The sequence below is a fragment of the Falco punctatus genome (genome assembly GCF_963210335.1).
Source record: "Falco punctatus genome assembly, chromosome: 2".
Classification (NCBI taxonomy): domain Eukaryota; kingdom Metazoa; phylum Chordata; class Aves; order Falconiformes; family Falconidae; genus Falco; species Falco punctatus.
Genome location: NC_137581.1, coordinates 8,629,050 through 8,698,909, shown reverse-complemented (window position 1 = coordinate 8,698,909; position 69,860 = coordinate 8,629,050). Strand labels below are relative to the sequence as shown.

General features: G+C 42.6%; 3 protein-coding genes across 13 annotated transcripts; 2 read left to right on the top strand and 1 right to left on the bottom strand.

Annotated features, from left to right (window-relative positions):
* Positions 1-10,148: 10,148 nt before the first annotated feature.
* PCF11 (PCF11 cleavage and polyadenylation factor subunit) lies at positions 10,149-31,114 on the top strand. Of its 2 annotated transcripts, none has more exons than XM_080375886.1 (16): positions 10,149-10,739; positions 15,650-15,775; positions 18,099-18,287; positions 18,703-18,894; positions 19,726-20,834; positions 21,096-21,285; positions 21,394-22,036; positions 22,133-23,628; positions 24,960-25,047; positions 25,781-25,900; positions 26,439-26,544; positions 27,205-27,388; positions 27,869-28,024; positions 28,797-28,889; positions 29,368-29,403; positions 29,977-31,114. In XM_080375886.1, the coding sequence occupies exons 1-16, from the start codon at positions 10,551-10,553 to the stop codon at positions 30,196-30,198; spliced, it is 5,139 nt and encodes a 1,712-aa protein (XP_080232012.1). In that variant the 5' UTR covers positions 10,149-10,550; the 3' UTR covers positions 30,199-31,114. The 2 variants fall into 2 exon arrangements, with proteins under 2 accessions (XP_080232012.1, XP_080232011.1); XM_080375885.1 differs by having other exon boundaries at positions 26,436-26,544.
* Positions 31,115-32,405: 1,291 nt separating this feature from the next.
* ANKRD42 (ankyrin repeat domain 42) lies at positions 32,406-52,046 on the top strand. Of its 8 annotated transcripts, none has more exons than XM_080375920.1 (14): positions 32,406-32,672; positions 33,385-33,483; positions 34,261-34,450; positions 35,523-35,686; positions 37,249-37,356; positions 37,675-37,794; positions 38,376-38,511; positions 41,949-42,149; positions 42,913-43,038; positions 44,558-44,663; positions 45,270-45,445; positions 45,845-45,971; positions 48,667-48,811; positions 51,775-52,046. In XM_080375920.1, exons 3-14 carry the CDS (start codon positions 34,432-34,434, stop codon positions 51,859-51,861), a joined length of 1,515 nt encoding a protein of 504 aa, XP_080232046.1. In that variant the 5' UTR covers positions 32,406-32,672; positions 33,385-33,483; positions 34,261-34,431; the 3' UTR covers positions 51,862-52,046. The 8 variants fall into 8 exon arrangements, with proteins under 8 accessions (XP_080232046.1, XP_080232045.1, XP_080232048.1 ...); XM_080375919.1 differs by having other exon boundaries at positions 33,871-34,450; XM_080375922.1 differs by lacking the exon at positions 34,261-34,450 and having other exon boundaries at positions 32,408-32,672.
* Positions 52,047-52,649: 603 nt separating this feature from the next.
* CCDC90B (coiled-coil domain containing 90B) lies at positions 52,650-64,221 on the bottom strand. Of its 3 annotated transcripts, none has more exons than XM_080375938.1 (9): positions 63,975-64,221; positions 62,107-62,226; positions 58,676-58,779; positions 56,292-56,393; positions 55,591-55,632; positions 55,440-55,511; positions 55,304-55,357; positions 54,398-54,512; positions 52,650-53,224 (listed from the first exon to the last, which is right to left on the bottom strand). In XM_080375938.1, exons 1-9 carry the CDS (start codon positions 64,204-64,206, stop codon positions 53,169-53,171), a joined length of 897 nt encoding a protein of 298 aa, XP_080232064.1. In that variant the 5' UTR covers positions 64,207-64,221; the 3' UTR covers positions 52,650-53,168. The 3 variants fall into 3 exon arrangements, with proteins under 3 accessions (XP_080232064.1, XP_080232065.1, XP_080232066.1); XM_080375939.1 differs by lacking the exon at positions 63,975-64,221 and adding an exon at positions 60,252-60,364; XM_080375940.1 differs by lacking the exons at positions 58,676-58,779; positions 63,975-64,221 and having other exon boundaries at positions 62,107-62,228.
* Positions 64,222-69,860: the final 5,639 nt, after the last annotated feature.

Sequence of the window (69,860 nt, the reverse complement as noted above, 5' to 3'; positions counted from 1 at the left end):
TAGCAGCCTAAATCATATAAAATATAAAGCACACACACACGCACCTATATATGTATATATGGATTATCGAGGGTCGGGTTTATTACGGGGCTGGATTCTAGCTCCTTTCACAGCACTGAAGTGGGTAATTAGACACAGAATTACACCACTTTCACCATTTGTCTAAATATGTTTACAATTATGCCAAGCTACCCAAACAGGGTATTGTCTCATCTAAACCCAACTCAAAGCAAGAACCGATCATGGCCAGGCTAGTATGGTAACACACCACAGTTCTTAGCCCACTTGGCCCATCTCTACACTCCGATTCTCACAGTGTATCCCAATATACCAGCTGCTCCCAATGTAATGAGAACAGTTTGTTAATTCATGATGGATTTTTTATGATTGACAATATTTACTGCAAATACTTTTTGGACAAACACAGCGCTGCAAATAGACAGGGATATTAGGCAGCTGTACGTTCCTACAGCATGCAGATAAACTCTAGCTGGAATTTTTTCTCTGCTTTAGCAACTCAGGCAAATGGATTGTAAAAGCACTTGGGAATTAGCCTGCAACTTTTATGATGGTCTTGAGGAAGACCATTGTGAGTACTTCTTAAAACGTCCCTGCTTAGGTCAGCCAGTGAATTGTTTTACTGTAGTGTTTATGGAGTCCTTAAAAAGATTACACTTCATTTCAGTATTCCTGGGCTCAGCTGGAAAGGCGAGGGCTTTAGGCACCACCAGTATGTGAAGATGTCATTGTGCTTTTATCATTTTGTCTTGCAGCCTTGAGAGTGGGCTGTCAAGCCCAGATCTGCTGCAGAGCCCTTCTTTCAAGGCCATATTCTATGTCGCGCCCCCCCCCCCCCCCATGTCACCCACACCAACGTGCCACCATTGCACTGATGCAATGAGAGCCAGAGGATCTCTCAGGCAGGGTCCACAGGAAGGCCACAGCTTCACACTTCCCATCCCACCCACCTCACAGGCACTTTCCACCTTCTCAAAACCTTTGCAGCACAACCAAGGTAGCTTTCCTTTTCATACATTGAGATAATTACTCTGCTACAATCAAAATCTTTTTTCAAGAACTGTAGATGGTGGCATGGGTATACAACTGTGAAGCTTTGGGGATCCTCTGGAGATGGATGAAGGCAGGGCATTCCATCTTGGAAGTCCTCAAGAGCAGCATAAAAGGTGTATAATCACATCCTTCTGCTTATTCTGGCCCTCTGTAAGATGAAGCTATGTGTCATATGCTTAATAATAAATGGACTAAACAGGTCACTTGGTTTCTCTTTAATTCTTTTAATCTTCTTACAAGATACAAAATAGGCTTAAGTCAAAAACTGTTCCTTAATGTAAAGCATTGGGGGGGGTGTGCATGTGTGTGTGTGTGTGTGTTTGTGTTTGCTTGCTCTGCTGTTTTGTGATGATGACAGCCATCCCCTGGAAAGACTGGCTTGCAGATCACTGCTACTGTTCTTTTGAGCAGGTTTACACCTCCTTACTCAATATCCATACAGATCTCTGGGACACAATTACAGTCATAGCAGCAGGAAGAGTCAGACTGTAGTTAAACCTTCCAGCCCACACACAGTAACAGGAAAATCCTGTTTGAAGAATCAGGGAAGAGCCTATTCTGGATAACAAGTGATAACGTGCTGATAATGCTGTGGCCCCCCCACCTCTGTAAGTGGCCCCAGAGTCTGGCCCACTGTGGTTTGATTTTTTTTATATATTATTTAATACAGGAAGGCTGTCCGGGATGGGATAAGGAGAGATGGGTTCCTTGGAAGCGTTTCTGCAGTTGAGCTAGCACCAGTTTTATTTAACGAGCATACAAGCTCAGGTTAGTGCAAAAATAATTGTTTTCTGACCCATGCATGGGTTTTCTTGTTGAGACTGAAAACGAAGGAGGGGAGTGATGTGTTGGTAGGGAGATGCATAGCAATGCAAGCCATGCAGTATGGGCGTGGGAAAAGAGAGAGTGCCTGTTCTGGCCCCTGCTGAAGGTCCCGTGAGTGTTAACACTGCTGGAACACAGCTATGCTAAGTAAGTAACAGCTAAAATGCCAACCCGAGACCAGATTTGTTCTTCTCAAGAGAGATGCTGTAAACCTTTTGCACACAAAGATTTTTCACCACAATATGAAGCTATAAGTTGGGCTAGTAGTGTCAGCTGGACCCCCAAAATTGATACTTCCAGGCAAGTGAGAAGAGATTTTTAGCCAGGAATCACACTTCTTCCCAGAAAAATGTGCTGAGGGGCAGTATCACCTTCAGTTCATGGATCTTCCTTCTAATCTAACCAAAGAGCTAGCAAGACAGACCACCACCCACCTTATCTACTGACCAGGGAAAACTACTTTGCATCTCACTGTCAAACCATGCATTTTCTGATGGACAATGTTCTTTTGTTAAAAGAAAATTTAGAGCTTTGCTTTTCATTTAAAAATAACCCAACACAAATATATATTTTTTTAAAATCCCTTGTAAATCTTTGCCAACATTTCAATTTCTTTTTTTTTTTTTTTTCCCACAGCAGGTAATAAAGACATTAAAAATTGGCAACATCAGTTTATCTGAAAAAAAGTCTTATCAAACCAATAGAAATCCTTGTATGGGTAAGAAGATACTTGAGGAGAAGAAAAACACTGAAAATGTCCACTTTGTTACGGCTTTTGTCTCAGATAACAGTCTCATAAGCAAAGCAGCTGAAACTTGTATAGGGTTGGTGCAAAACTGGTTGTGTAACTGTAGCAGAAAACATTTATCAATGATTCACAGGCAGAACAGAGCGAGGCACCTGCGGGTGTCCTGCTCAGGTCTGCTTCCATAAATACATAAAGGAACAGCTCTTTCTTTCCAGAGCTTGTTGTTCACGTTGCCTTTTATTTTTTCCAATTGATTTTTACAGTGTTAGTGCAAAGATCAGATGCTTCTCTGCCAGCCAGATCCCCACTCACTGACCATGTAGTTGTGCAGGCTGTAAATTCATCATGTAAATCACTTCCAGCGTTTCTAGTGGGTTAATGTAAGGTGTATAACTACAGTGCCATCAATAAGCAGCAGGATCTGATGTGTTTGGTCTTTGGAACTAACGAATTAAAGACCAGCCATCTTCAGTTCTTCCAGTTTGGAGCAGACATAAAGTTATTTGTAAGACTTGAAAAATAACAAGGTGAGAAGTAGCAGCAGATGGATTCATCAGGTAGAAATTGTATCAGGTAGGAGCTGCAATCAAATTTCTTTTTACAATAGGTTAACAAGACTCATAAATAAGCAAAAAAGAGTAGAAGTCAGATAGCTGGTGTCAGATATCTGAAGTCAGATATTGAGTGAAAATATCGTCTCGTGGTGCATACTCATAAACAAACTAGCTGAAACTCCGACAGGGTCCGTACAAAACTTATTTCATAAATGTTCAACACAGAAAGGTGGCTACAGGGGTCTATCCTAATTTGTCCAACGTTTTCACTAACAATGCAGATAATGAAATAGAAATATGTTGGAAGAAGGGTTCGCCGGAGTCAAGAAGACGCTCAATATGAGTTATGCATCTTGCTCAACTTTATTAGTTTGTAACGCTACTTATATAGAACCCATACACATGCATATTCGTAAAGCAGAAATATAATCGGTTAGTAGTCTCTAAACACGCGCGGTTCTCACACCCCTAATTATCATGACTAAAATAAGCATTCTATCCATGTAGCTAGTTGTGTTGCTGTGCTTCAGCCTTGTAGTTTGTTACTCCCTATTTTCCCATACCGCTCCCTATCTTTCTTGGCCCTGCACCTGCTTTCCCAGCAGCTGCAGCTTGTTACAGCCACGGCCTGTTGGCACAACATAATTACTCGGTCTCAGGATTCAAGAATAGCTCAAGGCTACCCTTCTTGTTAACTTCAGCACAGCAACTTCAGTACAATTCTGATTACAGGCCTATTCTAATACCAGGCCTGGACTGTGCAGATCTTCAGAGATTCTAAGGCCATGCTTCTGCAGCCATTCTTCTACAGAAATACACATATGAAATTTGTTGACGGTGCAAAACGATGAAGGCTGCAGTTACAATAGAGGATGGGATTTGAATTCAAAACAAACTTGACAAGCAGAGTGACGTTTTGAGGACTGAGACTTACTGGGGACCACTGCAAAGTTGTATATTAAGGCATGAATGACCAGGCGCACAGACACAAGCTGATGAGGAGCTGGTGAGCAGTGGCTTTCCCAAAAGGATCTGGCAATTAAAATGGCTCACAACACACCTTCCGTCACCTGTCCTGCCCTGAAACTGCTTTCTGTGGCAGAAAGAGCAGCTGTGTGGATATGGCTGGAATAGGTCTTTAGCCTGACGCGGATCCATGTGCTGTCGCTGTTTGGAGTGGAGATCACAACCAGAAGTCTAGAGCTTTTCAGTATCTCTACAGTTTCCTCCACAGGGTTGGCAGGCTAGAAATATTTCTAAAAAAGGACCTGGGAAAAGCAGATATGTTTTCCCACACCAACTTCAACACATTTAGTAAGCTGGTGCAATGCAAAGAAGCATCAAAAAATACAGAATATCCCAGAGGCAGACACAGCTGTGATGGGGACAGGGAGGCAGGAGGGGCTGTAATTTGGGTGGCAGCTCCCAGCACATGGATCTGGCACCCACAACCTCCAGCAGATGCAGCTGACCACTAAAGAAGGCAAATGACATGAAAGTGCTGAAGGGCTTTTTTATTTTTGCATGGATTACACATCATACGGTGTGCTTCTTATCAGATCACACTGTAACATCACAAAAAGGTCAGTCTATTACTTCAGCAGAGGCCAGGCTACCTGCAGTCACGTTAAACACACATACAACCTAAATATTATTTAACTACATGGAATTTACTCACAAAGTTCTTGGGTGATTGACTTGCTAAAGGTGGACAAGACCTTGGCTTGCCCAAACCCTGCTGCAGACTCCCATCTAACCCATATACATTGACATCCATCCCATATTCATTAAAAACAGTTGTAAAAGGGGATGTTTTTGTTGCAGGAGGAAGAGTTGAACCCACAGATCCGAACAGCAGAAACGTGGTTGAGGGAGGGAGGGAGCAAATACTGCACTGATAGTTTGTATAAATGGGAAAAGTCAAGAGTGAGAAGGGTTTACAACTCGGACAGAGGGAATCCTCTTGAATTTGTGTGTAGAAGAAGTATTTTAGTAGTTATACAGCTTAATGTCAAGTTTTAACGAGCAGTTCCAGCACCACGCATAAACAGAGCCTAAACATTGTAGGTACTTCACTGCTATGGCTGCCCAGTGATGTCCATGCCGACAGCTGCTGCTGCCTGCGGGTAGGGATGGCCAGGCAAATCTGAAACACCGGCGGGGGATCTTTTCCAGGTTAATTCCACGGTGTTACGTGACTGTATGCTTTATCAGTCTGCAAGCCAGCTGCCTCCTTGGCGGCTGTACTCTGGTGAGGGACAACTGGTGGAGTGTGATGCGATGTGATAGGAGCGGGTTTAGTTAAACAAAGAGCCGCTCCCATTATCTTGCTGAGAAACGGTTGACAGAGAGGCTTGCTGGTGTTGCCCCCCTCCAAAAAAAATTAGGCTCTGAAGCAAAACATTTTGAAAATATAAAACACTTCAGTAAACGTGCCTTTAACTCTCTAGGTGTGAGTTCCAGCTAATCACAGCTGCTTTCTCTTGAGCCGCCAGCCTGCTTGTAGGGAAAGCATGAAGAGCAGGCCAGCAGAAATGTGAATTATTTATGTTCCCGCTGAAAGCCCGAGTCTTGTCACTACAGCCTTGCTTGATTGAATGGATCTGCAGACAGTTTCTGTAGCAACCCAGAACCTTGCCCAGCAAAATGTTGCCCAGTCACAGGTAACAGAGCAGTAATAAATATTTGCCTGGGTAGCTGAAGACGACAGAGTGCCAGAGTGAAATATGTCTTGAGTTTGAGAAATGTATCTGGGGTTTGAGTCCTGCCGTCTCCCAAGACCCACCAAGATGTCATTTCAGCAGGTGAGTTGTTGCATGTCAACTCAGGTACCAGTAACAATCTAGCTGTGACAACAAGGGGTTTCGAAAAATTACAAGTCTTTGTCAGGATGTGGCAAGTTTTTAGCACCAGGAACACAAGCTGTTGCAGTCAGGCTTTCACTGGTAATCCAGCTAGTTAACAGTCAGTGTAAATAAAGATGTGGCTCCCAAAAGCCTACTGCCACACCTTTGGGCATTATAGCCACATACCAAATACCGGGTTTGATAATATTGTCCAAAATATTTCAGAGAACTGTTTTTTATGCCACAGTATTTAGTGTAGATTGACAAAGGAGTATCTAGGTTCAACGGTTTCTTCCCTATCTATCCTTAGCCTTTGATCCTGGCTCATTGCTGTTTGTAGCCTGTCTGCCTTCTTGTAAAGATGAACCCATCACAATGAAAATGTTATGGAAATTACAAGCTGTCAGGACTACCTTGCAAAGCTTTGAAGGGCAATATAGGTTAGTACATGTGTCTAGACATACTAAATGTATTTTTCAGTACGTCAGTATTGCATTTTTCCTAATTATCAACCTATCAAATGAGCTTTTACTTTTATATTCAGCTTGCCTTAAGAATTTCTGAGGCTGTGAAACTCAACCTATATTAGAAAAATTACAATATGTAGAATTTGGAAGTAGAGGAATGTCAGTAGGTGGTTCCATCACCATGCATCTCCATTTCAGCCCTATTCACCACCAGGCACTGGAAGAGTAAACTGCAATATTTTTGTGCTTTGCCAAGTCTGTAATTCCAGTGTTTCCTACATTTCAACCTTACAAACAAAACTAGGCTCTCAGCGTTTAGAGTAACCTAGGTGCTTAGCTCTAAACAGAAGATAATCCAGTTATAAAAGGCTTATGGTTATTTGGTCAGAGGTCACCAAGGTACAACTCTAAATGTGAATAAAAGTGAGGGAAGCTGCATGAGACCTGTGTAACCTAGACAAGGAGTAACCTGACTGGCAGATGACAGAGACCTGGGTGATGTTTGAAAGTTTTGTTGATTTAGCGATACCAGGACTACAACATTCACTAATCAATACAGCTTTGCTGGTGGAAACCTGCAGGTGTAGCTTCAACGGCAAAACTTCCTTTGCAGTTCTGATATAAGCAATACATGGTTATTCAAGCAATTTAAATTGGATCCTGTCTCTAGGAGGGTTTACTAGCTCTCCTACTGTAGCTACATTGGCAAACTTTCTAGTGGAGGCTGTTCTACAGATCAGCTACTGAAGAGTGCAAGGCTGATGACAGCAGAGCTGCTTTGGAGGCTTGGTGAGAGTATAAAGATTTTTGCCCTTTGGGAGGTCCACAGAGAAACACTGTCTGCTTCCTTAAGTGAATCTCGGCTGGAGAACAAAGGACTTCAGCTTATATACAGAGGGGTAATTTACATCTCATTAAGACAATATTTAAAAATCTGTACTGTGTTTGTTTCTTTAGTGTCTATGCTTTTCTTCTCCAAACGTGTCAAAAAGGATGCATTTTCAATTCCTTTTTTTTTTTTTTTTACTTTTCCAGAATGAAAAGCAGCAAGAACATTTTTGTGTGCCGACAGATCCTTTTTTTCTGTCCTTGGCTAGCTATAAAACAGTTTAAGGGCATTTTATTAAACTTCCAAGAAAATTAAGCTCAAGCATAAACACAAGTATGAGTATTTTCAAGTACAACTGCAGATGTTTTGGAATTAATTTTACATTGTAAAACTCTCACCTTAATACATTTTCTCATGTAGTACTATAATTTTACAACTATCCAGCAAAACTTCTTTAATTATAAGTTCTTGGTGATTCTCAAGTCAAGTGTGCTACATGTAGGTCTAGTCTAGAGGCTTTTTAGTGGATTTTATACCAGCAAAACCCCAAGCTACATCTATAAAAAAAACCCAAACCTGTAACTGACAGCTGTGTCAACTGGGATAAGAAGCAGTGGGGCATAGCTGTACCAGAGGCATTTCTAACTAATGATTTCAGTGAAGCTGTGCCTTTGATAGGAGGTCGTTTCAAGAACACATGGATGAAGTGTGCCTTTGCAGGCATAGATAAACCCACACTCTGCACATACTGCTGGTACAACACAGTTCCTGTAATAAAGAACTTTTCATAGAGACTCCAAGGACAGACTCAATGGGCATTTCTATGCCAGTCTTGAGCTGTTTCAAGAATTGTTTAGAGCTCAGAATGTCCCCAAAACCCATCAGCATGAAGGTCTCATGGGCAACTCCTCACTGACAGCCTGTAGACCTTGCTGAGGTACTACTGGCTTCATATGAAGACTACTAGTAAAGACAAACTAAAAACATACTAAAATACTGGATCTGCTCAGGTACGTAAGGAGTACTCAGTCTCAGGGAGCCAGGTGTGTTCTGGAGGGTAGCAAACTGCTTTGTCTCACATCAGGCTCAGTCATTCACTGATTAGTAAACAGCAAATCTGGTTTTGAGGGTGGTCTTGGACCACATGGCATCCTCATCAAGGCAGTTTTCCCATATTATTTGGTTTGCTTCTGTAATTAGTGTGAGCGAGGAGTCTAACTTACAAATACAGTCGTCTGAGGAGGAGCTAGGTTTCCCCACCCCCACACTTTTCCCCTAGGAGCAGAACAATATGTGGTGTTTTTGCCAAATAAATTGGGTTTACATTATGGCTTGATTCCTAGTACATAATTAATATTCTTCATGGGCAGCGTGTCTTCAAATAGCTGGCTAATATTTATGCTGAGAAAAAGTCTTGCAGTCCCAGCGCTGGTCGGCTGAAGACAGAAACTTTAGTTTCGTTTTCTTATCTTCTGGTGACACACTGTAAAGGCGAAAGGCATATGAAGTATGGCATTGCAAGGCTTACAGGAACAAATACAAACATACAATTCAACAGGCAAATAAAAGATGTTGTTGTGTTTCGTATTCCTTCTTCCTTGTTTTGAAGGTAACATTTTTCAGAAAGGGGATACAAATATGAACATAGAAACTAATATATATTTTTATCCAGATAAAACGACCAACAGCAGTTTTTACCAGGAACTTGCCAGGTCTCCATTTTCGCTATCTTTCTGCTATATCTGTAGAATATATATAAAAATATATAAACATATATAGAATTTTTTAATACATATATACACACACACACTTTGCATTTTAAAAACGATCTCACAGAATGTGTTTTTCAAAGTGTATTTTAATGAAGCATTCCCCCATGGCCTACTTTCAAATGCCGACAGTTCTCCACAGTTAATGAGTAATATGCAGTGGGGGGAAGGAATGGCTATACCTTAAAATGCTTTGTAAGCAAGCTAACTTCCAAGAGGTACCTCTGGGCAAATCTCATGACCAAAGGCTAGCAGGTTTTATTACTTTTGACCATACTGGCTCTCGCCTACTAGTGTAGTGAAAAGGAGAAACGCTGCTCCTGGCTCTGTTTACACTTCAAAACACTGGTGTGAGGGGTGACCAGCTAAAAGGTGCAAGGCAGAGGAGCATCAGAGAAGCAGGGAGGACAGGGTCACTTACTGAGGCAAATGAAGACCAATGAGGCAGGAAAAATCCAGTGCCTTGGATCGCCTGGCACCAAGCAGTGTGCCGGCACCCCGGGGTCACACCGGCCCTCCCAGCTCCTGTGGCACAACGGCCGTTAGAGGACAAGGCCGCGTTTTGCTGACGGGCCTACACGAGCGCTGTTGCCTGTACTCGGGCGACTTGCTTCCGCCGGAGAGAGTGGTTTCTCCGGTACAGGCCTGCCAATAGACACTGCTCCCGCTCTCCCGGTGCCGAGGGGCCGTTCCCGAGGAGGGAGCCTGCCGGGCCGTGAGACCGCAGCTGCCCAGCAGCGCCCACCGCCGGCTCCCAGGCCCAGGCCTCAGGCCCGCCAGGGGGCGGTGGGCAACGGCGTTGCCATGCCAACGGCTGAGCCAATGGCGGGAGGGGGGCGGAATTGAGGGCGTGGCGGAAAGGCGGGACTGCGCAGGGGCACCAATCAAAGCTCGGGGCAACAGAGAAGGCGGTAGGAAGAGGCAGAGCAGGTTAGGAGCAGGGGGGTAGGGGACCAATTGCAAGTCGGGACGCCGGGGCGAGAACGGGGCTTCGGGACGGAAGCCAATCAGAGGAGATGGGGGGCGGGCTCAGGCAATCGGAGGCCGCTGTATTGACGGACAAGCCAATCGCGGGCTGAGCAGACGGGGCGCCAGCCAATCGGGGCGCGGTAAGGGAACAAAAGGGGCTTTCCAAGCAACCGGCCCCTTTCCTGAGAACAATTTCACATGACGCAACGGTTGGAGGAAGAGGTTTGCGAACCGTAGCTGCCGCCGCCATTTTGTGAGCGCTGAGACTGAGTCGGCGGCGGCCGAAGGAGCAGCATCACAGACGGCAGCACCACAACTAGCGGGAGCCGCAGCCCGGAGGATGCGGTAGAGGAGCCCAGCGGCAGCGGCGGGGGGGGCGGCATCGCTCGGCGGCGGCGGCGGCAAGGGGATCGCGGGGAGGGGGCTCTCGGTCGGTGGGTCGGGTCCTGGTGCGGGCCCCGGTCGGAGAAGCATGTCGGCCCCGGAGAGCAGCGCTGGTAGCAGCGAGGCCCGGGAGGACGCGTGCCGCGATTACCAGTCGTCGCTGGAGGACCTGACGTTCAACAGCAAGCCGCACATCAATATGCTGACCATCCTGGCCGAGGAGAACGTGCCCTTCGCCAAGGACATCGTCTCCCTGATCGAGGCGCAAATCGCCAAGGTTTTTATATTCCACCGACTACTACTCCTACCTATACTGCTGGGGGGACCGGCCGGGGCAGCGGGCTAGGGCGGCCTCGGGGGTTCAGGAGGAAGGGCGTGGGGGAGACGGCCTGCTGAGCAGCGCGGGAGGAGGCGGGCAGCGGCGGGGTGGCAGGAGGAGGGTGGAGGGACGGGACGGGCAGAGGCAGCGAAGCAGGGCCGGGGTGAGAGGGCTTTAGAGACGGGGAGTGGGGCGAGAGAGAGGGAGAGACTCGGGGGGAAGCAGTGGGCCGGATGGAGTGAGGAGGCCAGCGGCGGGAGGGGTATAGCTGGGCCCCGGAGGCGGGGGGGAGGGGGCGGCGAGTCAGGGAGGTTCAGGGGACGTGGAGGTAGTGGAGGAGGGGGTTTACCGATGTGGGGCGAGCAGAGCTAGGGAGCAGGATTTGAACGGAGTTTGAGGGTGCCGAGGGTTCGGGGTAGGGTGGGGAGCGCCCCGGCGGGGGCAGTGGGGAGAGGGCCAGCAGGCTGGGGTCGCTGGGGGGGGAAGCAGGCGGAGGAAAGCGTGTGTGAGGGGGGATCAGGGAGCACGGGGCGGCACGTCGGGGGCTCCTCCTTTCATCGCTAAGGCTGCTGCTGCTTCTTCTACCCTCCACCCCATAGGGAGCAGGGGACTCGAGGGAGGGGAACAGCCCCCGCACCACCCTGTTGGTAGTAGGGGGGGGAGGGTTTGGGGCTCGCCCCACCACAGCTCTGGGAGGGCAGCGTGGGTCCCGGTTTAAGCCCCGTGTAAATATCAGACACAACATGGCGGCCTGGCAGTGACTGGGCAGCAGCACCTCGCCCTTGTAGCTGGGTTTTCCCCTACATGGAGCCAGTATTCGGTGTCTCGAATCTGGTGTCTAAATCCTTGTATTTAGCGATTTCGACAGTAGGTGAATATTGCGATCGTTAGAGAGAGCCCGACTGGGAGATTTTGTGAATCTGGGTGTTTTCGGGGGTGGGGGTGGGTAGCTTAAAGGAATGAAAATAAGGTTAAGTTTATAGCACGCAAATTGTCCACTTCTGAAGGGCTAAATCTAATGACTTCTAAGTATCAGTTAAGATAAGACTACCTTCCCAGTGCGGTCCCTGTGAGATACTCATTTTGGGGGGTGGGCACCCTTATCTTCCAGAAAAGTTTGTGGGTGAAAAGTGATCATCTGTTCCGGATAGAGAAGTGTGTGTGGTGGTGGGGGGGGGGTTGTTTTGCTCTGCCTGATTAGAGAAAATTCTGTGGGCTTGGGCTAATATGTTTGGATTTCAGGTGATTTGTGCCCTGAGTAACGCTAGCGTTGTGTGTGTGTTTAATTTATTTTGGCTAGGTAAGTTTATTGGTTGAGGATGGGGAAGAAGAAATTCTTCCTGACTGTAGAAACTGCAGCAGCCTGTAGGATCCTAACATGGCGTCTGAGGCACATGATATAAAAAGAAGGGAAAGAGGAGGCTCCCTCTGAGCCCAACCCAGGCAGTTGCTGACATCAGTCAGCCACAGCACATGGATGAGGGGGTTACAGCACCTTTTTAACAAGAGCATTTTGTAAGAAAAGGGTCCTTCTTTCAGTTCCCCCCCATTCGTGCCAGTCACCCCTCCCCCGTTGTTTCCCTGCTCCCTCTGATCTCAGGAGTTGAAAGGCTTTTTTCCTTTGGCTTTAAGTCGTGGTTTATAATGGTGAGAATTGTACTGCCTAATGATGGGGAGGGAAGGAAAGGATCACTTATTTAATCTATCTTTCTATCAATGCAGGATGGCTTTTTAGTGTTCCACAGACCTCTTGGAGTCTAGTTTTAAAAGCTGCCAGTGGCTGAGTTTTGCCATTCCTTGGGGAGGCGACCTCGTAATCTTAATAGATCTCACCATTATATCTCCTAAAGGGCAGTGGATGTGTATATAATGATTTGTGATAAATATCAATGCTGTCAATTTTTTTTTTTCATTTCTGGGTGATTTAGAGCCTGCCCTGAAGTGTGTTTTTTTTTTTTTTTTTTTAAAGCTGTCTTAAATCCTGTATCAATGGTTAGTTTTGCCTAGTTACTGTTTGTGACTGTGGTTTATTCAAGGCAAGTTTTTAGTAGTTTCTTGGAAAGTGATCTCCTTTACTAAGCCACTTTTAAAAAGTGTTGCCTGGAGACAGTTTGTTTAGTGTAAAACTTGAGTGGTCTGCTTTACGTTTAATAAATGGTTCTGAAATGTGTGACTGGTATTATAAAACTTGTAAATAAAACGTGTGAAATATGTATTTGTCTTTTTATTTACCATTGTATAGTGCAGAATTTGTTTCCAAGACCCATTTTGTATACAAGGTTGGTTTTGGTGGGTTTTTTTAAAAAAAAACAAATTTTTGCACAAGTTTGACTTGGGGTTCGATTGCCAGATATGGTTTTAAACATGAAATATTTTAGGAAACCAATAAAAGAGCCACACATTTCCAACAATAGCTTTCCTACGTTATTTGAAGGAACAGTGGGATTTCTGTAATGAAGTCTTTAATTTTATGCTGATGAGCTCAGAGTTAGTGTTCTGGTGATTATGCGGCGCCTCCCTGCCTTTTGGTTTCTGTCGTGGGCATCTTTCTTGCTAGGGGATACTGTAGATCGCCGGAAAACAAAATACATTCAAGTTTGAGATTCCCTTTTGTGGTTATTGGTATATGTGCTAGAAACCTTGACATAATAAACATTTCCAGAAGAGAAGACTTAAATGTTCCAACTGCATTTTAAGTCGTGGTTCTTTAAAATATGACACCTGAGTATTCTGTATTTGAAGCAGAGTACACTGCTAAGCTTCTAATTCTGTGCCGTAGTTTGAAGTAGGCTCCCTTCCTAGATGGCAGTGCTTCTGTGTATGATTACTTCTAACTGTCACTTTCATTATGCATCAGACAGTTAACCTGTTACAGTGCTTTTGCTACTAAATGATTCCCCAGCATCGCAGACTTTAAGCTTAGCTGAGTGTAGTGAGGTAATTCCATCCACTGGTGAAATGGAAGAAGGTAACATGCGATGGCAGTAGTTCTTGGGCATAGGTACTTCTGAGACTTTTGTTTCCCTAACAGCTGACTTAAAAAGTCAGAAATGGTGCACTGTCATTTTTTTTTATCAAGAAAGGTATTCAGCCCTTAGAGTGGTGTTTTTTGATGTGCCATTGTGCAGACTGCTTTAAAGAAGAAACCAGTTTTCCACAGTCACTTTATTATCAGGTAGCTGTTGACCCCATAGTCTTTGATTTCTGAGACTAGAGAGGTGCCTTTACTCTAACGCTGTTGCATATTAGGTTGTTTACAGCTGAGTTTAACGTCCTGGTGTAAGATAGGCTTGTAATGTGCTGCGAGTAGTTTTAGCTAACTTTTAGCTAACTGTGTTTTCCTGTCTTTTTATGTACAAAATACACCACCTGCCTGTTTTTTCAATATGTTTAAAGGCAGTGACACGCCACCACCCTCTCCCCCGCCCCAACTAACAAGGAATTCTGCCCTCTTCAGAATTGTTTCAGGTCATGGTAAATTAATACACATTCAAATTGTGAGGAAACATTGTGATTTACCCATATAAAAGTATTGTTGACTCAGTGCCCTTTTGTGAACCACCTTAAAAGGGAAAGAATTAAATCTAAAATTGTAAAGCAAGTGCACTTCCACACACTTGTCTGGACGATGGGGCTGCGAAGTAAGGTGTTAATTAACCTACTAGCCTATCCTGTTTAAAAATGAGCAGTGAGTGAAGTTATTCTGGTTTTATCCTGAGCTTACCGGATGGCGAATGGGACTTAAAGTATTACAAGTGGATGCGCTTCTAAGGGGATCATGGTCAACACACAGCTTGTGGTGGTGTCATTTCGTGTTGACCTCCTCAACAAGTTTGTGTACTTGCTGATGTTTTCTGGAACTTTGCTGTGCCTTCTGCTTTGTGAAAGCCAATGGTGGGCATTAAAATCACCTTGATTTGGGCCAGTAGTGTTTTGTGTACATTAGAGTGTCACCACACTTGCATTACACAAACTTGCTACAAGTTTTGAAAATGGACTTAAAAAAACAACCACAAAAATCAACAAAACCCAAGTCGTCTACTTGTAGCAAAGATGTGTCCAGAGTTTGAAGACTCCCTTCTGTGAAAATGGTGGTTGCAGTTCCTGAGCTTGTCTGTGCTTTTACCTGGTCGACTAGATGATTTGAGTTTTCTGGATTTTGAACTTTGTTCTGACGACGTTTTTGTGTGCACTCTGGAGATCTGAACTGTTGCTATCTGCAAGTGCCAAGAGAGGATGGGACTTCTTGCTACATCTGTTTGGATTGGATTACGGTGACATAGTTGCGACGTATTCTGTGTGTAGTTTATGAAAAGACTCTGATACTCGACGTATAATCTACAGCTACAGAAGTTCACTAGTTTGGGCTGTTTGCCAGAAGTCTGATTTGTTTTCTGTGAAATCCAGAAAAACAAGCATTCAGGAGGCTTGAGTTATAAACTATTTTTTTTAGAAGTTCCTTGAAGTGCTAACGATGGTTTCCTGCTAACTTAAAAGTTACTTTCTCAAGTGGTTTTGAAAGGTTACACTCAGTACACTAGCAGCAATCCTGTCTTGTGGGCTTCTTTTTTCTTTTTTTTTTTTCTTTTTATTTTTTGCCTTTTTCCAAAGCTTGATACACAAACAAAATAACCTAAGGTGATCTTTTTTTATGTGATAGACCCACTGCATTATACTTTGAACGGAGTATCGATTTTCCAGATTAAGTTTTTGTATAAACAAAAAAATCCCAAGCCAAATCCCTTGGTGTTTATAGTGGCAACCAAAAAGAGAGGTCTGTATTTCTGGGATTGGTAATCCCTTTATTTAAAAAGCTTAAAATGTGTTTTTGTGGTACTAAACTTTTCAGTTTCTTCTTATTACTCCAGGCTCCTGCATCAGAGAAGCTACCCGTTATGTACCTTATGGATTCCATTGTCAAGAATGTGGGAAGAGAATATCTTACTGCATTTACTAAAAACCTAGTTGCAACATTTATTTGTGTATTTGAAAAGGTATATACACTTTCAGAAAAGTTCTGTATTCTAAGCAAAATTTGTTCCTGGTAAAACAAATATGTTTCAGGTTTGGGTTTTCTTGGGTGGTAAACTATACAAATTGATTATTTCTTATAAATCTCAGTACTGTACCTATACTGTGGAAGACTATTTCTGTTGCTATCAAGCATGTCAGTTTCATGTTAGCTTGAAAGATGCAAAGTCTTAGTTAATGTGGTTCATAAAGTTCTGTAATGTTCCTATCCAGGCAAGATTTTACTAACAGTATTTTGGCTAATGATTGCTTACCTGGATGGAGTTTTTGTAATGTATAGACCAATTAATTATGAATTATTGGTTTATTTTTAAGATAGTAAATAGTCTTCATGCCAAAAATAGACAGAGAATCAGTTTCTTGTGGATTTCCCAGAGCTGTTCTCTCCTGTAGTTAAGATTGTCTGATTTACCTTATTTGTGATGTGCAAAATGAGTGCTTAAACTGTCAAGAGCGAATAGCACTGACACCTGATTCTCTCCTGGTGGTCTGTGGTTTGGGGGGGTGGGGTTGAGGACAGCTAGGCGGGGGAAGGGCCTTAGAATGTATCGCTGTATTACATTACAAATATGTGTTTTAATTTCATTCAACATTGAAAACTGCTGCCATATCTTCTAATTTTTGTGCTTTAAACCCAGTGAAGTCATTGCGTGTATTCCTCAGTAAGAAAGTCAAATTGAAGTCCAGGTTTTGAATGGCTGGACTTGAATGGGTTTAAGTTGGATCAGGAGTGAAGGGTTAACTTCTGTGGTTTTCTGTATGCTATAAGGAAGTGGCATCTTGTATGAAGGAGACGAATGTAGCTTTTGCATATTTATCATTACATATCAGCAAGGATCTGAGATCCCAGTGTGCTTTATATATGGTTTTCAGATGTAAAACGCATGGTGAAATCAGGAATAGATTGTAATAATGACCATAGAAAACTTAAAAACCGCTGTGTGTAGAGTAGATAGATAGGGAAGCAGGCACTTAGTTTTTTTCTTCAGTGTTAAATTTAGATGTTCTTTTACTGAATTACATTTAATGTTGCAGGCTGAAGCTCTAGATAACAACTAATTTTCAGTTTTATAGGTTAGCTGTCTACTAAGCTAATTAGAACTATTTAATTATTATGTATTAATTGTGTAAAGTGGCAGTCACTTAGATTAATTGGTCATGTTAAAAGATGACAGTAGAATTCCAGCACTGACGTTGTTACAAATTTTTTTTTTATCAGTAAATGTTCACTAAGGCATCTTTAGAAACGTCATGAAGTCAGGAGCACTTGCTCAGTCATTTCTGCACGTTTTGCCGTGAACTTCATACCCTCATTAAAAGTACAGAATTGTATAGAGGCGCACCCCCCATACCCCCACCCCCTCCAGTAGCTAAGTATGAACTATTTTGTTGAAGTTCCTGCTTTTCCCTGAAAGAACCTCCAAATTTTTGAGACTATTCTGTCTTGCTGTAATGTCTTAAAAATAAAACTGCAGCAAACCCCATCTATTTAGTCAATTATTTAATTGGGATATTGACATTAGGATATTGACAGTAGGACAGCTGCATTTATTTTGTCCTCAGATGTTTTTCATTTATAAATTGAACTACTCAAGTTATGGTGAATTAAATTTTACTATAAATTCCTAACACCTGTCATGAGATAATCCAAACTAATTGTTTCTGAAGGATAAAATGGGCACTGGTCCTACGAGTACACTTGATCTGTGGCTCACAGATAGGTCTAATTTTGCAGCTGAACTGAAATATGGTTAACTTCATTGTAGCTAATACCCCTTTTATTACATTTGTTGGAAAAAATTCCTTCATTGACTAAACAGCTGAGCAAAACACCTTTTCTGTTCACAAAGTTTGTTTTCTGACTTGTCATTGTTATATTCCATTCAGCACAAACACTGGAATAATGTATTGTCTCAGAGGCTGTTGCCTTTCAGTATTTCTGTTACTGTATTTTTTTCCACAGAAATTGGGCAAGTAAAATGAGAATTTTGGTAATGGAAAATTTGCAAGAAAATTGTCAGAGAATGGTAATACACAACAAAACCTTCAAATGGCCTTGAAACAACAGTTCTACCTTTGAGGTTCTGTTACTGGTTCTGTTGGTATAGATATATGATCTGCACTGTGTAGCAAGTTCAATGTGTTAAAATGGCAAACTGCTGATAGGAAAGGATGGCAAACTGCTGATAGAAATAGGAAAGAAATGAAATAATAAGTTCTACAGAAAAGATTAAGAAATTGTTTTATATTAACTTAACAAGCCATAGAATTGTTTTATTGTTTTAGGTGGATGAAAATACTAGGAAAAGTTTATTTAAGTTACGCTCCACATGGGATGATATTTTTCCTTTGAAGAAACTATATGCACTTGATGTCAGAGTCAACTCATTAGATCCTGCTTGGCCAATTAAACCTCTGCCCCCAAATGTGAATACTTCTAGCATCCATGTGAATCCTAAGTTTTTAAATAAATCGGTAAGTTTTTATGCCTACTGTAAGAACAGATGGTAATATGTGTAGTTTTCATTGTTTGTTTGCTGCTTTTTGACAATGTAGTATATTAAGAGTGAAGTATCTGGGCTTTGTAGTCAGGTGAGGAATTTCTGAATTCAGAATACTTGATTGGTTTGGTTTTTTATATTTCAAAACTGTATTCTGTATTTTGGAACATTCATGGATTTATATTAAATGATGTACACCTGTCACAGCAGGCAAATTCTAGTGAGACAAGAGTTTTAAATTGTTTTAGTTACATTTTGCATTTTAAAAATGCAATTTCTAACTACTACACAACTAAGTCCCAGTACTGATCATGATGACAGTTAAAGGAGATGGAGTTAGTTGATTCCATCACTATTTTAAACTTAAATTTTTTTAATTCTGTTTTTAGCCAGAGGAATCTTCTGCACCTACCTCTGCTGTCACTTCTGGTGCCTCTACTCCTCCAGCTGTTCCTGAAATACAAAAGAATTTGACACAGGAGCAATTGATAAGGCAGCAATTGCTTGCAAAGCAAAAGCAGTTGTTAGAACTTCAGCAAAAAAAATTAGAGCTGGAGCTGGAACAAACTAAAGCACAGTTGGTGAGTAGGATAGTTGATCAAACCTTATAGTTGGGTCTGACTTTCTTTTGGGTAGTACTTACCTATACTGGTAAATGCAGTACATGATTTTTTTCCTCTCGTTAGACAAGTGTAGCTATTTTAGGACCAGAGCAGTGCAAGATGATGTGGGGTTCCTGAACAGTATTTGTTATTTAAAAACCTTAAGAATTGCACTCTTATGTCAACGTAAAAAGAAAAAAAAAATGAAGTTCTTGGGTTTTTGTTCTTACCTCCAAAATGATGCCTACTTACGGTCCTCATTTTCCTCTTATGGGTCACAGCAAGCCAGGCTTTTTCAAATACAATTGCTGTCACAGAGCGAGGAAGCCTGATTGTTGGAAACAAAGTCAGTTTCCTCAGGTCAGATTGGTTAGATGCTACTGTCTGAAGATGGTGGTTAAGCTGTATTGTTTTATAATATCTTGCTGCATTGGTAATTGATCATACCAAAATAAAGCTTCTTTGAAGTTTAGAAATATGAAAATTGTATCAGATAACTTGGCAGCTTAGTTGCCTTGAGCGTGTGAAATATAGGAAAACTAACACTGTAATGAGAACATGTGCCTTAGTTACATATTCTGCAGTATTGACTTTGTAGTACTGATTCTGCATTATATTTGAATTTGATCTTACGGTAGTGCAATATTTTAATGCTTGTAATTGGCAATTAATGGGTCATTTTTTATTAAATGGCTGAATCACCTAACATTCAAGAAATTTCTATATATAGTTTTCGTTTCAAGACAGAGTATGAGCATTCCAGGGTAGGAGTCAATTTGTCATGCAGATTAATGCTGTTTTCTATTTCAGGCTGTATCTCTTAGTGTTCAGCAAGGATCATCTACTATAGCTTCAGTTCCAGCACCTTCCAAGCAACACATGTCTCCCACACCTCATATGACAGTTAAATCACCTCATCAGACTGCTGTGCAATCCGAAAAAAACAAACCATCCCCAAGTCCTCCACTTCATGACATGAAAATAGTAAATAGGGATCCTCGACTTAACAGGATGGCTCAACATTCTTCTCATGCTAAAGATCAATCTCACAGGAAAGAATTTCCACTGAACACAACTGGTCAGTCTGATACCAAGGCAAACAGAACAACACAGGCTGAAAAACAGAACTCAACAAAGCCAGAAAAATTGAAAGCAAGTGAAAAAACACAGAAGAAAGAGCTTGACCAGTCAGAAGCAAAACCTAAATCACCATCCCCTTTGAAAAATAAGCTGCCCAATACTAAAGATGCTAAAACCCAGGAATGTGAAAGCACAAAAGTATCTGAAATCAGTAAACGGGATCCAAGACTGAAAAGACATCTTCAAGATAAGTCAGAGGGCAAAGACGAAGAGGTGAAAGAAAAAAGGAGAAATACAGAGAAAAAAGAAAAAGAGGAACATAAGACGTGTGAACACAGGCCAGCAGGCAGCAGAAATAAAGTAATTAATGGTGCTGTTCAGAAACAAGACACGACTACAGAAGACTCAGAAAAACAGGGTGGAAAACAAGGGAGATCAAGTAATAGAAAACGGTCACGATCACGCTCTCCTAAGGCACGGTCACCATCTACGCATTCTCCGAAAAGACGAGAGAGGAGATCACCCAAGAGACGACTTAGGAGTTTATCTCCTACTTCATCAACTCCTAAAATTGGAAAGATACGTCCAATAGGCCCTAAGCAGTCTCATGTTGAAGAAGGCACACCAGCGGCAAGAGATGAAAGAAATTCTAATAAGAGAAATGTTAAACAAGAGGTGCGAGATCCAAGGAGAGTGAAAAAAGCCCAGGAAGACAGGCCCCAAGAAACAGCAAGCCAGCATTCTACAAAAGCTGCTCCTGATCCAAAGGAGAATGCAGAAAACTGGCAAGGATCCAAATCAGGCAAGAGGTGGAAATCTGGTTGGGAAGAAAATAAAAAGTAAGTTACCATCTTTTTTTAAACACCTGTTTGAAGTCAGTGGAAATTCTGCTGCTGACTTGAGAATAGTCAGCTTTGCAGTTCTGTGGCACTGTGCAGTTCATTAAAATCAGTAATTTATGTCTTCTCACGCAATATGGAAATGATGCATACTTGGATTGTAAGGTGGTAGTGATGTTTTGCCGTGATCAGTTTTAACAGGGTTGTAATAGTTATGTCCTAAACAAAGAAGTAATTGTAGTTTAAATGTATTGCTTTCAGCTCACAGCAGAATGAAGAACACCAAGCACTTGGTAAATCCCCTCACCAAAGACACCGGGAAAACTGGCCTGCTGATAAAGGAATTTTATCACCCCGAGCACCAAAGCAGCAGCATCGGTTAAGTGTGGATGCCAATTTACAGATTCCCAAAGAGTTGACATCTGCAAGCAAGAGAGAATTACTTAAGAAGGTAATATAAACAAATGTTAATATTATTCATAGAATACACTTCATAGAATTGTCCTGGGTATGGTTTGCTTTTCTTTTCCGAAGTCTAAACTTTAACTTCATATTACAGGCCAATGAACGCTTAGCATCTGGTGAAATAACACAAGATGAGTTCCTCATGGTAGCTCATCAGATCCGACAGCTGTTCCAGTATCAGGAAGGAAAGCATAGATGTAACATCTGGGATAGCACTGCAGAGGAAAAATGTGGTTTGAAAAAGAAGCCTCTTCTGTCAGATGCAGAGCTAACATATTATGAACATAAGGCTAAACTGAAAAGAACACAAGTTCAGCATTCGTTATCAAGGCTTGATCTCTTGGATCCGGATGATATTTTGGATTATCATATACCTGATGCATTGCTTCCTGGAATAGAATGTGAGCAAGCAAAAGCCAAGCGTGGAGTACAGTTTGACAGAAAAGAGCCATTTGGAGAAAGATCAAGGAGACACTCTCCTGTAAGTGGCACTAATAGACCTTTTGCTGATAACGTCCCATCACTTGAGAGTCGACGAAGACTTGAGGAACAGAATGCTACTAAAGGAGCAAGAGGTTCTAAGAACTTTGATCCTTATGACAGCTGGGGAGAATCAGATGAATTTAGAGATGCTCTCAGACAACAGGGGAAGAGCACAACAGAGTTCCAGAAAATAGATGGTGATGCAATCTGCAGATTTGATAATCGTGAAGACAGACAGCTTCTTGGGCAAGCTGGTATGTCCTTCTGCTTTATTTTACATCTGGTAAATAATTGGAAACATTTTAGTGAGTTTTTTTCTGGTTTGTTCTGTTTTGTTTTTTTTTCTCCAGGTGTTCGAGAAGAGGCAAGATCACCATTCAGTGAACGTTTCAAAAGAGCTAGGTATGATGATCCAGAGAAAGCACCATTTCCGGAAGGTTCAGGATCAAGATTTGGAGGCATTGAAGCAAAGCAGAGGATAAGTGCACTAATGGAAGACAGACCTCTATTTGATGGCACACCTAGACAGGCTGCTGCAAGGGTTGGGGTAGATGGACAAGGAAGTCCTTTTGTTGATGGTCCCGCTGCTGGTTCAAGTTCCAGAATTGATGGGCCACCTGGACAGGCTGCTATGAGATTTGAGGGGTCTTTGCTGGGGACAGGTGTATCTCAGTTTGATGGACCGCTGGCAGGAGCAGGGGGAGCTGGAGCCCTAAGATTTGATGGCCCACCAGGGCAGCTGGCAGGAGCCCTAAGGTTTGAAGGACCACCAGGACAGGTTGGTGGAGGGGGCCCACTGAGGTTTGAGGGACCTCTTGGGCAGATAGGTGGGCCATTGCGGTTTGAGGGGCCTGCAGGGCAGCCTGTAGGTGGTCCTAGATTTGAAGGACCTGGAGTTGGTCTGAGGTTTGAGGGTCCCCGTGGTCAGCCTTCAGGTGGCCTCAGGTTTGAGGGACCTCATGGTCAACCTATGGGGCCTCGAGGTCAGCCAGGGGGTGGTCTCAGGTTTGAGGGACCCCATGGTCAGCCCTTGGGGCCTCATGGTCAACCAGGGGGTGGCCTCAGGTTTGATGGGCCACACTTGCAGCCATTGGGGCCACATGGTCAGCCTGGAGGTGGCCTAAGATTTGAGGGGCCACATGGTCAGCCTATGGGGCCACATGGACCATCAGGTGGCGGGCTCAGGTTTGAGGGGTCACATGGACCGTCAGGTGGTGGGCTCAGATTGGAAGGACCACATGGTCAGCCAGGTGTAGGTCCGAGGCTGATTGATGGACCAGTACACCAGGGGGCTGGTGGACTTCGATTTGATGGTCCTCTGGGTCGGGCTGGTCCGAGGTTTGATGGTTGTCATGCAGCTGGATTTGATGGTCAGCCTGGACAGCTGTCTCTCTTGCAAAGATTTGATGGGATTCATGGACAGCCTGGCCCAAGATTTGAAAGGGCACCTGGCCAACAGGTGCAACCACGTTTTGATACAGCCATACCTCAAAGATTTGATGGACCGCACCAGCCAGCCTCTAGATTTGACTTGCCCCTTGGCCTTCAAGGTGCACGTTTTGAAAATGTAGCTAACCATCCTGCCTCAAGACTAGAAGTGTCACCGTATGGACAAGGTGGTCCATTTGTTGAACATCCCGGCCAGAGCTACAATGGACCATCTCACGGGATGCAGTTCCAGAGACCTGATCTCTTTGATGCTTCGCCTGGACCAAACTTCAATGGGCCAGCTGGCCCAGGAGCACAGAATTTCCCATTGAGAACAGCTGGACATTACTTTGATGAAAAAGGTCTTCAGGGTCCTCAATATGGAAACTTCAATAATATGCCAATGGGAAGTAATCAGGTAAGAACTGATGGCATTAAATGGTTTGCTTGCTGAAGTAATTTTGTGTGGAGCATTAGCAGTTTTTCATCCTCTGAAAATTGAAGATGTTTCTGAAGAGCTGGCAGACTGGGAGCTGGTTTCAAGCTAAAAAAGTCATCCTCCTTCAGTAGTTTCTAGATAATTTAAGAAGGACATGCATTGCTATTTTTTAAAGAATCTTATTTTTACAAAGTAAACAAAATAGTGGATCTTCACAATCACTTTGTAGCTTAGAATATGACCCTGAAATCAGTATTTTTAACTTGAAAACAAAACTAAGTAATTGGAAGCTTGTGGTTTTGTAAAACTTGCACAAAAGTGAATTCTATAGAATTCTTTATAAAGCATGGGACATATAATGTAAATTGATATACATGTTTTATTTTTTAAAGAGGGGTAGAATTAGAATGGACCAAAATAATTCTGTTGTCTTTTTGCAGCAGTGCAGCTGGTGAGAAGCCATGTTTAAAGAGATACCCATTACTTGGGCGAATTGAGAAAGATACGGACTTTGTTGAACTACAGTCTTTTAAAATTCTCTTGGCACCAGTGTGCTTTATGAGTTCAGTTGCCTTTGGAGTTGCCTATTGGAAATACTCCCTTTAAAAAGGGGCAAATGATACTCTAAATCAGTGGAAACTATGTCGTTTCTTTCAGTAGATTAGAGATTGTAGAGAGCATTTTTCATTTGGGGGATAATAATTGAACATGAAGAGTTAACTGATTGTATCAAAGCAGGTCATATGTCCTGCTAACCTCTAATGGGACAAAACTTTAAACAAGTTGTAAATCCAGAAAGTAGCCAACTAGTGACACCGCCCCCCCCCCTTTTATTACAGCTGTGTTAAGCTTCAGATATAAAAAATTTTTTTACTGTAGCTAGTTTGCCCAAAAATCCTCCTTTCAAGATGCGTTTCGTATAAGTGGATACTATTTTAGTTCTTAAGATCATAATTAATTGTGGCATTTGTTAATAGACATACACTGTTTTTTCCAAGTTTTTTCTGATGAGCTCTGATTTGGTGAACGAGAGCGATTTAAAACAAAGTATTACATTTGGAGATGTGGTTTGAAGGCTTGATAGGTAGAAAAAAAGGTGATACATTTTAATTTAAATGTTAGGCAAAATGAGTATGTGTTCTGAATTGTTTCTAGTGGAAAATGAAAATGAGGGAAGGGCCATGTAGTAATTTGTGAACCTTTCAATACCAAAATGATGTGGATCACTCCTGGAAGGAGTTAAATATGAAATAATAAAAAAAGTATAATTGTATTTTATACAAAAAATACTTAAGTGTTTACTTTCACAGGTTTCTCTCATGTCTGCTCAACCAGGGCCTTATGGACAAGGTCAACAGTATTTGCCAAATCCTGGAAGTTTTGTTCAGAACCCTACAGGTATGTAACAAAATAATTAACCTCCTTTTATTTCTTTTGGGTGGTTCTGTTTGTTAGTGGTCACACAAATTACCCTTTTGTAATGTCCTTGTGTACTTGGTCTGTGTGACCCTAAGGGAAGCTTTCTCAGTGAGGTGACCTTAGATGTGGTTTTTGTAGTACCTTCATCTTTTTAGGGGTTTCGCTCAAACGGTGAAGGCTTTCATTAACTGCATGGGTTTGGTATGTAGTTGCACATAAAAAAAAAAAAAAAAAAAAAAAACGGTAAAAATTTAGTCTGCTTTTCTGGAAGGCACCAGTCTGTAGGTCTGTCTTGCATTTGCCAGAGTGTGTAAACATGGTTAGTATATGAGTGATGAGTAATGAAGCGCTTCTAAAAAGTTACAGATGGTTAAAGTAGGTAATGAAGTAGAATAGTCTTGGTGAAATGTTTAAGCATAAAATAAGGAAAATGCTGCATTTCAATAAACACTATCCAGTAGAAATCTGTGTATGGGCAACCAGCTTAGGTAGCAATTGTGAGAATGTGAAATACATTGTGAAAGAAACTGTTGCAAGGGAAGAAGTCAGCCAGGGACTAGACGTAAAGCAAAGAGAGTTGGTAAATAATTTGAAATAAAATTGAAGAAACAGGAAGCAGAAGGAAAAGCATGTTGTGAAATGTGCTGATAAAAGCAAAGTAAATTTCTGATGCTAACCTTCTGTCTCTTTGAATGTCGATGTTATTCCCCAGGAGCCCTTCCACATTCATATCCTGATAACCACCTTGGACAGCTTGATGTCAATGAATTGTTTGCTAAACTGCTGTCAACCGGGATCCTCAAACTGTCAAAAACTGATTCCACTTCAGCACGTATGTAGATCCGTTGTGTTCTAACTGCTCAGTTTATCCACAGCTGAAGTGTAAATCTAAGTATAAAAAATTCAGTAAACTTCTGCATGTTTTTTGAAACTGAACTTTGTTTGGGGGAAGGAATTTAAGGAATTTGGTGCATAGGATGGAGTGAATTCTTAGTATCTTGTTTAATTTGTACACTTCAGCTATCCAGAGCAGTCTGTGTTGTCTTTAGTGCTGCGCCTCGGTAACTTGTTCTTGATTGTAGTTGGATTCTTACTACTTTCTGAAGTATTTCTGTCTGTGAAGACTGAATTTCAATGCCAAAGACTGAGGTGACATACTGTTTTCCTAAACTTAAATTCTGAGTAACCTATAGTATCTTGTATGCTTTCTTGTAGTGATGTTAGAAGATGACTGACTTAGCTATTGCACACTTGTATTTTAGCATAGTCAGATCGTATTTATTAATATTTGAATAAAATAACTTTCAGAAGCATGTAATTTCTTTCTGATGTACTGAAATTTTGATAAGTATCTTTATCCTTTCTAGAAGTGAATGAAACATCAGCCCAGCCAGCTGCTGAAGAGGAAGATGATGACCAGAACGAAGATCAGAATGTTCCAGACCTCACTAACTTCACAGTTGAAGAACTTAGACAGTGCGTATAGAACTGAGTTTACAGTGCAGTAAGAATGATGACATGGTAGTATCTAGATAGTTAATCCAAGACAGCTGAGAGCTTTTGGTAGTATCTAGATAGTTAATCCAAGACAGCTGAGAGCTTTTGCAAGATATATGTCACTTTGTGACTAAGGGAACTGCAATTTTTGATGTTAGCCTTGGAGAATTTGAGAGAGGAAAAAGAGGGAAAATGAAGCTGGGAAAAACTATCTTTATACAAGTTGCATGTTGTTACTTAATCAGTAAGGTTGCGATATGTATTGGAAGTGTTTCTTCCTTTGTTACTACTAAATTTACCACCTTTGTGGTAGTTTGCCAAACAGAGCCAAGGGCAGGCATTGCCATTTCATGCACTATTAGCTGATGAAGCTCATAGGCACAAGACAACCCTAGTGTGTTTCTCATAAATAGTTAATAGCAGCCCATTGTTTGTTATTTGAATGTTTCAATTAATTATGTTTTGAAAATCAGGAAGAATTAAGCTATATTGTGTGTTTTAACCTTGCAGTTAGATTTGTGCTTTTCCTCTAATCTTGTGGGCATATGAAACATCTTAGTGAGAAAATTCTTAACTGTTTCTTTTCAAAGAAATCTTAAGACTTTCCTCCCTCCCCCCCCCCCCCCTTCCTTTTTGTAGACGCTATGATAGTGTTATAAATCGACTGTACACTGGAATTCAGTGTTACTCATGTGGAATGAGATTCACAACTTCACAGACAGATGTTTATGCAGATCATTTGGACTGGCATTATCGTCAGAACAGGACAGAAAAAGATGTTAGCAGAAAAATTACACACAGAAGATGGTACTACAGTTTAACAGTAAGTAATGCAGTATGTGGCTTGATAAATTACAGGCCAGATTCTGTGGTTTACTTACATACCTGCTCTAGGATTGCAGTTGAAATTTACATCATCACAGGAGTTGGCCTTTGGTAAACAATGATGTCTTAGATATTTCAAGTAGTTCTGAAATGCCTGTCAGAATACAAAAGGCAATTGTAATGACAATTGTAAAAACAATAAACAGTTTGAAGCTATTTTTACTGTTTTCATCACACTGAGAATGGAATGGAAATTGAAGGATAGTGGTTTTTCTGGAATAAGCTTTTTTGAAGTGTAACATTGTGAGAAAGCATGCACTGTGCTAATGCTACATGTGAAGAGCATTTCAGTTCTAATGAAGTAAGATTTATTAAATATGGTACTTCGGGAATATATTTTTTTTTCCTCTGAGATTTATTTTTTTAAACATTTCTAGCTATTTGTCAGTGTCTGTGTGAATGAAAACTTTTTCTTTAGGACTGGATTGAATTTGAAGAAATAGCTGATCTAGAGGAGCGTGCAAAAAGCCAGTTCTTTGAAAAAGCTCACGAAGAGGTTGTTTTGAAGACACAAGAAGCTGCAAAAGAGAAGGAATTTCAAAGTGTCCCTGCTGGGCCAGCTGGAGCAGTTGAAGTAAGTTTCAGCTTGCTTTTTATTAGCCTAGATACTGAGAATCATCTAATACTTGAAAGAAGTTTACAGCATTCTTTCATACAGTGGGCTGTATATACACAACTCCATAGTGGTGTATAAATACCTCAAAGTAACCAGTAGTTACTCTTTGGTAGATGTGTTTTGGTAGATGAATTGATGTAGTAATCAAACACAAATGATGTTGGAATGACAATTTAGTTTTACATGCTGAACCCCTAAGACACTAGCTGCCAAGCCATGAAGGCCTTTGTTTTCATTTTGAAAAGTACCTTTTGTGCTTTGTCCCGAGTTGGTTATTTTGCACAGAAGTACTGAAAATGTTAATACTTCATCCAAAAGTTCTGTCTTTTTTAACTTGAGGCTCCAGATTAAGGGGAAGAGTGAAGATAATGCTGTAAATGAAATTAATAAAATCCTTGTACTGTTTTACATGACAGTAAAACAGTGTTAGGTTGTTACAAAGTGTTTTGCAGAGACTTCCTAGCTAAAAGGGCAAAGCTTACCTTTCTTAGGTGACAACAGTCTTCAAGGCTAGATGGTAATCATTGCTTAGTCTGCAGACTACACTCAAATAATTTTTGATTAAGGTTTTCTAAAGTCATTTTTAAAGTGTAGGGAAAGATCGTGTTGTAGTCTTAATGTATTTATCTTAATTTAAAAGAACCTTATTTGACAATAGGTTCTTGAAGTTCATGTGTTGAGTAAATTGTTGCAATAAGCATTTACCTCTGTTACTCCAATAACTTTTCAGAGCTGTGAAATTTGTCAAGAGCAATTTGAACAGTATTGGGACGAGGAAGAGGAAGAGTGGCACCTGAAGAATGCTATCAGAGTAGATGAAAAGGTGATCTCATCTTACTTAAATGTGATACTTAACAGTAAAAAACCTGAAGGATTACAGGAAAAAAAAAAGTGAGGGCCAGGTGCTCTTTTCCTCCTGAGGGATTCCCATGGTAGTTTTCCTGGCTTCCTAGCACATAAATATCTTAATCTTCGGAAATGCATGAAGTCCTGGTATCATTAGCATAGGCTCACTAGCCTTCCCTTATACTGCAGTGCTAGAAAGGAGTGTTTCTATATATGGGTGTAAGTATTGGTTATTTCTGTATGCAAATAATGCCTACCATTTACTGGGCTTCTGCATGATAACTAATCCTAAATACACACAGAATCTTTTCCCAGTTATATTTGACACTGTAGTTGGTCTGCTCATACTGTTGTTTTTCTAGATAAATTGTGTGATGTTTAATTGACACTGTTCTGTTCATAACCAGTGATCCTGCTATAATTTATATATTTAAATGTATAACATTTCTTTTCAGATTTACCATCCATCTTGCTATGAAGATTACCAAAATGTAAGTGAATTCTCCTTCATGTTTTCTTTAAGCATTTTGCTTTCAGTTTGTTTGCTTGATCTCTTGACGTTGCAGGGAGCAGATGTGTTGAGAATGTGTTACCCATTTCTCTTGCCTAAGATTCAAAGGCCTTGGGCATGGCAAGTTTATAATACAGAATAAGCGCTAAGTTTCTTGACATGCTGTACTGGGACAGCTTGTGCGCCCTACACAACCAAACCAAAACTGTGGTTTGAAAAACATGTGATGAGCTTACTGTAGAGTAACATGCGTAATCGTAGGAACTTGCAAAAATGGAGTAGATGGGTGTTGGGGTGTGTTAATAGCAGGGAATAATTTATGGTGATGTGTTAAGCATCACTGGTTGGATGATACCTTTTCAAAGTAATTGTGAAAAAGTAATGCTATTAAAATAAATACCTGTTTTCTTAGGATCTTGATAAAGTAGAAGTTTGGATTTTGGGTGCCTCACCATCAGTGTGTTTGCATTTTGAAAAAGAGTAAAAAGGGGATAAGAAGCTAAAAATGGTTATTTAAATGTGTGTTAAAGCTGCATTGACTTTCACTTTGCAGACATCATCATTTGATTGCACACCATCTCCCAGCAAGACTCCTGTAGAAAATCCACTAAATATAGTGTTGAACATTGTTAAACAAGAAACACAGGAGTCCTGTGACTCGCCTAAAGTCAAAGAAGAACCTGATGACACCCCTACTGCCTGTGCAGAAGAGAGCACACCTGCATCTACAGATATAAAAACAGAACCTGATGAGTCTGCTCAAACTGAGGTATGAACATTTTTTTACTGAAGAGATGCTGTGTGTTAACTCTGGAAGGCAAATACTTTTTATATGAAATAAAAACAGAGGCAGGGCCTCAACTACTGGTTAATAAATACATTTTTGTATTTGAATTTCTTACTGCCTGCACAGTTTCAGGTGTCATTGTGTGAAAGTTCTGTAGATGCGTGAAAATTTAATGGAATGAAATGGTATATGTAAAAATGTACAATTTTCACTTGTGGAAATGTAAATTATAAATAAAAGATATTTTTGCTATATATGGAGTGTAATGTTTATGCACACCATCAAATGAAGACAGTGTTTCTGTACTTTTTTCAGTTTAAATGGAACTAAAAACTTTTGCTCAATAACATTCAGAAAAATGAAAGCAAATAACTTCCTTCAGTTGTCCCATAGGTGGGTTATCAAGGGAGGCAGTGCAGGAACTTCTCAGACAACCCTAAGTTTCTTTTCTTCTTAAACTTAATTTGAACAAACTTTACATATCCAGAATTAAAAAAAAACAACTACAAAAAAAAAAAAAACAAAAACAAAAACCAAAACAAAACAAAGAAAACCACCACCAACAAAAAAAACCACACAACCAAAAAGACAGTTCTGGGTAGAAGGGGCAGATTTAACAAACCAACTGGAGTGCTTGATAGTGAACACAAGTGCCAACAAACAATTAACAAACCAGGATGCCTGGTAGTTAAGACTTTTTTTTTTTTTCTCCATTAGTCAAACACCTAAGAATTTAATACAGCTGAACACTTTTCTTTACATTACAGGGGGGAATGAATGTAAGAATGCTCATTTGAAACATGGTTAACTTTTTTTTTTGTTGCTTATGACTGGACTTAGATGGTTAAACCAGATATCCTGAGATGTTATTATTTCTTAAATGTAATAAAGAAAATTAAGCATACATTTTGAGTGTGATTGTTTTCCTTTCAGTAGCGGGTTTGTGTGGCTGGTATCTTTATGGGATTGGAAATAATCATATGATTGTGTGTTGTAGGAGAATGTCCGTTTAATGTTTGATTCACTCTGCCATATATATATAGTGCATATTTTTAGAGCTGCTGGGAGCAAGACCTAAGCACTAAAAGTCAAAGCAATGTCACAGTCCTACTATATGACTCTTGCAGTGAGGGTACTCGGGAGATCAGAATTCGCCCTGATTGTACGATGTAAGTAGAAATTCAGCTTGTGAACGTGATTTTGCTGTTGCCTGCAATACTTTATTCCATCATCACAACTGGGTTTCAAGCAGTTTAAGTCTTCGACTCTCATATTAAGGTTGTAGTAATAGTTGCAAGTGTGCCCTGCTGCAGATGTCAGCTTTAAAAGTGTCTTTCAATTGGGGAAAGTCTAGAGGAGCAAAAATACTTGGGAGATTGATGGAGGGTGAGTCAGTCCTTATTGCAGGGTGTGTGGCTGCTGGCTGTGCTGTGAGCAGTTACTGGTGCATTAACTGTTGCAACTTCATCTTGGAGCAGGGATGTTTGGCGGAATTGGCAGTTTGTGTCCTGGAATACTGTCAACTTCTGAATCGTGCAAACTGAAATGCAGGGGAGACTGAGCAGAGATGTGATGTTTTCATGCAGAAGGCTGTTGGAAAAAGAAAACAAATTGTTAGGAATAGAACAGAAAGATACCTGTAAGTTGCAGCGAGAGGATTTATGGCCACTTTCTAATAATGAAGATAATTAAGCTCTAATTTGGGCCTGTCTTGGTCCATGTAATTATCAAGGCACACCTGTAAACGTGATGGGTTCATCCTGCTTGGAAGTGGGGCTCTGGAAATGCAGGGTGCTTTCTTTGCCCCATCAGGGGAACCTGGCTGCCCTCCTGGCTCCAGCTGGGTTTCACCGAGGGTCTGAGGAGCGGGGGAAAAGCCCACCCCCCTGTGAGCATCCTAGCGCGGGGGGGGGGGGGGGGGTGGTTCAGCGTCTACAAATCGGGACTGGAGTCTGATGGCCCCGCTGGGAGCATGAACAGGCTCAATACCTCCTGGTCAATGCATCACCGATGGCTTCAGAGATTAGAACAGGTACTTGGTGGTGACACCTCTCTGGGGAATGCCGTGAAGACACAACCCCAGGGCTGCCAAAAAGCGCCGCAAGGCAACGCGGGTGTGTCGTTCCCCCCCCCTTCATCCCTTCCCTGCTGCACTGCCCCTCCTGCCCGCAGCTGCCCGTCCCGTACCTCAGGCGGGCGGCGGGCAGCGCTCCCGGCCTGGCAGCCATGGCTGCCCCTCGCCCCGCGCCGGGCACGCGCCGCCCCGCCCGCCATTTTCCTCCCGCCGCCGCCTCCCCGCGGCCCGGCGAGCCCGGGGGAAGCGCACGCCGTGCCCATAGTAACCCCTCCGCGGCGCCGGGCGCGGGGAGGAGGAGGAGGAGGGCGAGGAGGGCGCAGGCTCCCGGCGAGAGTGGCGGCCTGCCAGCCGCTTCTGCTGTGAGGGGCCGCCTCCCCTCCGGCCGGTGAGACTTGTTCGCCTGCGCGCCTTCCCCCCGCTTTCCTTCCCTGAGGCCTTGGGGCAGCCCCGCCGGCCCCCGAGCGCCGCGCTGGTGCTGGCGGGCGGCAGCAGCGGCCCGTCTCCTGGCCGCGGCGTGAGGGGAAAGTTCCGTTGGCCGGCGCCGCCATGACGGGGCCGCCCGCTGCCGCGCTGCCCCGGCTCAGCCTTTCCTCAGGGATTTTGCCCGAAATCCTCGGCCTGTGCCACGGGGCGCCGCTGGGACCCACGGGTCGCTCTGTATTGGCCAGACGCGGGGGGGAAGGCGGGTAGCGGCGGTCGTGAGCCCCGCGTCAGCCGGCCGGGCCTGCGCTCCAGCCCCGCGGTGTTGGGTCGGCTGGGGCCGCGGCCTCCCCTCGCCCCAGGCGCTGCTGCCGAGACCTGCTGCAGAGGGGTGGGCTTGTGCCTTACAGAAACTCTGGAAAGCCTCAGGTTCTCGCATTGCCCTGTTCTGAGCCGTATTCTTTGTCACTTAATTTCTTTAATTGGGTTTTAGGCAGATACTCGTCTCAAAACGCTCACTTTCTGCAAAGGAATTATCTTAGAACATCCAATGGGCATTTGATAGCAGTTTTGATTAAAAAATTGCATGAAATTACGGAACCTATACTTCACTTTCAAAACCGAGGTATTTTTTACAGAATTCATGTTAACAGCTGTTTACTGAATTTCCATCCCAGGACAGTGCCTTTGGCTAGTTCATGGTGGCCTGTGCCAAGAAGCCATGCAGAAGCACTTGGCGTTGAACTCCATACAGTTGTAGGTCTCCAGCGGGAGAGGTGAGACAATTCACTTTGCTGGCCAGCCTTGTCATTTGCTTTTCTTCTGGATTTAAAAAAAAAAAAAAGGCATTACCTTGAACTTGCTGTACTGGGACATTGTGTTAAACACAGTACTTTGGCAAGTAGTGTAACCGGATCTTCCTCTCATGTAAGTCTGTATAATTGTGTTACAGTCTGTAACCGTCACTTGGCGATGAGAAATTACTCCCTTGTGGGAAAATTATGGCCTGGTGATATTGTCTCTTTAAAAAAAACAACTCAAACCACAAAACATACTTAAATATTTTTCAGAAACATGAACTAGATGACCTCCTGAGGTCCCTTCCAATCTGAATCATTCTGTGTTTCTACACTGCTGCTGTTTGCTCATACAGTATCTTGCAGGATGGAGTCCCAGTTCCTTGCTGAAACCGCTTTGTGCAGGGCAGCAATGCAGCCTGCTGAGCTGGGGGAGGTGGCAGCGGAGTGATACACAGCCACAAGATCAAGCGCTGCATTACAGCATGGGGTGTGTTACAGTCAGGCTGGATTATTGAAACAGCTTCAGCCCTCTTCCTCTGTGGCAACCCTAAATCTGCATTAGCACTACTATCACGCTACGCATTACAGGAAAATAGGAACTGGTAAACTGCGAAGGCTGGTTTTAATTGTATGTAGTACTTTTTTACATATACCACAAACATGTTCATGCAATATCTCATTCATGTTCTTTAACATTTTTTAATCTCAAATTGCATAACAATTTTTACTACTACTACCATTTCTTCTCCACAGGTGGAAAAACTGAGGCACTAATACCTTAAGACCTACATTTTCATTTGTACAAATTGTACAATGTACAAATAATTTCAGGATTGCTTGACTTGCCAGACAGTAGCCTACCTCTTCAAGACTTTTAACAGTGCGAAGTCTAATCAAACAGTGTTACTGCATTTTGGTACTGTAATGATGACTACTGTAGAAGGTGATTACTAATTATTTTAGGTTCCTCTTATGCTTGACTATCTGAAGTTAGCCCCCTCAGCTGTTAGATCTACTTACAACACGTTATTTCTGTTTGCAAGTTTTGGCAACATACCAAGATGTTGCAAGGGGGTTTGGATGTGTGACTCCCATTGTTTCCAGTTACATAGTTAATCAGTGGAAAGGCCTGAAGGAGAACACAGGTTATTTGTTCCCGTGGCCTGGTGGTGGATTTTTTATTTTTTTTTACCCAACTGCTTCTACATTTAGGATTTGATCCTGTGCCATTGAAGTCAGTGAAAATGTTATTAACTTTGGTGGGAGCAAAATATCAGACTGCTAACAAAGTGAGCTGTGGCAGAGCAATGGTGTAGTTCTAGTGAGAGAGCAACGCCGGATGACTAACATGTCGTACGAAGAACTGCTTTTGTACAGCAGCTTTAATTTTGACATCAGTTTGTCCTGAAGCTGGTCTGTGTAGTTCAGTCAAGAGCAATTGTGTAGTATGCTCACTTGGTGAAGGATCTGGTGCCCTCCACTGTGATATGCCATGCTGTGCCAAGTCCTTAGGCAGCCAGCGGCAGAGGCATGGCTGTGTGAAGCACCTGGGAAGTGATGGCTGACAACTTGTTTGCACAAGTGAGAAGCCTCCCTGGTGTCATACTTGAAAATGTGATTGATGATACAAATGAGTTTGTGATACCCACAGGTTTGGAAGAGAGCCAGTGTTGGGGTGGACCTGCTCCAGCATTTGCATAGATACATGGAGTAGCTCTGCTTCCTGCTCTTGCTGCGCTTCTTGTCATCTTTCTTTTGGGTCTTACTCTTTTGGACCTTTTTCTGGGGTTGCAGAGGGCATGGCTGTCTCAGGTTTTTGCATATTGCTCTGTTTCTGACAAACAGAAGTGTCTTAGGATTCCTGCTGGTATGAATCTCAATCTCATGAAGTTAGTCTGAACATTTTGGTTGGTTCCTGTGAAGCTGACACACTGTTGTTTCTTTGATTCATCAGTTATTTCCTATCTCTAAAATGTTACTGAACTGACTAATGCCCTTTTCTTATTCCTCAGTAGCTGTCAAGAAGAAGCAAAATTATACTTCTGTGCATGAGGCAGTGAAAGCTGGTGATGTAGAACATCTTGCATCAATGATAAAAAATGGAGCTGATATTAATGAGGTGGATTTAGTCCACAAATTCACACCATTGCAATGTGCTGCCCACTCTGGAAGTCTGGAGGTAAAATATGGTAGTGTTCAGACACAGAATTTTTTTTTTTTCTTTGGGAGAGGCTGGACCCAAAAATGCTAGCTTTGATCAAGCTAAATCAATAATTTTCTGCCTGTTTTTCTCATTAAATATATTAACCAAGAGCAGAAGTATGGGATTTTAGGTTTTCATTTTCTCTTTTTGAAGCCCCAGACAGTTTACTTTGTCAATATTGCCAGATTTTACAAAAATCAGTCATTTTCTTACTCTGAGCAAAATGTGCCTTATGGCATCCTTTCCAGACTCATGATCTTCTTTTGTCCCTGTTGTGTTTTCCCCTTCTCTTGGGACACCTAGAAAATCCTGTAGGATGTGTAAAATGTTCAGAGGGTGATTAAAACAGAGAGTGAGAAGTGACATTGAAAACATGTTCATTCGGTTTACCAATGTCCTGTCCCATGCCTTATTTTCTATAGAAATAGTCTTAAAACATTTTATTTTAATAAATGAAGACATTGAATATTGATGGAGAAGTCAGAAGGTGCTTGCTTGAATGTTTTAAACTTCCAGCAGGACTGGATTGCTGTATTCAGCACAATGTTCCCCTTCTTGTTGCAGCCTCCTTGTACAATCTTTACAGCAATCTAACCTTGACGCAACAAGGCCATGAATAACCACATAAAAATTCATGTCCCAAAGGAAAGAATGTAAAGCTCTTGCTAAACTCAATAAGTGCAATGCTGTTTCTGGAATGTACAGGAATTGTCAAGAAAATGCTGATCATCGTGTTGTCAACCCTAAAAATAGATTGCTTATCTACCCTTTTCTGCCTCTATAAATTCTGCCATTTTTTAGTCGAATCTCCTACTTTGCAATCAATGTGTTAGACTTTATTGAATTATCTGTCATGGTTTTGTCACTACGCTTCTTGGTGGAGACAGTGGAGGAACTGTAGCTGTAGGCTGGCCTGAAAGCAGATAATAAGTCATAATAATATATAGTAAGAAGTTTTAATGGGTCTTCTAGCTGTTTTTGGATAGTTCATAAAGCTTTCCATTGCGAGCAATAATGCCTACTGGAAAAAGGCAAATAAAACAAATGTAGGCCATGGAAGGATGCGAAGAGAAATGTGATTATGTACACCTAAGGAGCCTAATAAATTAAATGAGGCTTTAGATTTGTCACATGGTATTTTTCCTGCCAGTAATTTTAGCTGGAATTCAAATGAGCATGTTTGCATTGTTTCTTCCAATTCTTTCACCTCATGCCACGTGAATACTCTCACAGATTACATTTTAAATCTGGAAGAGTAAAATTAAGAAGCCATACTGTAAAATCAGTGCTGGGATGTGAATTAATAGGTTATTTGCACATTTTGTACCCTTGGGTGAAAACTGGGAAGTATAACTTACCTGTAACTGCCTAATGCACAAATACCTGGCTAAGGCATCCTCTGGGGTGTTGTATTTCCATAATGACGTATTCCAATACTGTTTTGAAATGTAGCATCGACTGATAAATTAGGACTTAAAATGTGCTTCAGATACATAAGAAAAATAGTTAAATAAAAACCTTTGGTTTTGGTTGAGCAGTGCCTTCACTGGTTGCTCTGGTATGGAGCTGATACAACACATGTAACTGTCAGAGGGTGGACAGCAGCTCACCTTGCAGCTATCCGAGGTCAGGATGCTTGCATGCAGGTACGTATAGATATTCACTCTCAAGCAAAAGTAAGTAGAGCAGACCTTCAGTCTGGACAAATTCATTATGAAGATCAGCTGAGAGCTCCTAATGGAGCTATGAGCATCTTGTCTTGATGTCTTTACCTCTGAAATCAAGTCACTCTGGTTAAAACCACTCCACTCGTTTGTGCTGTTTGTGCAAACACATTTATTTTGTGCACTCTCAGGGCCTTGGGGTCAGGCCAAGGTTATCCTGCTGATTGTCTGAAGTCATCTTTCTTGGCAATGTTTGCTTTTTCAGCTGGTGAACCGAGCTTTTCTTTGCATTTCTTTTAGGCTTTGTTAATAAATGGAGTAAATGCAGAAGCTCAAGATGATTGTGGGTGCACACCGTCACACTTAGCTGCAGCCCATGGGAGGTCTTACACCTTGCAAACCATACTGCGAAGTGGAGCGGTGAGAGACTTTTACCCGCAGTTCCCTAGCACAAAGCCAGAATCTGGCTTTTTCCAAACCAAACTCTCCCTAGCTTAAACTGAGATTTAAGACTGTGGATTAATTACTGTTGGTGAATTTATTTTTAGAGTAAATTTTCTTTTTTTTTTAATTGTAAGATATGTTAGGGAAATGATCCAAAAATCTGGAGAGAATAAAGTGAGTAAACCACATTCCACTGAGGGTGTCGTTAAATGAAAATCAGGTGCTGTGGTGGTTGTGATTTTTTGCATTGTATGTATCTTCTATAGTAAATGAGACAAAAACTTAAAAAAAAATAATCCAGATGAATATTTAAGGAATAATGACCAAAGCAGTGATAGAAGTATGTCTAAAAATGTACATTTTATCTGTGTATTATTTAAATAAACCCCAGAACCTGGAAAAAGTACGTGTCTTGGAACAGGAACTGCATATGTAGCATGAACTTTGTTATTTGATTTAAATAATTTGACACAATGAACAGCTGATTCCTATTTATAAAATTTGTCTTGTGTCTAAGATTCATAAATGAATGCATTAACCTGCTGCTTTCATTTTAGAATGTGAATGCTTCAGACAGGAATGACTGGAAGCCTGTTCATTATGCTGCTTTTCATGGTCGTTTGGGGTGTTTGCAGCTTCTTGTTAGATGGGGAGCATGTATAGATGATGTGGATAACAAAGGAAACCTTCCAGGTATATCAGCATAAATCACACATTTTTTAACCTTTGGTTTACAGTTGTTGTGTTATGTGATAATTGTAGCAAACTACACACCAGCAGGATTTGCTATTTGATTCCATGCAATCAACGTGGGTTTTCCATTTTTAAAATGATGAAGGGTTTTATAAAATCCAAAGTATTTACCTGTTGGGACAGTGTCCTGTTAGCTGCTGCTGCTGGCAGGGATCAGAGCTCATGGGTGCTGGAGTAGGGAGCAGGCTGAGCCTAGCTGAGAGCACTGTGTAGGTAGGCAGCATCTCCTATCCATGTGGTGGAGCGCATGTGCCAAGGAGGTCACAGGAGGAGAAGGGTAAGTGGGAAGGAGGCAGTTTCAGCTGCTGTGTGCTTCATTTTGAATCTGTGCCAGCCTTTAATGGCTATGCCAGTGTGGTCGGATTCTGGCATGTTCATATGCAGGTTTTTGTATGCCACTGTTTCTTAACTGATTTGGTAAAAGCCTTGTTCTCATTTACCTGTGATCGCTTCATCCTGGTTTCTGGGATACCAGTATTTCTGTATTATCTGTATGGTATTTCTGTATTACCTGTAATCTGTACTCTGTACTCTTTTTGTAATCATGAGCACAAAAAATGGGCAGTGTTTATTCCTTGCTTTTCATAGTTTCTCCAGTATCCCTCTGCCTACCACTCTGCCTCAATATCCGCTGTAAAGTGAATGGTATTGCTCGTACCCTGGGTTCTCCTTGCATCCTTTCCCTTTTAGCATTTTCCTTCTTATGGTTTGTCACGTTATTTCTTCCAAATAGCATACTTTTTCCCTCTGTGATTTGTATGAAGTTATCTTTTTAAATCCCTTCTTAAAATCTTTTACCCTCTGTTAAGCACCACTTACCTAGTAAACTGGTGTCTGTGTTCTGTTTTGCAAACCTGGGTCTTGTTAAAGGATGTGAAGCTCTTCCATCCCAGCAGGACATCTGATGTATTAGCAATAAGGGGTCATGATATGAGGCACCCTGGTGGCAGCATAGAAGGTAGCTTTATTTGTATTTGTGAGCATTTCCCTGATAACGGACTTCTGTGAAGAGATAGCAAATGCCAGCACAGCTCTACTTAAATGCTCTGTCTATACTGGTCAGTAGAAAATTGGTTTTGTTGTTATTTTGTCATCTACAGAAGCTTGATCCTCCAGCCTTTGTTCTGTTTCATTTGATCATATTATCATCCAAAAGAAAGAAAATGCTTTGAAACATTGCTAGTAAAAGATTAATAGAAGCGGTGTGCTGTACAGATCAGCTTTTCCTCGGATTGTGAAACAGCAAGTGAACTTAAATCATCTTTACGTACTTCAGCTTCAAGATTAGCTGGACAGTGCTATAGTCTTTCCTATGAGAATACTGAAGCAAATTCACTGAGGTTGCAATGCCATACACCTGAAACTGAAAAACTGGCCGCACCTTTTGCGCGTGTGTATTATAGCAGAGGCTTTGATTACCTCTAATCATGCTAATGTTTTGGAAGAACTGTGGCTCAATCAATGTACAGAACGGGCTGTGCTTAGTAATTCAACATTTTGGGTTTTTTGGCCGTATCCATGCTTCCTTTATTGCTCAGTAGTTAAACCTGTTCTAAATATAGCATTAATTTAATTATAGTGCAACATCTGAATTTTTCATAGGCACTGATTTTTCACTTGTGACTTTGAGAAGAGTGAGTAGTGTGTTAGACTGATTTTATAAAAGGCGAGATGAAACACAGAGAAGTTGGGCTGCCAACACCAGCCACCCACTGCCTATTTGTGATGGCAGAGACAAGGTTTTTCAAAGTTTTCACATTAAGCTGCATATTTTGTGTTAACATCACAGTTCCCTTTGGCTTTAGTTTCAACTGCAAGTGCTCAGCATGCCTGAGGATGGTGCGGCACAGTTAGACATTGGGCACTAGCTACTAAGAAACACACAGGTTAAAAGCTACTTATGAAAAGCTTCTTCATGGATCTTCCACAGCATTCCACTGAAACTGCAAAAAGACACGGAAAGAATTCAACTCTTTAATCTATTTTCCCCTTGCCACCTTTGCAGAAAATGTTGAGCTTTTCTGACCTCTTTCTGCACAGGAAAGACATCTGATTAAAAAAAAAGTTTCATCCCAAAAGGTGAGGTTTTATCCCTAAGATTTTAGGTATCTGAAAGTGGATTCATAAGGGTTGAGTCAGTTTTTCACCAGCAGACTAGTAATCAGTACTTACCTTTAACGAGGTATCTCTTCTATTCACTTATCCCTGAGTAACTAACTCACTGAATAAAATTAAGACAATGGGGAAAACTGCCCTGATTTCAGTGAAGCTCAAGATTTTGTTGCATTAAATTTTAGCAATCTTCTGTACCAAGCTATTGTCATCTTACTGTAAAATCAATATCCATCACCTTTTAAAGCAATTATGCTCTGGTAGGCTGTGGATGGTTTGCAGTAGAGAATTTGCATGTGCCAAAAATGGTGACTTTTATTTCCTGGGTACATTGTTTATTAATTATGAAGATAACGAGGTTCTTATCTGGAGACAAAATAATCATTTTGCCTCTAGAACATCAGCAAGCATTTACAGAACGTTTTCATGGAGTGATAACACATAATAAGCGTTTGTTTGGCAACTTCTTGTTAATGGGACTAGAGCATACTACCAATTACAAAATAATGAACAAATGTTTTGTACCTCTTGCACTGTTATAGGCTTAGCACTCTAGTAGTATTAAATATCTAAACCTCAGCATAGCCTAAAGGGTCAGGGGGGAAACACTTGACCCCCACGGGGAACTGTCACTGCCATGGTGAGGTGGAGCAGCTCCTGCATGCAGCAACTATCCGCAACAAGTGTGAATAGGAGCCTCTGCCATCGGATGTGCCTTCCAATACTTTACCTGGTGAAGTGAATGTCACTGTCCTCCTTTTATAGGGGAGGTGACTGAGGGTGTGACGCAGCTTGTTTGTGGTGGCACAGTAGAGGTGGGACTAAAGTAGAAATGGTCTTAACTCCTAATCAAGGACACTGCTTGCTTGGCCCTCTGTAATGAGTATCTCTAGGACAGCAAGTCAGACAGCTGCTGAAGAGATATTTGTGTTCACAGGAAAGATGAGACCCCAGAAGTGCACTCTCCTAGCTGGTGCTCAACAGATTCTTGGCAGTATTATCTCCTGCAAACAGCTCAGCGAGGAACTCTTCTTTGCAGATCCTATCCTTGACAGCTTTCTTTTAGCTCCTTTACGTAGAGCTGAACTGTCCTGGATAGGAGCTGTACATCCCCTATTCATGTGAGGCTGCTCCCACTTGTTGTGCAGTGTTGGATGGCTCAAGTGCTGGTAGATGAGCTAGATCTGGCTGGCGATGAGAGCGCTGCTTTCTTGGCGGGCAGCAGTGTTCCACTCTAACATACTTTATTTTTCCTTGTGCTATAGCTCATCTGGCAGCGGCAGAAGGACACTTGCATTGCTTTATGTTCTTGGTCAGTAAAATGGCCAGTGTCATGCACACGCTGAAAGCCAGGAATGACCAAGGAGAGACTCCAAGGGACTTGGCTAAACGGTTCTATAAAGATAATATTCTCCAATATATTGATAGTGTGGAAGAAGAGGGGGAGCATCCAGAGAAACAGGAAGGTGAGTATTGGTAAAGATACTGTTAAAATAGGCATTGTAATTCTATAGAAATGCTTGATTCTGAAAACTTGTATGAGCAGAAGTATAACATTTAAATTACCAATATAAGGAAGTTCTTTTCAATGCTTACTATGCTTCCTGACAGCTGAAGACTGGGATACTCAGTGTGATTTTGTAAATATCTTAGGTTTACCCATGATCAAAATAAAATGTTCAACAGACCAAGGATATTAGAACTGCACCTTTACCTCTCTACTTTTTCCAGGCACTTACCGTCTTTATCTGTTAGTCTTTTTTCATTATACATATATGTGTGTATGTCAGTACTCCCTGTCTGTAACAAATTACTAGAAAAATCAAATTGTCTATATGGGTAGTTTTTAAGTAAGGAGAAGTAAAATAGTTAATATATTTCATTAGACTATGCAATTCAAAATAGGCAAATCACCTCAGTTACCACCAGTAATACAACATCAACCGTCAAACAAAGGTATACTTGTTATTTCAGGTTGATAAATTAATCTCTTAACTCTGTGAGATGCCTGTAGCCATAACCAAGGCATGTTCAGTCAAGTCTGTGATGAACCGTGCTAGTTAGGCAGCTGCATTTTAACTGATTAAAGGTGCATTAACCTTGGTAACTACAGCTATGAAGTGTCCATGCATAAGTTGGTATGAGAGAGGCAAGCCATGAGAGACAAATACGAGCGTGTTTAGTGGAATTACTGTCATCTGTTTGGAAACATGTGGATTTCATTTTCAGTTTTAGCTTTCCCAGCTCATGTCGCTGCTTTCAATGGGGACTTGTTAGTGCTTAGAAGATTAGTGAGAAGAGGAGTAATCAATATTAATGAGCGGGATGATAAGGGATCCACTCTCATGCACAAAGGTCAGTAATTATGATCTGTGTTTTGGCTTGTTACTGTTTGTGGCTGGCTTGTTTACTTAGTTTTTCAAGTGCCTACTCATCAGATAAACTTCATGAAAAACAGCATCTCATTTCCTGAGGGCTCAAAAGGGCAACCCTGAAAAAAATATTTTGTGATACATGTGCGTGTAGGTGGCACTTTCAAAACAAAATAACCAAGCTGAAGTCAAGAAAGAAGAGTTTGTATTCAAGAGAAAATGACATCTAAACTGAAAACTAATTAGTTTTTTTTATCAGGTGAGATGTGACTTTTAGAAACATTGGCTAGCTAGGTATAAGAATGAACTGTATCGCGGCTTGGACCTTTATTTACTGAACATATCAGTACTGTGGAGATGTGTTGTAAAAACCACAACAAAGTCATTTGGCGGGATGCTGTGAAGGAAGGTAAACTTCTGGTATCTAACACCTTGATAAGTAGTGGAGTGCTAGCATTACAGAAAAACGGTCCTCTTTGGGGGTTTCATAGCAATGTCTGAAAGAAGAAATACGAGAAGAAGGAAACAGGGAGGTATTTTTGTAATATGGTTTTAACACTGTTTCCCACATTTATTTTTGAGTAGATATAAATGGTAGAATTTTTAAAACCATAATTGAAGTTCTCATTAAAAAAAGTAGTATGTAGTGATTTAAAAAATGTTTTCTACATTCTTGACCACCCTCTTAGAATGGTTCTAACCTACAATTGTTTCATCCCCAATCTTTACATACAGGGTTGGTGTTATGGGCGAATACTATGGCCGATACTGTAATTTCATTTCCTTATCTCAGTAAGAAAACAAGTACAGCAAATATCTGAAGGGGCTGCTTTCTTGAGCAAAACAGATTACAGGTTTCAGCTACACATGCTAAATGCCATCATCCGTATGTGAGACGTTGTTCCTGGTACCACGGGGTGTAAGCAGTAGCCATGCCAGGCCATATGACTAGGCCAAGCTGTTGTGTTAGGCTGCAGCTGAGAAGTGTTGCCTTGAGTGTCTGGCCCAAGAAATGAGGTACCTATAGCTCTAGCACAAAGCTCTGGCTTCTCTCCTCCATGAGACAGCACCATGCACCACAGACAGGGGCAACTAGTGTGTGTGATATATGGGAGTCCAAAGCCAGAGAGAGGTGACAGTGCTTTGCTGCAAATCTATAACATACAGGCCTTACTGCAAGGGAGCATGAGGCAGCAGTTACTTGTGTGTCTCACGTGCATGAGACTTGGCAAATTTAGTCTAACTTGTGCTCAGGAAAAGTTGCCAGTAAATTTCTTGGACTGGAAAGAATCATGAAACCACATTGCATGATCTTCCCCAAAACTGTGTACCCCTGTGATCTGAGCATCTTGACATGTAGGCTTTTCTTGAATAGTATCTCCCCTGTGGTGTCTTAGTGAACCCAGTCTCTGGCATGTCAAATAATGACAAGAGGAGGACATTTTAGGTTCGAAACACTTCAGTTGTGTGTAACTGATCTGTGTGCACCTTCCTTCCCGTAGCTGCTGAACAGGGGCATATCCATTGCTTACGGTGGTTGATTGAAATGGGAGCTGACTGTGACATTACAAATGATGCTGGAGAGACTCCAAAGGATTTAGCCAAGAGGTAGCAGTACATATCCTATAGCTCTGTCGTTTATTTACTTACTGTTTATGTATCAATATCATGTCAGCTTTGTTGGAATTAATCCTCGTTTTCAGTGATGGAGCAAGAACAGATCAGGCCCATGGATTCCAGCTCTAAGTGATAAGCAAAGCTGTATTGTAGCTATAAAATATTTTAATTTTCACTTGATTTTTTTTTTAATAAGGTCAGACATAAAAGACAAAAACTAGCTGATCTGCAGAAGGAAAGTTGTGAGCCAGTATGCTCACAGTTTGCTGTACAAAGTAAATGAGAAGTAGGAAAGGCTAGTGGATTTTTGCATTAATGAAAATAATGCAGTTTCTGATGAGATTCAGTTAAGAAATCCTGTGAAGGAAGATACCTCTGATGTAGGAGTCACTGTCATAAGATTCCACTGAGGCAGAGTTCATGCAATCAGAATACTACAAAAAGATTAACTACTCATAGTTTGTGTACCAATGCTTTCTTTAATTCTGAAACCTACTCCGATAAATGGGAACATGAATTGTTTCAAAGAGTTTCTGTAATATGCATTTTTCCGGATGATGGGGATATTTCAGTGTAGGTTAACTGTTCTCTGTGCAGATTTGCGCAGCTGGAAGCTGTGGAACTTTTGACACAAAGAACTGGAGACAGTAACTCTAGTGATGAAGAACTAGATGCAAACAACATAAAGTTTTTTGATAGACATGGTGTGGAAGGGAGTACAGATAGCAAAGAAGATTTAACCCTGGACAAAGCAGATAAAAGGAATGCACGCAGTAAGCACTGTCTTTCCATCACTCCTTGTTTGAAAAAGCTGGTCTCAAGACATTATAGTCCTAGTTGCACAGTTTCTGCCAACTGCTGTGACTTTTTGTAAGATGAGATAGTTGACAGGATATCTGTATCATTGAACATTTAAATATACTGTGGAAAATTAGAAAGCATAGCAGAGGGCAATCAGAACCTAATTGTTACACTGCTTTAATCCCTGTTGGTGAAATCATGTTGGATTGCTACTTGTTTTTGAGATGTTTGCTGTGTGGGTGTCAGGTGTAGCTCAGTGTTTGCTGAGCAGTGTGATTTCTGCTCGGTGTTTGTGAGACTGTTTTCCAGACTTGGATTCCAGCGTGACTGTCTTCATGCATTTTACCTACCTGAAGAACTCTGTCTTACAGTGAGGGCCTATTGCAAGATTCAAGAACTTAAGCAACTTCTAGAAATTGCCTACAGCAACTACAGACAGCTGGGAGGAATAACAGAAGAGGAGAAGAAGACAAAAAAAGAAGAAAGAGATGTTGAGAAGTAAGGTTAATTTGCCCTGCTAATGTTTAACTTGGTGAGGCTTGTTTTAAAGCCTTCTTTGAGGCTAACTTACACTTAAATTGCTTTGGTCATTCTGTCTTTTCCACTTACCAACTTTAGCCAGGTGAAAAAGAAATGGAATTCAGCAATTTGTCTGATCATTTCTAAACTTCTTCCACCAGGATTAGCCCCACAGCACAACAGAAGTGTTTGATGGGTCCACACTTCTTGTGCAAGATCATATGTTTGGCCTTCAAGTTTTCCTGCAGCATATGTGCAGTAGGTCTGATAAGTTCTGGCTGTTTTGTTTGCATTGGGGATGCTAAATACATGTGTGCATTTTAATAAATCTGAAAAAAGGCATTAGCCTTATCATGGCTTGGATGGAAGTGCATGCACAGCAGAAATTATTCAATGACCTGCTAGATTTCAGTGTCAAGGGCAATATATTTCTATGCTCAAGAAAGCATTAGCTCATATCCAGACCACAGTAAAAAGAAATCTCAGCAAACCTGCCCCTGCACATGAAGCGCTTTTCACAATGTCTGTCTGATTTTCAGTGTCTCCATTCAATGAAAGGGTTCTGTTAGATTGGTCAGGTGATCTGATGGGCAGATTGTCTAAGTTTCAAAGAAAAGACCTGTCTATCAGAGATTTAGGGCTTAAACAGTAATGCAGCATCCAAAAGACAGCTCTATCTCCATCTCTACCTGTCAAAAGATTTGGCTACCCACTGTTCTCAGTCTCTGTAAATAACCGTGTCCATTATGTGTTTGGGTCCCCCCCAAACACTATCTTTATTTGGTCACTGAGAGGAGAGTGTATCTGGAGGGCTTGTATGCCATCAAGAAGATAGCAGATTTACCAGTCTCTGTAGGTCTGGGGCAGGTGATAGGTGTCATGTGTTGGGATTAAGTAGTTCATTTACAACCATATATGAGCCAAGAAACGGAGGTCAGGATTTCTTTTGGTTCCAAATCACTCGGCCCAGGCTGAAAGTCCGTCTTCCTTAACTTGATATGTCTGCAGTGTACGTATCTGCCTCCCAGTTAGTTACCTTCAGCTCCTTTCTAGACTTCTTCAAGAGATGTGGGCACTTGCAGGGCATAATTAGACATGCACTTTGGGATGAGATTCATCACTTCTAGGAGTGTCTCTCTCAGCTTTAGAGGAGAGTGACCAGCTCAGATGATGCCTACGTTGGAAGGTCAGAGCAATCTATTTACAATAATGGAAAATTCACTGTTGACTAATGGCAGAAACTAGAGTTCGTTTTGGATATTGCAGCTGCTCAAAAGCTAGCAGTGCCTATTAGAGGACTCTGATAAGGCTCTTTTTTAAGGGATTTTGCTTTCTGTGGCATGTGTGGCTAAACTAGGAAAATTGTGAGGCTCTCTGAAGGTTCTTTCTCACCTGTAGAGGCTAGAGAGCACCCCTAGCTCCACGCTGGCCTTTTGAAATGGAAATACCTCTTCTCAGCATACATACCTACCCTTCTCAGGGTACCTACCTATGGATAAACACCAAGATGCTTGTATCATATGCCAGAAAACCTTATTATTTAAAAATATTTAATGGCAACACCATTTTTTTAGATGAAAAGCAGGAGCTGCCACTTTGGAAGGCCACTGTAGCAGATTTTTATGTTTTCTGGTTTAGTCCAGGTTTTCTGGCTGTGAGAGGCCTGGTGTGAACTGCTGTGCCATGCTTTGACCAGACTGCCCTGCATGGAAAAAATTGCCACCATGTGTGTGCCACACAGTTTTGGATCTGTGATCATTAATCTGAAGTGTGCAAGAAGTCAGCCTGTTCCCCTGAGCTCTGAGTTCCCTGCATAAGCACGGGCTGTTCTTACAGCACCGGTAAGGCTGATACAGCTTGGTAGCTTTGGGCTGCGTGGTTCAGGAATACTTCAGTCCTGGAAATGTGGTAGCTCTTGCTGAGAGCTTTCCTGCTGTGCTGTTTGAATCCACAGGGCAGGTGTCCCCCTTTTACTGTCTTCCATCCTTGTAGCTGTTCTAATTCATCCTGATAGAGAGGAGAACCAGCTCAACTCCAGATGACTCAGTTGCTGAGGTCAATTGCTGTTGTAATAAGAATATATGTGAATTATGTCTTAGCTAACCAGTTCCAGGAATCTCAATTAATTTAGGAGCCGTTGTGGGTGTGACCAATGAGATCTTGTACGACTGTTTATCAGCCAGTGCTTTGGTTTCCCTTTAGTAAGAGTCATGCAGGCTGTCATTTGAGTATTCCTCATCTGTGGCTAAGCTAATCAAAAGGATGTAGAGGCACCAGACAGAAAGGAAAAAGCTGCCCCTGCCCCTCCAGAATTCCAGTTTTTTGCTCTTTCTCTGTTTCATACTAAAGTTTTTGCTCCTTGGGCGCTTCTCCCTCTTCCACAGCTGGAGATGGACGTGTCTGGCTCTGCGTGGGAAGACGTCTCCATCTCGTGGTCAGATTGCGCTGAGCACAGCTGACCGCGAAGGAGGCAGAACGGCAGTCTGGGGTTGTTACAAAGGGCCTGGAGCCAGGAGCGCACCGCAGCTCACCCCAGCGCAGCTGCCGTGAGGAGTACCGCGCTGCTTTCTGCTGTGACTAACCCGTTCCTTAAAAAAGGCACAGGATGGCGTGGAGTAGCCAGGGCAGGTTTGGATGTGCTTCATGCTCCGCTTGTCTCCTTTGCTTTTGGCAGGGCTGCGAGGGAGCTGAAAGCCCAGCTGGAATATGAGCGAGTCAGGCGGGAGAAGCTGGAGAGCCAGCTGGATGACTGCCGTGCTGAGATAAGTCATCTCAGAGAGCGCCTGGAGGAAACCCGCATCCTCCCTGCTGTCCCCGTGGTGAGTGCCACACAGACTTCCCATGGTGCGTGGGACAGAGGCTGCTGCCCGTTGCTTGGGTGTATTTGTTCTCCCTAAGATTCGCAGGCACAGTGCTAGGAAATACTGGAGTAAATGTGCTGGCAGCTTTTAGCTTGGAACACTGAAGTGAGCAGTAGCCTTTGTCGCATCCTGACAGTGTCTGTGCTGTGAAAGGGTATCAGTTTCTCCTTGCACGCTGGCAGAGAAGCACTGATATTCTTCATATTAACAAAAGGGAGTGGACTGACCCCTGAGTACTTCCGTACTGCATATGCAGGGACTGAGAGTTCATCTTGGCTGGTACCTGAGACTGGACTGGTGCTTCAGGAGAGGTGGTGGCACCACCCCAAGGGTTTCCTGGCCTGTGGGTGCACAGAGATCACAACCATGGGTTTGTGGGATTCTGTGATACAGAAGAACACAGAGGCTTTTATGCTTTAAATTTCTTTGCTTTATTACAGATCACCAAAATAGCACAAAAATCACCACCAGCGATTTTACCTATGATTAATAAAGCAAATATAAATATATATATCTCTATCAAGCTATTACAAAATACTATTAGCAATCAATAATATAGTATCAATCAGTAGTATGGTAGCCATCAGTGGTAAAGCAACAATCAACAGATACAAACTATTGATTGGCTTGGCAGGTAAAGACAGAAGAACTCTAGCTTTTTTAAAAATCAAATCTTGAGGATAGATCAAAGTTCACGTGCTGTGGATAACTGGCTAGCTGAAAAGGGTCACATAGCCATAGTCCAGCTGGCTGGACAAAAATGCACATCGCTCTCAGCTTATCTGAAGTAAAGCAAAAATACACTGTCCTTGGCTGTTCTTGTTACACATAACAGGAAGATTTCGGTGGGAAAAGAATGTTACAGGTGGGAACAGATAACTACAGAACTGAAACTAGGGGCGGACTTGGTATTTAGGCAACTAACCAATAATGAGCTTAACTTTTGTAATATGTATGAGCTAATTATAACAAGGCATAAAAGGTGACTGTAAGGGACAATAAACAAAGTCTGCTGATCACTCATATTGAGTGACTGTGTCTTCCCTCCGTCGCGACAATGTGCTAATTTTGGGGACAGGAAGGCTGGCCTTTCAGACAGTTCTCTGACACATAACTCCCACAGTCTGATGTGACAGTCGAAGACCCTGTTTTTCAGACCTTTGCCATCCGGTCAGTCGGCACCCTTGGGTAGGGCACCTAAATTCCTCCTGCTAGGGGTTGTGGGAACTGATGTGCAGTAACAACATTGCTGGGTCTTCCAAGGATACAGCCAGTGGAAAGGGCTCATGGCCTTGCCAGCCTGGGCTGTTCTTTGCTGTTCTCAGAGCTTTGCTTAACTTCCTTGACCGTTGCACTGCCTCGACTGCGTAACTGCTTATGGGGCCCTGCTGTAGCCAGTATCAAGGTCAGGCAAGGACTCTAGTCACTGACAACATGGGTGACTCAGATACAGCTTCTTCCTCTGTCTAGGGAAGCCAGGAATACCAGTCCCAGGGATGTTCTAACCAGCACGATGTCTTGTTCTGAGAAGGAGCCATATTCATTCCCCTGCTGGCAGCTGTGCAGTGTGACCACTGTATTTCAATATTCACTGGTCCAGAGGGAGTCAGCAACAGAAAACAGTTTTATAAGCTGATTTATTAGGGCAGTCCTGCAGGAGGGGGGAGCTGGCCTGTGCCGCATGTGGAACTTTTACATTTCTTGGAGGAGAAATTGGGTTGCTGGATAAAAGGAGTAACTTCTCCAGCCAGGTTTGAGTGAGGCCCAGGTGCTTGGAGCATTCCTGCTAGATAACGGTCCTTTTCTGAGCATGATGGGGAAGAATGCTTGATGGATGCTCTGAGCAGGACACAAGCACTTTAGAGCTCAGTTTTGTCACAAATCATTTAAGCTGTGTGTGGATTTGAAATGTCTGGGGCATTTCAGGCCCCTTGAGAGCAGAGGTGATGCCACCCCTCAGCAACTGGGAGCAAGAGCTGTGGCTTGTGCTGTGCTACACATCCCCGGAGAAGGACAGAGGAATTTCTGTCCCGGGAATTTTTGTCCTGTTGCCATCATCTGGTCCCAGGCTAGCACAGCAAGGCTGCATATGCGGTGTGGCCAGGTGGCATGCAGTTGCTGCAGCTCAAAGCAGCAAGGCTTTCAGGTCGCCGTGGTGCCTGTGTCACACACTTGTGCAGGGTGCTGGCTTCACAGCTTATGTTCTCATGTGCCGCGTTGCGCTGTTCTTTCCACCTCTCTTCTATGCCCCTTGCCTGCCTTCTTCCTCCTGCCTCCCCTTGCAGGATTGTTCCTGTACCTTTCCTGCCCTCCCTGGGCCTTTCTTCCCTTTCCTTTAGCTGGTGCCTGCTTTCCCCCGCACCATATACAAGCTGTGATGCTCCTACAGCTGTTCGCTTCCCACTGTATCCTTGGGACTGGTCTTTTCCATACTGCTGAGACCCTCAGGCGAGCCAGGTGCCTCCACCTTTGAAAGAAAAGCCACTTTCTACTCCCCCAACTTGCTTTAAGACATTATTCATTTTACTCCCCCGGCAGGTTTAAAAATCTAGGAAAACTATGGCAATAGAGTGCCCCGTTTCTAGGGTGGAAGGGTGGCTGTAGTCAGTTTTTTTACCAGCAGCCGCCTGCAAAAGTCTAGTTGGGCATTAGGTTTACTAGCTGGGACTGGAGACAACTTCTGTTGAGGCAGGTTTGTTTTCAAAAACTTCTGCTCCGAGTGACTGCTACAACCAAGGGGCCTCCAAATCTTACCCTGCTGTGACTGTCATCCCGTGCCCTGGGACTATGCTCTGCCCTCGCCTTTAGTTTGAACACAACGTTCTGTGGTTACACAAAGCCGTATATTTTCAAATCCTGTCTTATGAAGTAGCAGGTTTCAGTAACTGCTGTTTAATGGCCACAGTTGTCCTCTGTTTCAGGAAGCTGAGACCATCTTCAAGTCTTGCAAAGAGAAAAAGAAAGTAAAGAAGAAACCAGCCTGCAGCCCTGGAGGACTGTTGGTGTGAGACCACGCTGAGGAGCGAACCCCCGCGGCGGCAGGCACGCTGGGGAGGTAGAACAGCCTTATTTTAAGCAATGCAAAGTGTTTTCATAGCCCAGCTCCACAGAGGCGTTGTGGTGCTCTGCATTTCACAGAACTATTTGTATTAGTTCTTTGGTTCTCTGGAATATAAAATATTTTTAAATCGCAGCAGCAGCAGCTTTTTTTGTTTAAGAAAAAAACTCAAAAAACACAAAGGAAAGACTTTTCCTGTCCAGGTAGTAGTTTATCAACTTTGCAAATTACAAGGTGACACTTTGAGAGTTAGCTGCAGCAATGTCATAAGCGACTGCTTCAGTTTTGGAAGGCATCCACCTGTGATGTCCCATCTCTGCAACAGGAGTTGTGAAGTCCTTGCAGAAGGCAAAGGGGCCACCACCAGAAGTTGGCAGCGCCAGCGTGTCCCATGGTTACAGAGCAGTCCGGAGGAGTGTGGAGATGGGAGGAGGATGATCACCACCACACTGGCACCACTGAGACGCTGAGTATTTCCATGTTACAAGCCAGATCCTATGCCCAGAAAATAATGTGAGGGTTTATTGGAAATACTCTGCACTACTTGAGGGGAGGAGTTAAGAGCCCTTATCTGTCCCAGGGCTATACACAGTTGCTGAGAGTGGAGGCATTTCCCCTTGGAATGACAAAGACAGAGAAGTTCTCCCATTCTGTTGACCTCTGGGGTTATGGAAATTGCAAGAGATACTAAAAAAAAATAAATCTATGGAGAGATTTTAAGTTTATGTAAACCAGTTCTCAAGAAAAAGGATTATTTAATAAAAACCCTGGAGTGTGCGTTCATATCTAAATAAAAAAAAACCAGATTAATTTACTTGGATCTGAGTAGATCTGTAGGAATCTGGCATTAGTATTCCCAGTATGGGAATACTAACTTGGGAACAGTATTCCCATTTCACAGGCATATCAGATTTTTAATATTCCATTTTGAAGAGGAGCTGAGAGTAAGAGTGTTCCACAAAGAAAACAAAATTAATTCTAAAACACATTAGGAAACACTTTGATTGAGCATAAGAAGTCCTTTGAAATAAATACAGTATTCAGTAGGGGACAACAAAATATTACTATTTGCCTACTCCTCCCCACAATTATTTTGCTCCTTAGTGTTGCGTATTCGGAAAACATTTTTAGTGCACAGTAAAAATATCAAAACAAAAAGGGTCCAAGGTTATCTACAGCGCAAACATGATAGTCAAACTGGTGTTGCCTGGGCAGCCTTTTCTCCATCTGTATTCGAGGCAGCCATTCCATTTTGATCTATTTCCAAAACCTGTAGAAGCCCAGCGCTATTGCTAAGCAAGTGAATACGGAAGCTGTTAAAAAAAAAAAAAGAGGAAATAATTAGCTGCATGCTAAATTGTATCATCTTCTACATACAGGAAATTAACTGCACACAGATGGAGGAACGGTAACAGCTCTAGAGTAGAGCCTCCTAAACTTCCTGAATTGCTGCAGGTGTGACAGAATAATTTTAGAAGATGATGACTTGTCTTTGATGTAGCCCCCTGCACAGCAGCACTGCCCAGGCGGCAGGATGGGAGGTCGAATTCAGCAGCCTGAGGACTTGTGTTTTCAGGGACACATCTGAGTAACCGCACGGGATAACAGAGCTCAACAGGCTACAGCAGCTTTCCCTGTCGTCACCCATCTATTGGGAACTGTATTACAGGAGAGATGGCTGTACCAGGTCTTCCATCAGATATAATTAAAATAATTTCCCACAGGACAAAGTGACAATGCACCAACAATACACGTACCTGATGCTACAGCAGGGTATGCAGGCAGCACCTCCGAAGCCCGAGGAGTTGCCTTTCAGATTTGTTAAACTGTTGTTTCAGTTGGTGTTAGAATAAAGCTAATTATGTTTCCCTTCGAACTTGTTCTCACTTCCAAATGTAATGCGTTACTCTCTTTATCCAGCTCGATACAATAAAAAATCTCACTGGTTATGTATATATTGAGGAGACAACCTCAAGTCAGACTGAATATGTGTTCTGCTTGAGAGGGGAAGTACAAGCACTGCCACACTGAAAATGTGTGTCTGCGGAGGACCGAACGGGAGGCAGAACTGGTCACGCTCAGACTAGTCCTGAATGGCAGCTAACTGCCAGGGAAACTTAAATAACCTCGGGAGAACTTCGGTACCAACTCTGCCACAGAAATGGCTGCCCTGCAGCAAGCAGAGGTACTGTCAGACCGGATAAGGTATTCAGGGTTTTTGTTTTTCTTAAAAATCACGTCCATATTTGTCCTAATCCACGTTCTGGGCACAATCCTAGTCCAACTGCAGCAGTGTCTGCACGCTCCCATCTCTTGTGTGTTCCCTGTCACATTTCTTCCAGTTGTGGGAAGCGGTGTGAGTCTGCCATCCCAGCTGTCTGCTGCCGCACAACAGACTTTCTGAGTTCACTTAGCACATACTCTTGAATAAAATTTTATACACCCAAAATACAATACTGGTACTCACCTCCTTGCCTACCACATACCTGCCAAATAACGTATTGTATCGAGCTTATTCGATTCCATGAGAGTTTTTAAGGAAGCTATTTCAGTGTCGATTTTATTACTGATTTCTGAGATGACGCTGTTGGTACTAGAATCCTGAAAAAATTACAAGATAGCATATATTTGACAATGATCTCTCGCTCTTTCAGCTTTACAAAGCCAAACACAAATACCACTCTACCAGTAACAAGAAAGAAACAATATTCCAATCTATCTCTGAAATAAAATACATAACTGGTAAGAAAACTTGGAAGATACAGAACAGCATTTAATACAATCCAGGAAGAATACTGAAGCAAGAGACAGAAAAAACTCAGATCATATGGACTTTTGTCTCTGATAGGCCAGTGCCTCCTAAAGGAGGCATTCATAGACACTGTCCCTGCATTTTTGCAAAAGGAAGGTTTAAGCATTCACAAGCCCTATCCAGGAAAGGAAGGAGATGCTGAAGATGAGACAGGTCCATCTTCAGCCTCTTACAATTCAGCACCCACTAGCAGGTTTGACAACTTCCAGCCCTTGAAATCCTTGTCTGGCTGTAGACACCCGAACCACCGCCCCCCTACCCCCACCCCCCACTACAGCTGGTCAGCACATCTGTTAACACCGGGAAGGGTGGCATGACAGCGCGCATCCCGCCTCTGACAGCCTGCACATATGATACCCGGGAAGCGAGAGACAAGGCTTGTGTGCCTCCTCCTGCCTGAATGGCGTTCAGCACGCATCTCCCAGGCATCGGCAATTGACACGTACAACAGGTACGATGACACAGCCCAGCCTTTTGCTTCACCATATGCAAGAGCCTACTAACTTTGGCAAAAGTTTGGGGGTTACTAACATGCAATGCATAACTGCTCAGTATGAAACGAGCTTTGTTCAGTACTTACTTTTTTATGAAACTCTGTAGTTGCTTCCATCAGTTTCCTCTCCTGATCTGTAAACTGCAACAAAAGATAAATTACAATTGTAGTAACAGAAAACAAGCCACAGAACTAATAAGGGTGTCTTCATAGACCAGCTTACCATATCCGTCACTCTGCTCCTTTCCAGGTTTATGTCTAGCTTGCTGTCAGCTCGGATTTTACCTGTTTCATTCTTTAAAGCAAATAAAGATTATGAAAATAACTATTTACCCTCCCTAACCGGAGCACATAGGTACCTGCTGTTTACTTACCATTAGCTGCTGTTTAACTTGATCTAATTCAATTTTCATTTTCTTGAGTGCAGAGGAGAAAAAAAATTAAAAAATCATGATTTTACAAATTCAGAAAACTGCTGACCAAGTTAGTCATGTAAGTGTTACCACCACATGCATGCAATTATTCTTCCATTATTTTTCTCCCAGTGGGACAATTTGTTCTTTATTAAATATCCTAACTGGTGTGTTCCGTTTGTAAAACCATATATAATATGCTGGGAATTTTGCTGAAAATAAAGGGATTATATTGTAACGATTATGACCTTGTTATTCTGAGACTAATGACAGCAAGAAAATACTAAAATGCTATCAAGCAAAAGCGAAACATGTCTCAATCACCAGTTTTATTAAATTGTTTCATAGAAACATCTGACTACTCTCCCGGCACTGTATGGTTAATGGTGACAAGACTGTACCAGAATCACCATTAAATAAAATTACAGAAGATGATTTTAAGACACGTAGATTTTTTTTTGTTTATAGAAGAACTGAGTGAGTTTTATGAGGTGAAGTATATTTTTATGGGATCACAGAAGTTGTAATCTACAAACACTTCAACTGATAAAAAGTAACCAGAATTACTTTTACCTTCATATTTTGTTCCACAAAAACATGTGACAGATATAACCCAACATCTATTACAATTTAGCTGCTTAATTAACAATATTTATTAGTACCTCATTCTCTGCTCTCAAGTTCGCAAATTCACTTTTCTCCAGGATGACCATATCTTTTCGAATGGAGTCCAAATGTGCCATTATTTGCTGTAAAGTTATTTCCTTAGAAACAATAAAACATGCCATTGATTAAGCTGCATACTTTCTGGCAAGTACAGTAAAGATATTTAGGTCTGAAATCATGAAATTAGCTACTGCAAAGCACAAAAATAAGGAGAGCCTCCAACAAGAAAGTGACAAAACCACAGAACTTTATAGCCGCAATTGGTTTGAAAGATGATGTTTTGGCTTTGTGCTTTTCCTGTCGCTTTAATACACTACCTCTGAATTCAAGCAAAGCAGCCAGATGTGTTAGCCCAAGTAGCTATGAAATGAAATAGACCTGAAACTACAGGTTAATCCTTCATTGCCTTACATTTCCAAAGAATGCTCACAGCCCATCAAGCGGTAATTGCTGGTTTGAACCCAGTTGCTAAGGTAACACTTCCATTTCTTGCCCGCAAAGTCATTAAAAGCCAAAGACTTAATGATACAAGTATCACACTGTCCTCTCCGTGTTGAACTCCGACAGATACTAAACAGCACCGAAAAAAGCCTTCCTGGTGTTTGGGCTAACAAGTTCAGAATTCATTTGCTATTTATAAACTACAGAGTAAAAAAAACCATAAGAAAAGACAGCAAGAAACTTTAAATTTTAGAATCTTGAAAGCAATACTCCTTCAGTTCGCATAAGGAAGCGACCCTACTATTTAGCATGGAAAATGACATATCTCTGTGGGATTCTGCTTTTAAAGCTGAGAGCCAGCAAAAGGAGGAGCTCTCCTTCAGATTACAAGCAAACACCATTTCTCGGATCCCACGTTCAACTAAATTTGTTAAAATATGCCCTGACCCAACTACCACTGACATCTGACTGCTTTGTTGAACACAATGAAGTTTTTACAACTCCTGGGAAAACTTCAGTTGCATTTACACTGAGGAGCTGATTCGCCTCATCCCATCTTAAAACACTCAGTTTCAATCCTGACCACACTATAAAAAACAGTGTTTCTGCCTAACACAATTCCATGCAAATTATATCTGCGATACTTTCTTTACACATACTAGAATTTCCAAAAAGAAAGGTTTCCGTTTGATAAAAAACAAGACCTAAGTTCTTGTCTTCTGTGATTTATAGGGAAAAAAAGTTACACAACTTTTATTAAGAATAAATGCCAGTAAGATAAAAATCTGTTGGAAGTAAGGCTCAGCAGTTTAAATAAAATAGCAATGAATGTCTAATTGCATTAACTCACTGAAGAAGAATGGCATGTAATTTCAACTTGCACAGCCTTCCTGAGTAATTATTAAAACCATTACTGTGCATCAGAGCTTTATTATCCTGGCCCAGATGTCTAGCCTACAAGGAAAAGTAAAGTTATTTTTACTTTGGCAATTTGTTAAAAGGAAACTTCTCACCACCTCTATTACCAGCAGGAAAACCAGCCACACTACTCAACCGACTCACCGCCTCCAGATATGTCCACAAACGTGTACGTCTAAGTGAAGGAGACACCTCGATGCTTTGCTCGAGCACAGGCCGAGGTGCTGACCTGACCAGCGCAGACTTACACCAACAGCTCCATCATTCGGAGCCCACCTTCTGTCCTCCTGGGCATGTCATCCACCACGGATGACACCCAGATGGCTAAAACCTCTTCCTCCTAAATGAAGGTGGCTCTGTCCACTCCACCTGGTGGGAACAGTTCCTGGCCTTGGACTTTCACATTGTGCCCAGCTCAGGGAGACCGACAGCTGGCAGAGGTCAAAATCAAACCGAGGTGGCTTTGCACAGCTGCGTGGTGGTGCGCACACCCCAGCCACATTTAGCTCTTACTACAGGTGTAGCTTTAGTGACTGAAACGCAGAGTAAAGCTGTGAAATCGTTTTAATGGTAGGTTTTAATTTATGAATAGAAAAATAGGACAAATACAGTGTACCTCAGAAGAGAGCTGACATTGTTACTGAAGTTCAATAAAAACACCAACAGTTTTCTGGTATTTTAGGTGGCCTTGTTATCCCTCGGGAACCCCTCCTTGAACCTCTCTTTGCCCTCAACCACTGTAAAGCACAGTTAAAAGTTTGGTCTCACCTGAGAGCTTTTCAGCAGCAAAGCCATCTCTGCATTACATTTATATATTCTGGCTGCATTTGGAAAACATTCCTGTGAGATGAAGGTTTAAGATACTACTATTCTTAACACCACCTTGAAACTTAGGAAAACCTATCTCAGTGAAGTGATTCTAGTGCTATAGTAGAGTTGCTCTCTTGTCATTTAAATACGCAAATACGAGCTGTTAATAATTACACAACGCTGTCTATGTACACCATAGATTACTTTTTACCTGCTGAGCCTGCGTAACCATATCCTTATAGACTGTGTCTAAGCTGACGTTTGACAGGGTTATTAATGCTGATACGATGGTCTCCGCTTGTTCCTTCCCAAAGCCTGGAAGACAGTTGAAGGATGCCAAGTTAAGGCAGTATTAGAACGCTCAAAGAAGAGGAGAGCGAGAGGTACATAATAAACTGGGACACCCAAGTGCTGTACCTAACTACAGTGGCAAATGGGAAGTCACACGATTACTGAAAAGTGACAGCGAGAAGCCAGTCACTGTGACTTTTACCTAGAAAAACCAGACCTAATGACACAGAAATCCGAAGCACGTTAACTTTTAACATACCGGAATAGTCTACACATGCAGCCACCAGGACCAAATTTCTGTACAATCTTTAACTGTTCATGCTTATAAAAAAATATTCAGCAAAATTTAAATTTATAATGAACTTCCACAAATTCTGTTAAAAAATCTAACTTACTTCGAGCTACAAAGCATGTATCCTGTAAAATAATACAATTGAAAGGTAAGTCTGCTTACACTGAAAACGTTCTGCACAGATAGGGAAACACACAAAATTGATTTTAAAACTGCTGCAGAATGAATTCAAACTGGGAGTTTTGCTTTCTGGTGATAAAAACTACACTGTATCCATAGCATGGTGCCATTTGGAAGTGTTAAAAGATGATGTGTAGTGAATAGCGAAAAACATCCCCAGCTGTATCTGGGTTTTAGCTGTGCCTGATCTAGTGCTGAGAGCTTCTGCCCTAAAGATTTATTTCCAGCCATCTCACTGACATGTATTTCAATTGGCCCATTTTACAAAGTGGGATCAATTAACATTTTGTTGAAAATGCTTTAAAGGCAAACTCCTTAGAGAAATATGCCACTGCTCCCTTCTAAAATACTGGTATTGTCAAGCTGCACTATGGGTTTACATTACTTAGAAAAGCTATGCATGCTTTATGACAGTTTCCTGCCACTAAGGGGTGTGATAATACTGCTTCGGTTCCTCTAAATTTTCAGGGTTACTAAGGTTTTTGCCAATTCATCATTTTATTCTTCCTTTATAGCAGGAACATCCTTGTTGCATGCAAATTTTGAAAAATGTGGAGTTCATATATGCAAGAGAATGGAGCCTGAAAACCGTCTGCAGCAAGTTTGAGAAAAACTAAATGCCTCTCACTTTTGTGATTATGTATAGGTTTTACCTAAAGAGTCCTGTCACTGTAGTACTAAAGTATTTGTAGAAGTTATGGAACGGATTAAACTGAGTAATAACACTGTGTGCCAGCACCAGACAGATTTCACCCCACGAGTTCTAAAGGAACTTTGAAGAAGAAATAGCTGAATTAGTCCTGGGGACAAGTAACATTTCACAGCCTACCTTAGTTACCCAAGGACTGGAAAATGGCAAATACTGGAACTGCTTTTAAAAACTGGCATTGAAGAGATGTAGGGAGCTACAGACTGATAAGCTTGACATGCATGAAAAAAAATAAACATTGTTAGTAGACTATTAGGAGTCTTCTAATTACTAACATATTATTATTAGACCCAAGTAGTAAAAAGAAATCCTAACCTGTCACTTAGGAGAAAGATTTGGGGATTTTAAAAGATAGTTGCTAGTCCGATCAAAATATCAGCTCAATGCTTAGTGGGGATCAATAAAGCAAACCAAACCCTTAGGAATTCCTAAGAAAAGAAGCAGAGAACAAAACAGATGGAACATTATGCTGCTCTTCAAATCCATAAGACCTTCAGTTGTCAAGTAATGCCAGCAGCTCTGTTCCCTCCCCTTTGAAACAGGATGCGATAGAAGTGAAAAAGGTTTTCAGAAGGGCATCATGAATGATGAGAAGTATGGAAAAGCTACTGTCCAAGGAAAAGTTCAACATGCTAGAATTCTTCCGTTTGGAAAAGAATGACAGGGGAATATGACAGAAGTTTACATAATCGTGAGTGACATGACAGATCAAATGTTCATTTCCCTCTTTCCACAAAAGAGCTGAGCAGGCATTAAATTAACCTTGTAGAAACCAAATTCTGCATAAACAAAAGGAGTGGATGTCTGAAACTCCATGAGAAAGGATGTTCTGGGTACTAATCAGTTTATTGGATGGTATTTAAAGCGCACGGCTTTTGTTTCATCCATAAATCATTTATCAGTTCAGGGACTGAATAAGCTTGTGAAAAGATTTCCACTGAAGGTTACTAAAACTCACGCCTGGCTCAAAACACCTCCAGGGTGAAAACAACTGGACCAGTCACATACATGTGCCCTGTTCTACTACTCTTCTGCAGGCACCGACTCACAGCTCCTGTCAGGAGAGAGAACCCAGGGCTAGATGGACCTTTAACCTGACTTCAGCCCTCACACTCACAAAATAAAAGTGCAAGTATTAAGAATGTATCACAGTACTGCCCTGCTGCAAATAGCTGTAGTTAGAAAAAAATTCTTATTATTAGCAGACTAGTAGAGGGAACTTCTATTAAAGCTTCATTTTGGCTAGAAAACAGTTTTAAGTGTTACTGTTAATTTACATTTAACTGTGTTATGTTCCTCAGCTGGAAGACACTATATAAACTTGCCTGCAGCTACAAATAAATCTAACATTAACAGTTATTTATACGGTTACAGAATTCAGTGGTTTTGGCTGGGCAGAGTTAATTTTACTCACAGCACCTGCTGTGGGGCTCTGTTTTGGATTTGTGCTGCAGTGCTGATAACGCAGGGCTGTTGTAGCTGTGGCCGAGCCGCGCTGACACCGAGCCAAGGGCTTTGCTGCCCCTCACCCCACCCCAGCAGCGAGGGGGCTGGGGGGGCACAAGGAGCGGGGAGGGGACACGGCCGGCACAGCTGACCCCCCTGACCCAAGGGATGTTCCATACCATATGGCGTCATGCTCAGCGTATAGAGCTGGGGGAAGAAGGAGGAAGGGGGGGACGCGGGGAGTGACGGCGTTTGTCTTCCCAAGTCCCCGCTGCGCGTGACGGAGCCCGGCTGCCCTGGGGATGGCTGAGCCCCTGCCTGCCCGTGGGAAGCGGTGGGTGAATCCCTTGGGTTGCTTTGCTCGTGCGCACGGCTTTTGTTTCATCCATTAAACTGTCTTTATCTCAGCCCAAGAGTTTTCTGACTGTTACCCTTCTGATCTCTCCCCCAACCTGCTGGGATGGGGGGAGTGAGCAAGCAGTTGCGTGGGGCTTAGCTGCCAGCCGGGATTAAACCACAACATTCCTTTTTAGCGCCCAGCGTGGGGCTCAACAACAGAGGCATCAAAGAGCATCAGCTGCCTTGCCTTCACCAGCCTCCTCAAGAGGCTGCCAAAACATTTTATAACACCAAGTATTGGTACTTGGGAAAACTGATAGCACTCATACTTACTAGTACTTAAACTAGAATTTTTCCTTTGAATTATTTATCAAATATTACTTACCATGGGCTTCCAGATCCTGCACTAAAGCATGGGTATCAAAAGTTACTTTCCTCTGCTCCAGGGGAGTGATTTCAACTCTTCTGACATCATATGACTTCCTAATGAGTGTGGCAGCAAAACCTGGAAATGACAACACGTGCCTTAAACTTAACCTGATTAGTTTATCATGCTATAAGCTAATTTCAATTTCTGTCATCATAGCAAGGCTGCATGTATCTTGCAACAAAAAGCTGGTTCCTTTTGATTGATGGTTACAACATGTTAGAAACCACCAATCCCTTTTCCATAGGAAATTTGTATCAGCTAGAACTTGTATATTGATCTTAAGTGTATTCATATAACAAGGAAGCTGTGCTAGACAAGCACCCTGATACAACAAAAATAAAACCACTATAAGCAATTATTTTCTAATGTTTGAGAAACGCCCAATAATTTTCTTACTTTTAAAAGACCAGCAGTTCTAACACGCTACCAATTTCTGCTGGTTGCAGCTAACATCATTCATTTGGTTCTTCACAGAATCTCTCAGCCTTACTTCTATCCTTTTCAGCAAGGAGAGTGCCATGCCTGAAGATAAAGCTACAGATTATTTTTTTTTAGAAAGCTATGCAAATCTGCTGGTCTGAATGAAATTGTTGGTTCACCAGGAAAGAAACTGGGCAGCAAAGCTATACAGTGTTTGCACCCAATACCTCAGAGGTGGGTATTAAAGATCTACTCAATATTTATTACGTTGAGTACCTTCTCACATGATGTCTCACTGCTTCTCCTACTTAATTTCAAGGAGATTTTTCCCTTCATCTTACCTTTGCAGGGCCTTGCATGTTACAGATTCCATTTCGACAGATTATTTGTTATCTGAAAGGCCCTATTCCTTCTAGATCCACACTTACTCAAAACTTTTTGCACTCCTGGCTCCCTGCCAACAAAATGTTATTCTGAATCTTATCTAGATCTTTACTCAAAAGCTTTGTATCATTTAAACAACAGGGAAATTATATTATGCCACTACTAGATAAATCAATTCACACGCTACCTTTTATCTACTCTTAAGAACTGGCTACAACCAAATCGAACACAGTATCCAAATCAATGTCTGTACTAGATTTAAAAGGAAAGAGAAAAATATTTATGTGCATGAACATTGAATGCTATGTACAAATAATTAAAAACAACCCTAAACATTCTTTTTCCACTGAGCCATAACAGCTTTTAAACACACACCTCTTTGTCCTCTAAATGTTTTAGCGGATTTTTTTCGCTGGGCTGAACAACTATATTGCATTCTCTCAGAAAAGATGCTATTAGAGCATGAAGCTTTTGGTTGCCTCCTTTCCCTACGGCTTCACTCCTGTACTCTTTACTGGATGCACGACTCGGCCCAAGGCTGTTTTCAAATCTCACTGATGTTTTCAAAGACCGTACCTGAAGCACCATTTTGTGATGCCTTCCTGCACCCCTCGGCTAACTCCCTTTGCTTCTACCTCTCAAACACTCCCTTATCAGTCCCCATATGCTACTCAACCGACTGCTCTTACCCATGTAACTCAGCCCTTGCCTCGGGCTTGTAACTGCCCCAGGAAAGGCGTTCTGTGCCCCCTCACACACCGCCTCTGGGACAGGCCTCACGACCGCGCTGAGGCAGAGATCCCAGCTCGCCAAACGCACTGTGCGGCCCCCACTGTACCTCAGCAGACCCCGAGGTTCCCCCAAGCAGCGGGCAGCCCTGTGCCCCCTCCTGCCGCTCAGGCTCCTCATCCCGCGGAGGGACGGGGAGCCGCCCACTCTGTGCGCAGTGCCCAGCGCAGCCCGCTGGAGGGGCTGCCAGCAGGCCAAGGGGCCGAGCACAGCCCTGCGGCGCCTCTCACCTCTCCGAGGAGCCGGAGGCAGCAGGGCCCGGCGCGGGAGCGGGCCCGAGCGGGAGCCACTGGCCCAGGCGAGCAGCGCAGCGCTGCGCCCCGCTCCCCTCATGGCAACACCAGCCCGCCGCTTCCGCCGCGCGGCGCCAGCCCTTCCAGTCAGGCCCGCGGGGCATGCTGGGTACTGTAGTCCGCCGAGGGGAAGGGGCCCTGCCTGAGGGCGGCGGCGCTGCGCCGCCATGCGGCGGGGAGGAGGGACAGCGCCCGCCGCGCATGCGCGCTCGGAGGCCTCTAGGGCAGCGCCGCGGGCGCCATCTTGGCTCTGTCGCCCGTCCTGGGTCGTCGTTTATATACTCGAAATGCTGCTAGCAGCCTGGCTGCTTCAGGCCGCGAGCGTTTCTCGTAGCTTGGCTGAGGTGGTTGTGCAGAAGAACCTGATCTGTATCAAATTGGTGTGGGTCGGTTAGGGGCTTAGGGCAGGGAGCGTTATGGTCTGTGGTGTGTGTGAAAGGTGTTGCTGCATGTTAAGAGCGAAGATGGACAGGCAGAGTTAAACCACCCACAGTGTGTAGAGGATGAGATGGGGAAAAAAACCTGCGGGTTGCGCTTACTTGGAAAATCTACAGAGAGGAGTGTGCAGAGAGAGAGGCCTGTGCCAGAGGGCAAATCTGAGGGCTCAGAGCTAAGCAGTGCTTTAACACTGCCCAGAAATGGAAAAACATCCTGGGTTTTGTGCTGCAAATTAGAATGAAGGCCACCTCCCTTTGCTGCTAAACAGCCTGGGTGCTCTGGGGAGGTTTGCTGTAAGGGATCTGGCTGAATCCAGAAACTGATCTGGAGCAGCAGCTAGGCAGCCTGGTCAGCCTGAGGGAGCATCCTAGAGCTGTATGTGGGAATCCAGGAAGGTGTGCCCAGTGCTTTGAATATTCCACAGAGAGTGCTTAAACCCAAGTTTGAGTAAAACAGACTTCTTAATCTAGCCAAGCACAGCAGAATTTGTCAAAGATCTGCCTTGTAAGAACCTTAATGTTGCTTGCTTTCAGGCCAGACAGTACAGAGGAAAAAGCAGGCACCCTGCAATAGGCCATACAGGATTCAGAGCAATTCAGGTCTGTATAGGTGTGGGCATAGAGCATCCATGCACATTGTGTGAACAGGAGAATTCAGCTCTGGAGGCTGCAAACCTGTTGACCAGAAATGCAGGGTCTAGTGACATGAGGGCCGAGCATTCACTGCACACACACAAAAACAGACTTTGGGAAGGGAAAACAGCCCCAAATGTCTCTTACGTAGGGACTTTCATGCCTTTATGAGGTTACATTAGATTTGTGGTGGAGAGGACTATGCACAGTCTAAGCAGTCCTATTTTCTCCCATGTCTATTTGAATGATGTGAGCTGCTCCTGACAGCCTGATTTCCCATTATTCTCTGTCCTGAACTTACTCTGGCCTCAGACAACTGCCATAGGTGAACCTCTCTAAGCCTGGCTCTGCCTATGTCCAACAATCCCCAACTTTAAATGCAAAACCAGCCCTGGCTTCAGTTCTTCTGAAAGGTGAGCCTATAACTGTGGATCCTCATGCTTTTGAACTCTGAAGCTTTCAAACTGCAACCTGTTTTTATTTTACTCCCTATCAGAGCAAAATGCAGACTTTACAGCCTCAGAATATTTTTGCAAAATTGAATTCTTACTTTTCAGCTTGTACTAATTGCAATAAAATACTTCAGGCTCTCTCAGACATCTGTTTCATTGTAGAAGTCCAGGGATGCTGAAGTTACATCTTAAAAGTGCAGACCAAAAAAAAGAGGATTGCTAGTGGTAAGTTTTGTAAAAAGTTCTAACTGCAATAGGAAAGTTTGAGAGCCATGATATAAGACATCTGTGAGTAAAAAAAGATGCATTTTTCAGCAGTCACCAGCAGCTGCAAGTTGTCTGAACTCAGCCCTCTGTGCTATTCCCAGAGGCCTGTTTTTTTTTTTTTTTCCACAGCTAGTATGATGCAATCCTTTAAGCTGAGCACACGAAAATCCAGGCTTTCAGAGCAGAAAAGTCTCCCTAGTAATGAAACCTCCCTTGATTTTCAGTTACTTGAAGGTCACTTCACTTCTGCTGCCAGTTTGGCTTTAGTCTTCATTGAACCACTCATCTCTATTCAGTGGAAGGGGCTGTTGCTTCAGCGAACTTGCTTACTTGAGGCTTTGGTCCTGCCTTGTTTCCTTGTGTTCCTAAGAGCCAGCTGGGGGAACCGTAGTTTGTTCAGGGGCATTTCCTCTTTCAGGGCATGACTTTCATTCAGAGAAATTCTAGGATGAGGACGAAGGTGGACGGAAGATGTGTATGGGATATTTGGGGGAAGAAGCACTGCTGCCAGTGGCAGTTGTTTGAACCAGGGTAATAAACAAAAATTTGTTTTTATTTATTTATTTATCTATAAATTTACTTATAATTAAAAAAAAAAAAGCCAAGGAACTTGCTGGAAGGGTGCTGGCAGGAACAAAATGCCTGGTACCTGTGCTGAGGTTTAACTTCACAGTCATGCTATGGTAACAGGTGCTGGATTCAGCAGAAAAGCCTGAACAAGCCTAGTCTTATTCAAAGCACTGAGTTTCCAAGTCAACAATTCCTGTGTTGCCAAGATACAGACATTAGAAAAAAAAACACCCCAAACAATAGCAACAAAAAGCTGTCAGTAAGGGAGAAGAGCCTCAGATCCCTACCCTCTCTGCAGGGATGTTATTGTTCAGCACTGACAATGTCACAGGCAGGCTCAGGGTGGCAATTGCTCCTTGAGCAGTCCTTTCCAACCACAAAGGACAGAAACCTCGCAGGATAGAAAGGCTGAGTGCTCCAGGGTGCTGATTTTCTGCTTCAGACAGACAGTGGGATGGCAAACTGGGTGTTTGGAAGCTGTTATTTCTGGCAGCCAGTACCAGCAACTGAACTCGGTTCATCTTAGTGATACAGAGCTGCTCTGAAGAAGAGGCTCGCTGTCCCAGCTTGCCATAGGAGGGCAGCAGCCTACAGCCAAACAGGGTCTGACGGTGGGACTGTGTATTCTGCTCAACTCACCCTTCTGCTCTGTTTTATTTATTGTCATTTACACAAATACGGTGTAGCACAGCTCTTCCTGTGCTCTCAGCCAGATTCCTACAGCTTTTGCGTGCACACAAGTAACACATCTCTATATTTGCTGTTCATCCATCTGGATGAGGGCCTGCAGCAGGAATTACTTTGTGCTGCCGTACTCTGCAAAGGTGCTGTAGGGTAGAAGGCACTCCTCTCAAACAGATGAAAATATGTGGACCTCTGACAGAAAAAAATGTTGAAACCAATGAGGTGGTTGGGAAAAGGGAAAATAATGAGACAAGAAAAGTAATTTTTAAACCTGTTTTTCATACAGTATATATTTTTCACTGTCTGGCATCCTTCATGGGAGCTCCCTGTTGCCTACCTTAACTTAAGGATACAGATCAAAGTTTTAATATTGTCGATGGTGGTGCTGTCTAGTCATTCGTATGTGGGGCTGGAAAGGACCATGCATCCTGAGTCCGCTCCTGCAAACAATGAGCATGCATGCCTCCTTTTTTCTGCCTGTTCTCTTTGAGATCTTTCCCAGCCTAGGGCTGATTTTTAAACTGAATCACTAGCAAGTTCCGTTCTTGAGTTTAGGTGAACCAAAGATTTTCAAAGCTAGGTATCTCCTGAACTGCATTTATAAACCTAAACTGCTGCTGGATTTTCAGAGATGTTGAGTACCAAATGCCCTTTCCCTCTGCTCCCTCATTTCTGAGTAAGAGTCTGCCACCCTTAGAAGAGGCCTGGGCTATGGCAGCCTCTATATTGGCCATGTTGGAGAGCACTGGTGCCTGAATTCAGCTCTTGCAAACCTTTCCTGGGGTCTGTGACCCGTGTCAAACAGTACCAACAGCTACAGCAAAGCAAGGTACTATTTAATCTCAACACATGGAACATAGTATGAGAGAATGAGGAGTTTAAAACGGTAAAAGTGTCTAAGTGATTGCTTACACACTGTAAGTTATGCCTCCCTGTCAAAGTTGGGGCTAATGGGCAGGGGCCTCATGTAGATTTTATTTCTATGGGTGCTCAGGCAGAATCCATCTCCTCTTAGTCCATTCTCTGCTGTCAGCCTCTTGTCAGTCTCTGGTGGTCAGATACTGGTCACACAGCTTTTGTTGAAGTCTGGAAGCATCATATTCTCTGCTAAAACATAGTTCCAGTATTGTCTTCACATGGTGCCCAGCCTGCTCCTCTGGAGCTCTTTCTGGGCATTTTGGTGGTTTTGTAGCAGTACTGCTGCTAAGTCAACCAGCATGGAAAGGGGACAGTCAAGGAGCCAAGGATCTTTGGTAGCAGTGGTAGGTGATGCCTGTCTCCTTGAGTCCTCCAGGATTCTACCTCAGTCCTGAAATTGGAAAAAGGGAGCATCACACCACCACCAAGTGTTGCAGCACCACTGAGCCCTAGGGAGAAAGAGGCCAGATGGGAACTTTTGGAGAAGGCTGCCTTCATATGTGCTAAAATCTCTGCTGGGACTCACCCTGTGAAATCTGCCATGATGCAAAGGGGCCAAATGTCTTGAATGTAGGACAAGTCCCTCATCCTTTCCCAACTCATCTTCATCCTGGTGTCGGTACCATCCGTCAGCCCTGCCCCGATGCACACCTGCGTAGCCTCCCCCTGCTTAACCCTGTTCTCCTACACCTCATGGGTAAGAGGGGAGTATTGCCGGGGGTTGTGCCACAGGAAGCAAAACTGGCTTCCATGTCTCCCTCCCCACACTGCTGAGACAAAACCAAGGTGCAAGATACAGCTTGGGAGGCAAAGGTGAGTGAAGTCCACCAGCCTGGAGAGGGACAGAAGACAGCTAGTGTCTAGAAGACACTTGCTATTAATCATAGTATTGTCCTCTAATAATTGTAGCAGTGGTTGGGATTGCATATATTTAGGAACACGAGGGCTCTGCAGTGTAAGTCTCTTTTCTCATAGCTACTCAGGTCAAAGTGTCATGCTCTGGCTCTCTTCTGTGTTACAAAGGTGGGCTGTACCACTGCTGGCTACTCAACTGGCTGTTGTGCTTCAGTATTTTGCTAGTAAATGTCTTGTCAGGATTTCACTCTCATTTGCCAGAGTTGCCTTGCAGGCAGGATGTTGTTACCCAGCAGCTCTCCAGAAAAGAGCTTAAGCTCTTTACAGAAAACCCAGAGGAAAGGGCTGGTGCATTCTACTCAGTTTCGAAGTGATTGGAGTTTAGGAGCTTAACTGTGCTTCAGAAATAATATTGAGAGAAAGAGCAGGGAGTGGGTGAGTAATTCCAGTGCAGATCAACAATAACAACAAAACAGATTCTCTGTTCCTCATATAAAGGAATTCACTGAGCTGTGCTTTCTGCAAGGCTTTCTTCCTTCTGGAGTACGCATCACAGTCTGTTTTCCAGCTAGATAAGCATGTTTGCAGCAAATTAGATTACCTTTGAAGTAAATGTGCAGGGTGGGGCACAGGAGCCTGTGGTAGGATAGGTCAGTGCTCTGCATGATTAATTTAGTTACATCAGGCTGAGATAAATCTTCCTAGATTTAATTTAAATGGAGTATGGGCACCGGACAGACAGACTTTGAAGCTGTGGTTGGTGTTAATGACACTCTTGACTTTCATCCTTGTCAAGTGTCTTGAATAACATTGTTTGAGACCCCAGTGGGGAAGGAAAAAATAGGATAGTGAAATATGCATGATCACAGATGTATTCGATTAAGTCTCATCTAAGTCAGTGAGGTTGCTGTAGTCAATGGAGCCGTGCTGACTTGTGGCAGCAGAAGCTATTACTTGTTTTTTGTAATCCTGTAGTACTGAGAAACCCCAATCCTGTGTCAGCATCT

What these genes read in the sequence shown, in the direction of transcription:
- ANKRD42 (XM_080375918.1), top strand. Translation starts at nt 35,498, where the DNA reads ATGCCCTTTTCTTATTCCTCAGTAGCTGTCAAGAAGAAGCAAAATTAT. An exon ending in GTCAGGATGCTTGCATGCAG is followed by an intron (nt 37,357 to 37,674) that starts GTACGTATAGAT and finishes CATTTCTTTTAG; the next exon opens with GCTTTGTTAATAAATGGAGT. An exon ending in TAACAAAGGAAACCTTCCAG is followed by an intron (nt 38,512 to 41,948) that starts GTATATCAGCAT and finishes CTTGTGCTATAG; the next exon opens with CTCATCTGGCAGCGGCAGAA.
- PCF11 (XM_080375885.1), top strand. Translation starts at nt 10,551, where the DNA reads ATGTCGGCCCCGGAGAGCAGCGCTGGTAGCAGCGAGGCCCGGGAGGAC. An exon ending in CTAAGTTTTTAAATAAATCG is followed by an intron (nt 18,288 to 18,702) that starts GTAAGTTTTTAT and finishes TTCTGTTTTTAG; the next exon opens with CCAGAGGAATCTTCTGCACC. An exon ending in CTATCAGAGTAGATGAAAAG is followed by an intron (nt 28,890 to 29,367) that starts GTGATCTCATCT and finishes ATTTCTTTTCAG; the next exon opens with ATTTACCATCCATCTTGCTA.
- CCDC90B (XM_080375938.1), bottom strand. Translation starts at nt 64,206, where the DNA reads ATGGCGGCGCAGCGCCGCCGCCCTCAGGCAGGGCCCCTTCCCCTCGGC. An exon ending in GGAGCAGAGTGACGGATATG is followed by an intron (nt 55,358 to 55,439) that starts GTAAGCTGGTCT and finishes CTTTTGTTGCAG; the next exon opens with TTTACAGATCAGGAGAGGAA. An exon ending in CTACAGAGTTTCATAAAAAA is followed by an intron (nt 54,513 to 55,303) that starts GTAAGTACTGAA and finishes TAATTTTTTCAG; the next exon opens with GATTCTAGTACCAACAGCGT.